This window comes from Lathyrus oleraceus, chromosome 2 (genome assembly GCF_024323335.1).
Source record: "Lathyrus oleraceus cultivar Zhongwan6 chromosome 2, CAAS_Psat_ZW6_1.0, whole genome shotgun sequence".
Taxonomy (NCBI): Eukaryota; Viridiplantae; Streptophyta; class Magnoliopsida; order Fabales; family Fabaceae; genus Lathyrus; species Lathyrus oleraceus.
Window position 1 is genome coordinate 445,838,940 of NC_066580.1, and position 72,089 is coordinate 445,911,028.

The 72,089-nt window shown below is 35.6% G+C and overlaps 1 protein-coding gene across 1 annotated transcript; it reads right to left on the reverse strand.

The window, feature by feature from the left end:
• Positions 1-27,044: 27,044 nt before the first annotated feature.
• LOC127120202 (protein SHI RELATED SEQUENCE 1) lies at positions 27,045-29,254 on the reverse strand. The gene is made up of 2 exons (XM_051050609.1): positions 28,154-29,254; positions 27,045-27,568 (listed from the first exon to the last, which is right to left on the reverse strand). The coding sequence occupies exons 1-2, from the start codon at positions 28,749-28,751 to the stop codon at positions 27,216-27,218; spliced, it is 951 nt and encodes a 316-aa protein (XP_050906566.1). The 5' UTR covers positions 28,752-29,254; the 3' UTR covers positions 27,045-27,215.
• Positions 29,255-72,089: the final 42,835 nt, after the last annotated feature.

The window sequence follows — 72,089 nt, forward strand, 5'->3', positions numbered from 1 at the left end:
AGAAACCCAAATTCCCTTGGACATTAGAATCAAGCAACAAACAATGCACAATATATCAACTTGAAGAGCAAGTCATCAAATAAAGATAGCCACATCCAAGCTTAGAAATTCCATGATCTTCTTCAAATTTGCCCAATTAGCAGACGAATTTCAAGATGCCATAAGTCACAGGTTCAAAGTAATAACTTCACAATGATCATGTTGCAGATGAACTCAAATGGATCTTCAATGATGTATCAGATGAAATTTCAAATTACAAGCACTTTGTTACATGAAAGTTGGCATTGACCAAGTCCTTTTCATAGGGAATGTTGCCTAATTCTAAGTCCAATTGTCTCAGATCAAACCAACAGTCCACACAAAATATGTTTTTAGGGTTTTTTGTTCTTATTATGTACATTAAGGTAAAAATACCACACAATCAAACAGGTATATACAAACACAATATATCACAAAATATGGTCCAAGTGGACAAAGTGAAAATGACATAAAAGTAACCAACTTGAATGGTTAGAATAATGACAAATGAATAAGGCTTAAAAATTAAAGTGCATTAAAAGTAAATGACTTGAAATTAAATGTTAGTTGTTAGTGAATTAGAGATTAGTATTTCTTTTGCTTTGCTTTTCTTTAAGTCATTCTTTGGAGAACACTCAACTCACTTATCACAAGCATGGATCCTTGAACCATGACATCTTCCAAAGGAGGGAAAAAAGGCCAAGTTTCCACACAATACCATGAAAGAGGGGAGACTTACAATCTCATTAACTAGAATGATATTCTTTTTGTGTCAAAATTTAGCGTTATGTTAAGCAATCGTAATTGGACTTATGTAGAAGTCACAACTACTTGAGGTCGGGCAATAGAATTTTGGTGTTAATGCATGTTAGAGCCATAGTATAATGAACTATGCTCATGAAACATACCACACAAAAAAAGAGTATGCAAAAGTGGGGGCCTAATCTCATCCATACTTATGTTGATTTTGCAATCAACTAGCCTTAGGATATAGAGATATCATAGGTCCATGACATGAATGCATAAAGAAGTGGAATAAGATGAAGAGGGAGGGGAAATGGATCAAACTCAAATTGGACAAAGGAGGACTTTTACCAAATTAAGATCATTCATTCATTTTGGAAGATGGAATGTACATTTCATCAATCCCCTAAATCCAATGATCTTAACTTAACAAAGTCAAATCAACCTTGACCAAGGTCCAACAACACAAGTCAAAGTTCCAAAGTCAATCAAAATGGCTCTACACAATTTATTTGGCATTTATTCAATTAAAAATACTAAAAATAATACATTAAATTAAATATGGTTGGTCAATTTCCTAAAACCTCATCAAAATACCAAAGAAATAGCCATGAGATTTATCATAGGTCAAACAATGTCAAAGGACCTTGGAAAAAAAATTCAGAATTTTTGGAAACTTAAAAGTATTTTTAAACAATTAAAAATATTCACAAAATCAATTAAATCATAAAAAATATTAATAATGATCCAAAAAATAATTTTAATTCAAAATATGAAAGAGGATTTTATTTAAAATATTTTGGTGAAACTCTCATATTTTTTGGATTAATATTAAAATTAATATGAATTAATGAAAATCAAAGGAATAAAAATTAAAATCAAAAAATCAAAAAAATATGGACCACTTGATCTCCCTCATTAGTTAAGGTGGAAGATCAAGTGGATCTGAGTGCGCGTTCCACCATACACCAAGTCAAATGTTCCATACGCGTGGTAATCACTTTGGATGCCTCAGATTAAAACATTTTAAAATGAATCAGTGGTTCTGAACCGTGCCACATCATTGCCGGAGCCAAAGGCCGGCCATCTTCTCCGATGACCCTGGCCAGACTGGTCCAATCATCACCATAACATAAATGAAAAGGGAGGACATGGTATGAAAGATAAAATGGCATAGATCACAAATATCACCTCAATTTTAACTAACTCCAAATATATAGAAAGATATGTGGAGTTGAATTTTGAGGTGTGTCAACTGAGTTGCTTCGATTTGACCTCAAAGCAACTCAATCTTCTTGCCTACATTGGTAGGACTTCAGACAACTAAAGATCCAAGAGAATTGATGAGAATTGAGTGAGAATCGAAGAGAAGAAAAAATCTAGAAAATACCTTTAATGTTGTGCAGAACTTGATCTCTCTTACTTCAATTCGTGTTTGATCTTGCTCAGGTAGCTTGCAAAAGTGGCTTAGGATTGGTACAAAGCTTTGGATCCTGGAGTTTTTGAATCTCCAAACAATGAGATTAAAACTCAATTTTCAAATGAAAATTATCAGGTCTTCCTTTCAAATGTGAGGGTTTCAAGTATGGAGGCAAAGCTGGCGCGCAAGGGTCCTTTGAAATAAGCACAAAGGGTCTTTATTTATAGCAAAATGAAGTGTTATTTGCACACTTGAAGTTTTGTCCAAATTTAGCAATGTGAATGGAACGCGTGCATGGGTATGTACAGGCCCATGAAGCATCTCAATTAGATCCAGAATCCAATGAAATGAAGTCTGAATGAAGCTTGAATAGCAAGGCAAATTTATTTGATCATTTGAAGCTTGAATCTTGCCAACTGATACATCCCTATTTACACCATGCGCAGACCCCTCAAACTTCATCCAAAATGAATGAATTAGGACTCTTTGGAAAGCTTAGATCAAGAGGAGCAACTCTTATGTTGAACACCTTTCCATTTGGAACTTTTATCATGGTGAATTTTGAAGTGTAAGTTTGGAAATTTCAACATGTTGAAAAAATTTCTAAGTGTCAAGTCACATACGTCATTATTCCACCTTTCTTAACTTTTTATATGAGCTCCAAATGAGAAACGTGTCTTCATAAAAGTTGTAGATCTTTCAAATACCTTAAAAATGGTCACCAATTTGACATCATTTGGATTTAAAATGAGTGAGTTATGTATTTTTGAAGTTGAGGAAAATCACTTGTTCAATGGTATTGGTCCAAAATGATCTATAATGTATCCTCATATCACATGCTCATAAAAGTTGAATTAGCTTTCACTCCAAACATCAAAGTTGAAGTAGACACCTTTAATTGGATTGTGAAACTTGGAAATATTTCATCTCATAAAAATTGAGCAAGTTATGGCCTTGTGAAGTTGACTTTGAAATTAGGGTTTAGACAAAATGACCTATATTGTTTCAACATAGAAAATGACTTTCCAAGAAAAATTAGCTTTATACCACAACATGAAAGTTAGTTTTAATGTCATTTAGAGTAACTTTTATCTTAGAATAATTTTCATATGATGCAAATTGTAGGAGATAGGGTCTAGGGAGACCTAGTTTTGATCAGATGAATTCATCTGGCCAACCACCATCAACCAACTTGCTAACTTGCAATTTTCTTGGCTTTTTAGGCTAATGGTAGATCATATATGTATAAGATGATGAATTTTTGAAGTGTCCCTTGATAAATTTGATCAATTGGTGAGGAAGCTTATTGAAGAAGTTACTCAAAATACCCAGATAAACTAGGGTTTCCAAGGTAGGCCAACTCCAAACTCTTGAAGAAATCTTGATCAAGATAACATGAAAAGATCATTGGGACTCATACATGGTGCTTAGAGACATTGTGGATCATTCCTTGGTTGTGCTCTTAGCAATGAGGGTCTCAAACCCTAGATATGAACATGATAGATCAATGGTGATCATGCTCTACCTACAAAAGAGTTAGGCAAATACAAAGACATATTTTTGGTATTTTGGTTAGTAAAAATGATAAAATACAAGTATGATACAATCACATGGTGCTTGGTGATCTCGCCCAAAACAAACCCAATGAAGAGGGGTAAGGAGGATGCCAAGGTATGATCCCAATGCTAATGCATATGATGAAATTGCATGAGGGATCTTAGGGTCAAAATTGGGGTCTTACAGTGTTCATTCTGGTAAGTTGTTGGGCTTTATTTTCAGTGAGAAAGGTATTGAAGTTGATCCTGCCAAGGTCAAAGTAATACAAGAGATGCTTGCGCCCAAAACTGAGAAGCAACTCAGAGGATTTCTCGGCCGTTTGAATTATATCTCAAGATTTATATCGCATATGACTACCACATGTGCACCTATATTCAAGCTTCTTCGAAAAGATTAGTCTTGTGATTGAACCGAAGATTGCCATAAAGCTTTTGATAATATCAAAGAGTATCTTCTTGAGCCTCTGATTCTGTCTTCGCCTGTTGAAGGAAGACCCTTGATCATGTATTTAATTGTGCTTGATGAGAGTATGGGTTATGTTCTTGGTCAGCAAGATGAATCTGGAAAGAAAGAGTATGTAATTTACTACCTTAGTAAGAAATTCACCGACTGTGAAACTCGGTATTCTATGCTTGAAAAGACATGTTATGCATTGGCTTGGGATGCTAAGCGTCTGCGCCGGTATATGTTGAATCATACTACTTGGTTAATATCCAAAATGGATCCAATAAAGTACATTTTTGAGAAGTCTGCTTTAATTGGGAGGATTTCTCGTTGGCAGATGTTGTTATCTGAGTATGATATTCAATACCGATCTCATAAAGCAATCAAAGGTAGTGTCTTGGCTGACCATTTAGCCCACCAACCGATTGAAGATTACCAGTCAGTACAATATGATTTTCTTGATGAAGAGATCTTGTACTTGAAGATGAAAGATTGTGATGAACAATTGCTTGAAGAAGGGCCAGAACCTGGTTCCCGTTGGGGCATGGTATCTGATGGAGTTGTTAATTCGTATGGTAATGGCATTAGGGCAGTAATTATTACTCCTCAAGGCACTCATTTTCTGTTCACAGCTAGATTGACTTTCAAGTGTACAAACAATATGGCTGAGTATGAAGCTTGCATTATGGGGCTTGAAGAGGCTATTGATCTCAAAATAAAATACCTTGACGTCTATGGAGATTCAGCTTTGGTGATGAATCAGATCAAAGGTGAATGGGAGACAAATCAACCCGGTTTGATACCATATGGAGATTATGCGAGGAGGATTTCAACTTTCTTTAAAAAGGTTGAGTTTCATCATATCCCTTGAGATGAAAACCGGATGGTAGATGCTCTTGCAACGTTGGCTTTAATGATTGTGTTAAAATTTTGGAATGAAGTTCCCAATTTGACTGTGATGCGTCTTGATAGGCCAACTCACGTGTTTGCTGTTGAAGAAGTCAAAGATAAAAAGCCATGGTATTTTTATATCAAATGTTTCCACCAAAGTCAGATTTACCTGCTTAGGGTATCTTTGAAAGATAGGCAGACTTTGAGAAGATTAGCTGGCAACTTCTACCAGAATGGTGATGTGCTTTACAAGAGAAACTTCGATATGGTTTTGCTCAGATGCATGGATAAACACGAAGCAGACCTATTGATGACTGAAGTCCATAAAGGATCCTTTGGTACTCATTCCAATGGACATGTTATGGCAAAGAAGATGTTTAGAGCAGGTTACTATTGGCTGACAATGGAATCTTATTGTTGTAAGTTTGTGAAGAAGTGCCATAAATGTCAAATTTATGCAGATAAGATTCATGTTCCTCTGACACTGTTGAATGTCATTTCCTCTCCATGGCCCTTATCCATGTGGGGAATTTATATGATTGGTATGATTGAGCCCAAAGCTTCGAACGAACATCGTTTCATTCTGGTGGCTATTGATTACTTCACAAAGTGGGTTGAAGCGACATCGTATGCAAATGTAACGAAGCAAGTTGTTGTGAGGTTTATCAAGAATAAGATTATATATCGTTATGGTGTGCCAAGAAATATCATTACTGATAATGGATCGAACATGAATAATAGTATGGTGGAAGATCGTTGCAAAGACTTCAAGATTGCACATCATAATTCTTCTCCTTACAAACCTAAGATGAATGGGGATGTTGAAGCTGCAAATAAGAACATTAAGAATATCATTCTGAAGATGGTTGTGACATATAAAGATTGGCATGAGATGCTCCCATTTGCTTTGCATAGGTACCATACATCCATCTGCACTTCAACAAGGGTAAACCCTTTCTCTCTTGTTTATGGTATGAAAGTTGTACTCCCAATAGAGGTTGAGATCCCATCATTGCGTGTATTGATGGAAGTCAAGTTGACAGAAGTTGAATGGTGCCAGACCAGATATGGTCAGTTAAATTTGATTGAAGAGAAAAGATTGACTGCCATGTGTCATGGTCAGTTATATCAGCAGAGAATGAAGAAGGCATTTGATAATAAGGTCAGGCCTTGTGTGTTTAGAGAAGGTGACCTCGTGCTCAAGAAGATCTTATCTTTTAAACCTGATGCTAGGGGCAAATGGACTCCTAATTATGAAGGCCTATCTGTTGTGAAAAGAGCCTTTTTGGACGGTGCTTTGATTCTTACAACTATGGATGGTGAAGAGTTCACTTGTCCTGTGAATTCTGATGCAGTCAAGAAATACTTCGCCTGAAAAATAAAAGAACAACTCGCTAAGTTGAAGACCCGAAAGGGAGGCTTAGGCAAAAATGAGCGTCTCGGTGGATTGAAAATCCGAAAGGGTAATCCAGGCAAAAGTTAGAGACACAAAATAGAAATTTATCCCGGTAGATTGAGTACCCCGCCTTGGGGAAATCTAGGCAAAAATTAGGGATTATGGTAAGTAATTGCATTAGTTTGGTCCTAGTCATGGAGACAGTTTTGAGCAGGTCGCTTGGTTCTGATACATTATTCTCAATCGAAGCCAAGAGCATAATGGATATTGAAGTTGGTAGGGAGAATAATGATCATTATATTCAATGTAGCCCTTTTCCATGTAAATTACCACTTTCAACTTTGTAAAGATCTATGGAGTCTTGTCATTTACAGACTACCATCCTATTAAATAAAGTTGAGCTTTTTATCCAATTGTTTCTACTCTTATTTACTTTTGCTAAATAAAATTGAATTTTTATGATTATAATTTTGAAATAGATTAATGAATAAAATTTATTTTTTCTTTAATAAATAATAAAAACAATCACTTTAAGAATAATCAATTTCAGCCAGGAATATCAACAGCAATCTGAGAATAGGTAAGTCTTGAAGTGTGAAGCCTTGTTGGTGTTCCCCAAGCAGTTTGGTTTGGTAACTTTTCCCCAACAGTTCGACATTCATCCCCAACTTGGTTGATAAGTTTCTCCCCGAGTAATTTATCGTCACCAGTAGAGTTGAGCTGATGATCGGTCCCAATCCCATAGTTGCGGTAATCCTTTTGAGATCCTCCGGTTTGTGACTTCGGTGGTTCATCGGCTCCGGTCATCTTTTCCTTGGAATTTGTTTATTTCACAATTTCCTAAGGGAATTTGATGATTTTTTAGGAATGCATCGATCTTGGTCAGAGCATCCTCAACATTGTTGCTTAGATCCCCATGCAGAGTTTTACCTTTTGTATTCCTCGACGGAGTTTATCTTCAGATATTGAAGATCCCTTGTTCCTTGCAACTTTGGATTCTGAGCAGTGTTTGGTTTGGTCCCCTGCAGGGTTGTCTCCCATTTGAGATGGTGTTGACCTAAAATTCCCTGCAAAGTTAACAATTTAGATCCTCAGCATATCTTTTCTCTTTCCCCAGTCGGGGTTGAGTTATTCAGAGCTAGATGACTTATGTTCATCCTCGGCATTTTCTCCAGTTGGTGTTTCCATCTTGTTGAGATTAGCCTAGTATTGTAGCAATGGTTCAAATCTATGATATTTGTATCATTTGGTTTGTTTTTTCAGCATAATCATCAATCATATACATGCATATTCATCAGATATTTCATTATGCATTTTTTATTGCATTTGATTTCGTTATTCTGATCCCCTATTTTGGTGATAACATTACCTATACATATTGATGTGTCTGTCCTCCTTCAATTGTAGAGTGTCAACCCCCTTAAGCAGAAAGAGTTTAACCTTTCTCATTCCCCACTGAGTTATTTCCTCGTGGGTGATCATTATTTCAGTTTCCTCCCCAGTTAATTATCTGGATGAAACCAATCCCCTTGAGTTATATCCTCATTTGGTTGAGTCTTTGTTTGACCGTCTCTTTCTAGTTACTACCTAGATGGATATTTTGGTCCCCTGAGAGTCTATTACCCAGTAACTGGTAATATTCTTCTCGATTTTTTAGTATATTGCTTTTTCCCAATACAAAGTAATCTACTTCCTTTGTTTTCCCTAGCAGATTCGTTTTCATGTTTCCCCAAGCAGTATATCCTTGATATGTTCATCCTAACCGGTGACAGATATTCTTCCTTTGTGGTTTTCTACCCAGTAAAAAGGTAGTTGTAATCCCTATTTTTATTCCTCAGAGAGTTAATCCTTGATATGTCCATCTTAACCGATGACGGATTTTCTCCTCTTTGCGGTCTTCTTCCCAATAACCGGTAGTCGTAAATCCTGCTTTCCCCTGTTGAGTCTATCCTTGATATGTTCACTTTAACCGGTGACGGGTATTCTCTCTTTGGTATTCTATCCAGTAACTGATAGATATAATTCCTATTATCTTCCCAGCAGTCTATCCTTGATATGTTCATGCTAACCGATGACGAATATTCTTCCTCTGAGTTTATCCTTGATATGTTCACTTTAACTGGTGACAGGTATTCTGTCTTTGGTCTTCTACCCAGTAACCGGTAGGTATAAATCATATTTGATCATTTTTCCCAGCAAGCTATTCTTACCCAATAACCGGTAACGAATACACCTCTTTTTCCTCAGTGAGTCATCCTTGATAGGTTTACCCTAATCGATAACGGGTGTCCCTTTGTCATAGTATATTACCTTCCTACCTAGTAACCGGTAATAGATATTATATTTCTGGTACTCTTGTGTTGAAGATCATTCTTCCCCGGTTAAGTTTGATTCAGGTATTTCAGCTTTGTTCTGATCTACCTGTTTCCCCTGCAGAGTTTCCCTTATCCCCAACTGAGTCCTTCCATTGATTTATTTTCATGGAAATTCCTCTCGTGTCTCCAGCAATTTTTAAGTCGTAGCCTGGCCTATGCACAAATCTTATCCCCCTAGAGTCTTTGTCTCCCCAGTGAGTTTTCCTTATGGAATGCATTATGCTCTTGTGGCTTTCAGACTCTCCGGATTCTTTTCCTTTGTGGCAATATATTCCCCACAAAGATTATTTTAGCACTCATATCATATGTGAGGTCTCTTAGGGACCAAAATTTGTTTCTATATGTTGTTATTTAAGTCCATTCTACTGAGTTGATACGAAGGTTTTAACCTTCACATCTTCAGTTAGAATATTCTTAAATATGGGCAGCTGTAAGACCCCAATTTTGACCCTAAGATCCCTCATGATATCCCATCATATGCATTTACTTTAGGATCACACCTTGGCATCCTCCTTACCCATCATTCATTGGGTTTGCATTGGGAGAGGTCACCAAGCATATTTGATTGTATCATACTTTGTTTTTCATTATTTACTAACCAAAATACCAAAAATATGTCTATGTATAGATTTGTTTCTTTTGTAAGTAGTGTGTGTGTTCACCTATGTTTCATCAAGCTGATATCTAGGGTTTAAGACCCTCAATGCAAGGAGACTAATCAAGATATAGTTCAAATTGACTCTATACACCATATATGGATCCCCATTATCTCCACATATCATTTTGATCAAGAAATCATCAAGAGTTGGAAGCTTGTTTGCCTTGGAAGCCCTAATTCATCTGGGTATCTTGTGTGATTTCCTCAGTAAGTTTCTTCACCATTTGATCAAATATATCAATGTATACTTCATATTACATCATCTTATACATATATTATCCTCCATGAGTCCAAAAGATCAAGATAATTTCAAGTTTTCAAGTTGGTTCATGGTGGTTGACTAGAGAAAGTCAACTGGTCAAAACTGGGGTTCCCTAGACCCTATCTCCTACAATTTTTTGTCATATGAAAATTATTCAAAGAGAAACATTACTCCTTATGACATTCCAAACAACTTTCATGTTGAGGTCAAGAACTATTTTTTCTTGGAAAGTCATTTTTTATGGTGAAATATTATAGGTCATTTTGTCTGAACCCTAGTTAGGAGGTCAACTTCCAAGGACCATAACTTGCTCATTTTTATGACATGAAAGTCATTCGAGTTTCATAATCAAATTCAAGGTGTGCTCTCCAAATTTTATTCTTGGAAGAAATTCAATTTCAACTTTCAAGTGCATGTGCCAAGAGGAAACATTATAGGTCACTTTGGGCCATTACCATTGAACAAGTGATTTTCCTCAACTTCTAAAATGCATAACTCCTTCATGCCAAATCCAAATGAGGTCAAATTTGTAACCAAATTGAATAGATTTTAAATAGCTACAACTTTGATAAAATAACGTGTTCCATTTGAAGCCCATAGCAAAAGTTATTCAAGGTGGAAGAAGTGAACATTTGACTTGGTACTTAGAAAATTTTCAAATATGTTTGATTTTCCAAACTTCCACCTCAAAATTTATCATGATCCAAGCTTCAAATGGAAAAGTGTTCAACATGAGAGTTGTTCCCCTTGATCTCAACTTTCCAAAAAGTCCAAGATCATCTCATTTGGTCAAGAATTGCAGGACTTGTGTATGGGTTCTTCACAAGGTTTCATTTGGATGAATTTCATGATCACATCCCAATTACCATTGCATGATCACATGACACACTTTCAGCATTGCACATAATAAAATTTGGACCTGATTACATCATTTCATGGGCCTATCACACGCCCATGCATCCATGCAAGGGTGAATTTCTATTTTTGGAATTTTTGAATGAAGGGTGTGAAACCAATTGCATTGCCTATAAATGAGACCCTTCATGCTCAAAATTAGGGAGACCTTGCCCAAGCTTTGAACCTGCAATCCTAACCCTCACCATTAGAGGACAAATGTTAAAGGTTTTTGTTTGAAAATCGAGTTTTAATTTCACTTTAGTTTTGAAGTTGAAACTCCAAGAATCCAAGCCTTTCCTTGATAAAATTCAACTTCTACAAGCTTCTGAAGTCAAGCTAAGATCAATTGGAAGCAAGATTCAAGCTCCCTCGAAGGTGATTTTTCAGAATTTGAATCTCTTAGATTCTCTCTCAATTCTTCACCATTCTCTTTGATTTTGGTTGGCTGAAGTCCTACCAATGTAGACAACAAGATTGAGTTGCTTTGAGGTCAAACCGAAGCAACTCAGTTTATGATCCTCAAAATTCAAATCCCTGTATCTTTTTATATACTTGGAATTGGAGGAAATTGAGGCCAAATTTGTGATCCTGAGCATTTTCTCTTTGAAATAGTGTCCTTGTTTTTCATTTTCCATTGAGATGAAGTTGGACCAGTCCGGTGGAGGTCACCGGAGAAGATGACCGGAACCCTAGCTCCGGTGGTGTGTTGGCACACTTCCTGACCATCTGATCATGTTTGGATGTTCTAATCTGGACCTTTATTTTGAAATACCACGCGTACAACACGTTGACTCAAGACCACCATGGAACGTGCACGTGTGGCCATCAGATCTGCCACCTCAATTAATGAGGGAGATCTGATGGCCCTTGTTTTATCTTATTTTATTTTAATTTATGATTTTATGTTTAATCCTTTTATTTTGTTTAATTCATATTAATTTCATTTTTAATCTAAAAAATATGGGACTTTCATCAAAAATCTTTAAATATTTTTCTCTTTCATATTCTGAATTAAAAATATTTTTTGAATTAATTTTGATATTTTTCATGAATTAATTGTTTTTGTGCATATTTTTAATTGTGTAAAAATACTTTTGACTTTTCAAAAATCATGAATTTTTTTGTCTAAGGTCCTTTGACCTTGTTTGACCTAGGATAAATCTCTTGGCGATTTATTTGGTGTTTTGAAGAGATTTTAGGTTTTGACCAAATTAAAATGTATTTTAATTCATTTTTAATTGGATTTTTAATTGATTAAATGTTTAAAATTATGTTGAGCCATTTTTATGGTGTTGTGATGTTTGACTTTCTGTTTGGGCCTTGGTCAAGGTTGATTTGACTTTTGTTGGATCAAAACCATTGGATTTAGGGGATTGATGAAATGTACATTTTATCTCCCAAAATGAATGAGAGGTTTTGATTTGATAAAATCCTCCCTTGGTTAATTTCTGTGTCTATTTTCCCCTCCCTCTTCATCTTCATCCCTATTCTTTCCCATTCCCTCATTTGACCAATGAAATCTCTAATGTCTTAAGGCTAATTGGTTCATCAATAACCTTGTGTCAGATGAACCAATACAAGTATGATTGAGATAGGTCCCTCCCTCTTGATCTTTTCTTATAGTGTGTGGTATATTTTAGGAGTTTGGTGCTTCATACCAAATCTCTAACATGCAGTAACACCTAAATTTTTTATTGCCCAGACTCAGATAGTTGTGACTTCTACATAAGTCCAATTAGATTGCTTAACATAGAGCTAAATTTGACCCTAATGGCATAGCATTCTAGTAAGTGAGATTGTAAGTCTCCCATTTTTCATAGTATTGTGTAGAGACTTGACCTTTTTTCCTTTCATGAGAGCTAGTGGCATACTTGTTGAATTATCCAAGTTGGATCCCTTCTCATGGAAGATGTCTTGGTTTAAGGATTCATGCTTGTGAATGAATGGTTGAGTGTTCTCCAAAGAATGACTTAATCAATTAAAAAAATCACCACTAACACTTGACTAACCTTTGACTAACATTTGACTAATTCTTGTTAATATTGCTTTACTTTCAAGTCATTTATTATTCATTGCCATTTACATTCCATTTAACTTGTTTCTGTTTATGTCATTTTCCCTTTGCTCATTTGAGCCATATCTTGTTATTGTATATATTTGTTTGTGCATTTTGGTTTTGTTTTTGGTCTTAGGACCTTAAAATACTTAATAACCACAAAAACCCTAAAAAATGTCTGGTGGACTGTTGGTCTTGATCTGAACTATTGGACTTAGGATTATGCAACATTCCATGTGCAAAAAGGACTTGGCCAATGCCAACATTTTGAGACCAAGCTATTGTGAACTGAGCCTTCATCTGGTGCAAGTCTTAGGATTTGTTTGATTTCATTTGCAACTCTGTCTTTGTGCTTAATTGTTATTTTGATCTTGTGTCTGATGCTTTGCTTTGAGTTGATCAAGGAATATTTCATCTGATACATGAGAAGACAAAGAAGACTGCTAGATTTGGGAATTGCTCGCTTGGATGTGGCTATCTTTATTTGATGCCTTGATCTTCATAATGTCTGGATGTTGTTCATTTCTTATTGATGATTTTTTTATTAAAGTCCAAAGGAAAATGGGTTTTTATATGACATTCTTGTTTGTTGGATTGCGTCCCATTGGTAAAATCTTTTCAACTCTTAACTTTTAATTTTATGCTTAGGGTAGTATCTTCATCTCTTCACACCTTCTTAAATTTCAAAATCTCTTCCCCTTTTCAAAAAATTCCTTTGCTTGTGATTTCAAACTTAGACTTTGTTTAAATGATTAGAAACTTTGGCCTTATGCCAATGAATTTTCAAACCTTTTTCTTAAATAAAATTTGTAAATAAACTTAATCATATTGACTTAAAATTTCAAAAGACAAAAAGAACTAACAACCCCGTTCAACTTTTTTGGCCCTTTGTGCCTTTTCATTTAAACTTTTGTTAAAAGCAATTCACCAACTTTGAAATTTTTACCACGAACTACCAGGTTTTAATCCCTCATTTTTATGTTGGTACGTAGGCACAAGTCCGAAGGTCTTGTCAAACACAAAAATATAATCAATGAAATATTTTGTCATCCCCATACTCTATTTTTCACAAACATCATTTATACCAAACACATATGCGCACATAAAAAAAAGGCTCCCTAGGAGTACCTATAGCACTTTGGGTGATAACACCTTCCTTCTGTGTAACCAACCCCCTTACCTGTAATCTCTGGCATTTTATTAGTTTTGATTTGAAAACTTCTTATCTTTGGGTTTTGTTCGTACTTTTTCCCTTTTCCTTTGGAAACAATAAAAGCGCAGTGGCGACTCTGGTTTTATTAACATCAAGCTTATCCATAGCTTGATAGTCATGAATTTACCGCTACAAATAGCTTTTAGGCTAGTCACCTTTTCAAATTCTTCTTTATTTTCTTTAACTTCTAAATCAACTTCAATAAAGTGATCTTCTTCAAATGTTTTTTCTTTTGAACTTTTAGTTAATTTTCCACTTCTTGTTACCACATCACTCACATTATTATGCTCTCTCACATTCTTCACTGTTTCACTTGGAAGAGTGCCTTGAGCTTGCATTGAGAGTTGTTGGACTATTTGACCCGCTTGAACTTCCAAAATCTTGATCGATGTCGCAGTGTTCCTCTGATTGTTTCTTAATTCTTCTTGGAAATTGGAGTTTTGAGCAGTAATTTTTTAAAAAGCTATTTCCCAATCTACTTTTTTGGGAGCATGTGGTTATTGTGGGAATGGATGTCAAAGTTGCTATTGAAATTGATGATTTGGCTAATACTACTAAAGATTCTGGTATTACACTGGACCTTCTAAACATTCCTTTGTTGATCTTTCCAGGAAAAATTGGGATAATTTTTCCATCCTAGGTTGTATTTATTAGAATAAGGATTGTTTCGCTTGAGATGAGTTACTTCTTCAACTTGTTGAAGGAGTGTTACATAGTACATGAGGACCCTGTAAATCTCACAATTAACTACTTGAGCTTGTTGAACTTGAGATACCTTATGAGTACCTACATTTAACGCCTTCAATCTCATCTCAAATTCATATGTATCCTAATCTTATATATTTATATTCAAGGTCTCGAGCTTCAAATCAATTACCCCTTATGGTTTACTTGTGCATCGATCATCCAATTCGAGATGTTCATTTGCAGCGATGGCTTCAATAATCTTCTTAATACCTGTGGTTGTTGTAAAATTTGATGAGCCACCAAAAGTTGTGTCAATCAATTGTTTCATTTTTAGTCTGAGCCCATTAACAAACAGTTGCATCTATTCAGTTTGATCTAAATTGTGTGTATGACATGCAACAATGAGCCTTTTGAATCTTTTATACGCATCACACAATGATTTTCCTTCTCTCTGTTTGAAATTTAGGATCGCATATCTCTTTCTGAGGAAAACTAAAGCATGAAAGTATTTGTTCAGAAAAGTTGTTTCCATCTCTTCTCAAGTAGTGATGTTATTCGCTGGGTGAATAAAACCATTCTTCAACATCCTCTACTAGAGTAAAAGGAAACATTATAAGCTTCTTGCTCTCTTCGATGTGTTTATCTATTTTCAGAGTAGTAATCATTGTCAGAAACCTTTATAGGTGTTTATTTGCATATTCATTGTTTTTTCCGGTGAAAGGTCTCTTATCGAGATGGTGGATGGTAGTAGGATGCAATTGAAAATTGGGAACATTCACCGGTTGGTTTACTATTGTCAATCGATCCCCTAGTGTATTTGTTCTTCCATAACCACCTAGTAATCTTTCAGGTGGGTTTTCAGCCATGATTTCCTCTTTTTTTCTGACTTTGTATATAAATGGTTAGGGTTGATTTCCTCGTGTTCTTCTAGTTTTTACAATCGAGCTTTCATGAGCCGAGTGCGCAATGTCCTCTCAATATTTGTGTCAAAAGGAAAATTAGTTGAGGCTTATCCTCACATAGAAATATCATAGCAGATTAGTGGTAATAGAATAATAATAAAAAACGAGAAAAAAAATTAGTTGCAGAGGAACATAATTTCAATTAAAATAAAATTATAAACTCTATAATCTTTGGCAGTCTCTGGTAACAATGTCAAAAATTTGATTAGTAGACTAATAAGTGTATTAATTTGTCAAGGTAGTAATATTAGGAAATCCAAGATTATCGATTTCAAGGACTGCCTGATTTTATAGTGTTCAAGTTTCAATTCAGTTAAACAAAAACAATATGAAGTTTTGAGTTTGTTTATGTTGCGTAAGAGTAAATAAGAGAAAATTTAATAGAGTATAAAATAATATGGATAAAGCATGCTAGGAATTAAGGTTTATAACTAAACTCATTAACTATCTAAATTGACCTCGTACTAACTTATTTTACCTCTATAGATTATCGGTTCTTAAGGGTGTCTATTTCTAAATCCTTAGTGAACAAACCTTTAAACATTAAAATTAATTCCTATGTCCATAGTAAGTTACATATGAATTAAGCATTTGATTATCAAAAATATGTCGATTTTTATACGGTATCCCTAGTCATAGGTGATATCTAATATAAAATACTTCAATTAAGCGTTACTGTTGAAAGTCCTTCCTAACAGATAATCGTAAATCAATTCTCAATTTTTCCGAAAGAGAAAGAATTAAACTCAGAAAGAAAGAAATCATATAGAAAATAAAATATAAGTTATTACAATGATCAATTCAAAAAATTAAACTAATTCAAGAACAGTGACTCATCCCTAGCATTAGAGGATTTAGTTACTCATGAAAATGAAAATAAAAGGCATAATGAAATTGTTCAACATTACACATTAATCAAAGATGAAGAGTCTTCAATGAAGAAATCCCTTAAAATTGATGTTCCGCCTTCTTTCTATCATGTTCTCCAACTCTTAATTTGTAACTTGCATTCTAAAATCAAGATGCAACCTCAAAAAATCCTTCGACGGTGTTAAATAATCAAATTGGTTTTTTTTCCTGAATATATGGTCGCGCATCAAGTGAATACGCATATGGATACACGTATTGGCTTCTGCTGTAGCATCCCATATGCGTATGGACACGTGAGTTGCTTGGCTTTGGCTCTTGCCAACATATAATGATATGCCCAGTGATATGCGTATGGATACACGTATTGGCATATGTGATTCCTCTTAGACTGATATGTGTAAGGAAACATATTAGCTTTGTTGTGCTACCTCATACGTGTATGGGTATATGTATGAGCATAAATTTCTTTTCTTTGCTCCATAGGCTTCAACACTTGCGTAGTGGCTTGGACTTTGATCTGATCGATTTTTCTCTTTTTCTCTAACCCTTTCAAACACATGAAAACCTTCCCAAAAAGATCAAATGACACCAGGATTAATCGAAACAGTGACAACTACTGAATTTATGAAAATGACATCTAAATCACTCAAACTGTATGGAAATGCAGATAAATCATACATTTTTAACTAGTAAAACAATGATAAATATAGCAGAAATGGTTATTGATCAGTCATTGAGGAGATTTTGGAAATTTATTATATTAGTGTTAATGTTCCTTTATTTATATGCAAGTGGATTGACAGTAACACTGGTGTAGAAACCGATGAATTAGGATTCACACGGGTTGATCTTCTAAAGGCAGGTTATATGAGCGAACCATTCATCGTGGCATCCCAAGCAAAACAAGTTTTTTATGCCACTGATCCTTCTAACACTAGATGATCAGTTATTCTACACGGAAAGCATATTCATGATAGTGATGAAAGTTAATATTTAAATTTTGAGACCCGTTCTTTTGCAACACATTACGTCTCTCATCTAAAGAAAATGATTCAGATGATGTAAATGTTATTTGTTATGATCATCAAGAGGTGATATTAAAAAACTAGTAAGTAAATATTTTATCACTTAGTAATAAATATATTTATTCATTTTACTTTTGTATTATTTTTACTAATATTTTTTTAACATGTAGAGATGTCGAAGAATACTGCATGTTGCATGGTTTTAGAAGTACAAGTCATAAAATTGAAAACTTCTAAAGTAAGTGTTATTCTTTGTGACATTCATATATGATTATAAATTATTTATGTTAGTTGTAGTTATTGATGCATGTTATAGATATTGGAGTTTGAATGTTGTAGTAGTGATAGTAGTAGTAGTTGTTGTTGTTATTGAGATTGAAATTTGAATGTTGTTGTCATTGTTGAGATCAATGGTTTAAAGATTTAATGTTGTTGTTGTTGATTATCCTAGTTGGTTTTAAATATTGTTTAAATTATAGGTGCTTAACGATCAGTTACAAATCACAAAATAAAACTTTTGGACGTCCGTTCAAGAATTTTCATTTTTGTTTTGGTTTTTCTTGGTTAATTATTTGTTTTAGTTTTTTTAATTATAAGGTGTGTGCCAATTTAACTTTGCAATTAGTGTAAACAATGAATATTGTTGGTACAATATTTATGTTTCAGAAATAGAAAAAAAGTACAGTGTTTATGTTTCAGAAATGAGAAAAAAAAGTTTTGTAATACAGATTAAAACAAAAATATAGAATAATAATAAAAAATTAAATAAGAATGTTTTCCCCTCAGTTATTAAATTAAACCGAGGTAATACGACCGACTATATTACCTCGGTTTTTCTTATAATCGAGAGAGTACATGGGAAGCGCCATCCAGTTCTAAAAATAGTAAAAATGTAGTTGTTGGTGATCGAACTCATGATCATTACGTCTTTCCCATCAGTGGAATCTCGACCGAGGGAAAAAATGACGCACTTCGTTACCCCGCATATGAAATCGAGGTTAAACCTCATTTCTAACCGAGGTAAAAAGGATTTTCCGTGGTAGTGATATAACCTCGAACTTGTACGCGTTCGCCCGAGAAACCTACCAAGGAGCCCTTAAGCAGCAAAAAATTGTCTTAACCTAGTTACAATATTTCGAAGGCGTTTTAGTAAAGGACATCGACGAAACTACCAATATCTATGAGTACTTATTTGACATTCTTGTTGAACATTCACACACTGATGACCATGAGATTGTCTTCATGGGATAGTATTCTAGCTACGACTTAATGTGAATTTATGAGTATTAAAGTTAGTGTTATAATTATTGATGTTGTAAGTTAATGAATAAAGAGAAATGTGAGTAAGTGGGATTACAAATAAGGGGTGACAAAACGGGTTGTGGCCAGCAGAGCCAGCTCGCGCACCCGCCAAAAAATGGCAGGTTGGGTTGGAATTTTGTGTCCGCTCAACCCGTCCCACCTTAAGCCCGATCCGCCTTAAACTCGCCAAAAAAGGTTTGTTGGTCCGCCATCCCGCCATCCTAATTATCAAGCACTCGAAATATTTATTTTAGTTGGTTGAAGGTTAACTCTTGTTGATGGTTCTATTTTGTACATTTATTTGTGAATATATGTAATATTTTTTGAAGTAAAATTTATTAAAATGTTTTATAAAAAATAAGGGAAAAATTTAATTGAAATTAAAAATAAATATATTAATTTATTAAAAATAAAGTAATAAGTGGATAAGTCAACCACCTGCCAATCCGTGAGATGAGCTAGATTTGTAAGTTCACTTTTATTTGGTGGGTTTGCCCGATCCGCCTCTTTTTTTGCGGGCTTCAGACGAGACAGAAAGAGCGGTATGTATTACCACCTCTAATTACAAAGCATAATAATGAATGATTAAGAAAGCATTAATAGTAATAATGATATTATAATAAAATATAGATCTTTAAATTATGTTATTAACTCAAACTAATAAATAAATTAAAAATTCCACTAGCATTTGTTTCTTAAAATAAGTGTTTTAAAAGTTGGCTGAGGCCACTTAAATTTAATAAGATTGAATTTATAATTCAATATGGTTCAATCAATTTACAAGTCAAATCAATGAATGAGTTTCTTAAATTGACACATTTATTTATTTATAATTATTTTAACTCCTCAAAACGACATTGTTTGGGAAAGGAGTAAAAAAATTCAAAATTAAAATAAATAAATAAATAATGTTTTTCCTCCCTCACATTTTGAAGAATTCTAGAAATCGTATTGTGAGTGGTTAATATCTGTTTTTTCTTAAATATAATTTTTATAATGTTAGATATTTTTATTGAAAAAAATATTTCATAAACTTTTTTAAAGAAAATTTAAATAAAAAATTGGCGTAAGTAATTATGTAATTATCATAGAGATTATTTTGAGATATAATTCTTTTAAAAAATTGTGATTTTAACTATGTTTAAATCTTTAATAATGATATACTTATATTATAGAATATCAAAATTAATTTTTTAATTTATTTAGAATTAATTTTTTTTAATAATATTTAGCAAAATGTTTAAAAAATAAATCATTTTTAAAAATATTAAAGAAAATATTTCTTTACAAAACTAAAACAAATATAACTTAGTTGAATTTGTATTTTTTTTACTAAGTTTAAAACTTACTTCATTTTATAATAGTCTTACATTTTAATTTCTAAAAATATTTGAAACTTTATATAAGATTTTTATTTAAGTTATTTAGATGAATAATTTTAATATAAAAAAATTGTAGATATTTTTTCTGAAAAACATTTTGTAAACTGTATGATTATGAAAATTGCTTTTTAATTTTGTAAATAAATGAGTTAACAGATTATGGTCTCACTAATAATCAAGTAACTCAAAATTGATGATAAATGATTCAGATTTTAAAACATCGCTTAAAACTCATAATCCTAAAATAATAAAATATAAAATGAATTGATTTTAATTTAATTAGTTTAGTTGATTATTTTATGGATTAATTAAATGATTTTTGTTGAATGAAATGTTATTTCAATTTAATTATTAATTATTATTTAAATTGGATTTTTTTTTTACTATTTTAAAATTTTAGAACCAAGTATGAGATACGTCTTTGAAACATGAGAATTAATAAACTATGTATAATTTTCACATAAGAGGATAAACGATATTCTTTATCATTCATGAATACATTAACTATAATAAACTTGAATGGGAGTATAGTATGGACAAAATTTAAAGGTAGATATTATTATTTTTTATAAAATTAATAAAATATTATATTTATTCTTTTTTTTATTATTCTAAAACTTGTTTTTATTTTTCAAAAATTAGAAAGGATCTACTTTTAAATACTCACTTTTCTCTTTATAAGCAAATTTTATTTGTAAAATTTATTAAATAAATAATATATTTAAATTATATATAAATTAAATATATTAATTATTTAATAAATCTAAAAAAAAATATTTAATGAGGAAGTAGTTTTTAAGATATTCGAATTAAATGTATCATAGTTTTTTTAAAAATAAGAATGTGATATTCTCCATTTGCAAGTGGAAAAATTAATATTTTAGATATGGGAATCAGACTTTAATTTACTCGTAAAAAAACTATTCATGTAACATTCATAATAATAATAATAATAATAATAATAATAATAATAATAATAATAATAATAATAATAATAATAATAATAATAATAATAATAATAATAATAATAATAATAATAATAATAAAATAATCGATCAAATAAACAATTATATTGGTCTGTTAACGTAGCAAACCCCATCACATAACTTATGAATTTATCAAAATTACCAAAATAACTCTAGTTATTAGCTTTATTAGTTATTTAATTAATTAGTTTAAGATTTAAAATATAATTGACATGTAAATAGAGGATTAAATTTAAATTTGCTAGACTAAATAAAGCTTACTTTCACACATTTAACCGTATTTGTCCGTTCTGATCAAAATTAAACCGTCGATATTATATTGACGGCGTGAATGCGTAAAAACTCCAACGATAAAAGATGTAAATTTGTAAATTTATTATTTTTAATCATAGGGGAATCAGATTCGTAAATAAATTTAAATTTATAGTCCTAAAAAAACTAGTATTTACATATTTAAGTATATCTGACCATTCTTGACCGGACCGTTTAGAGTTAAATGAGTTCATTTTGAGAAAATTAAAATTATTTTATATGAGTCCTATGATCAAATTTAAACATCAATCTTATCATCTTGATATCTTCCATGCATAAACATGCATAAACTCCGAATGCAAAATTCAAATATATTAGTTTTTTTTGTTTAGTTTCTAAAAATTTTAATTTGATTTTAGTTCATTACAAATATTTTTTATTTTATTCTTGATTATTACTCTTTTATTTTAGTTCTTTAGAAATCAATTTATAAAAAATTGATCAATTATTTTATGTTTCATATATTTTATGTTTCATAGTCACTGTAACAAAAGAGTGAACACCAAAAAAAAAAATCAACCACTAAAACAAGAAAAAAAATATGATTCTTAGTTCATGGAATTAGTATTAAGAAAAAGACATGCTCAAGATTCCTTGGTACCATAAACATTCACAAACCTTAAAAATATGATTCTGTGTTTTTTTTGAAACACCCTAAAAAAAAAGATAGGTTTTGAAGAAGAAGAAGTTAGGGTATGGAAAAGTAATCTCAAACCATTCCATCGGGACCACAAAAGACCAGAACTATTATTGCAGAGAGAGAGAGGTAAAGTGAGACCACCCTTCTTTAATGGTGAATTACATAGACTCCTACATATGTTCTGGGGCTAACCCTATGCATCAGTGTGAAAATGCATCTAGCCCTATATCACGTCCTGCCTGTCATTCTACAACAAGCCCTATATATTGTCTTGTATCTTATAGTTTTCTTTAGCCCTGCTTAACCCTTACCAAGCAATTAAGTACATCTTTGACTAGAATCCCAACAACTTTTACTGAAACTATGTTTTCCAAGTGTACTAAATACATTTATATATCATAATCATAGTACTCCTACTAACTACTTCATTGTAATGCTTAACATGCAATCCTCTCAGACACTTCATTCAATTACAAAGCACGGTAATTAATTACTATCACAGACATGTGAACTGTTAAGTCTATATCAAAAAGTTGATTGCAAGTGGGGTCTGTTTCTCCAAAAACCATTTGACCTTAACGATACACTTATAGCTGTATATGTAGTTGTGAAAAACCATTAATCACCACAACCATAAAAAAATTGAGTTCAAACAATTTAACAAAGTTGCTTATTTGTTACGTGCCTATTCGGTACAAACTCATCCTAAAACCAGGGGCCAACAAGAAAAGACTATCAAATCAAGGTGAGTAGTTTCTAGACTTTAAACTTTGAATGTGAGGATAGAAATCTATAACAAGTTACTTATAGTTTTTTTTCTTTCAAATATTATAATAACAAAACTTATATATACACACTAACTATAGAAAAAACAAAAAAAAGTGTTTACAAAGTCAAATTTGCACCCTATAATATATATATATATATATATATATATATATATATATATATATATATAATATATATATATATATATATATATATATATATATATATATATATATATATATATATCAAACTTGTCTACAACCTCATACCAAGAATTTAAGAAACATGGTTATAGGCTTTTTTTTTAAGGCTAATATTAATAATTAATTATTAAGCTTTAAGAATATAAAAAATTAAAAATAATTTGAACCTGAAACTCCTAAGTTTCTAAACTATATTAGTTAAAATCCGTTAAAGTTGTATTCGATCTCCTCAATTATATGCTTTTGTTTATTATAGCAAAAGCCAGCTGCATGGGATATATTTGGAATAGTTGAGTGTGGAAGCTAGGGTTGAATTCAAAAGTTAGAAAGTACAAGTAGTCAAAATGGGAAATAATTGGATTGAAATAGTGTGTAATGCTTTAATGAACAGAGTTTGAAATAGTAAATATAGGCTTCATAATTTATTTTTAGTCCGCCTCAAATTAATTTCCATGCTTTTATAGTGGCAGCTGGCAGAATATGCTATTTTAATACAAGTACTTTTTTTTTATCGAAAGGAAGAATAAGAATCCAACAATATATATATATATATATATATATATATATATATATGATTCTATGCAATCATCCATGCTAGTAGAGTGTTATGAATTGTTTACCATTGTGAAAGAAAGAATGCAGGAATGTTTATTTTGCTGTATTTTCTTATTTACCAACATATGCATGAGTTGTGTTTTCTAGGAAGTATAGAGTTATATATAACTCAGGCTACAGTAGAGTCTTTTGGCATTACATGGATTCAGATTTTACCTTTTTGTACAAAAAAACTAAAGAGTCTGTTTTCTAAAATATGAAAGGAAGAACTCTAATAGAGCAATGGCTTGGCACCATGTTGGTTTGGTTGTGTTTCTTTTACTTTTTTTAATTTAGTTGTTATTTGGGTTGTCTCCAATTTCTTTTTGTCTTTGCTTTATGTCTTGTTTGTTTCTTTTTGTTTTCTTTTGTGTGTTGGATTTGAGTATTCTTTATCTTTGTTTCTTAATTTTATTTTATTTTAAAATAAAATTAAAGAGGAAGATTACAAATGAATAATTAAAAATACTATTAACAATTTTATAATGAGTGTTGAATTGATATTGAAAAGTGATAAATAGATAAATAAAAACAAAAAAAATCTTATAAATAAATATTTAAAAAATACAATATTAGTTAAAATTGATACTTTGGAATATTTTTAGAGATATTAAATTAGTTAAAAATTAGTTCATTACAAATTGGTTACACTAAATATATACTCTTAATTTTTATAAGTTTTATTGTACAACTTTAATAGACTAAACTTTTGTTTGTTTTAATCAATACAAAGTTTATTACACTAGACACTACACTAGACACTTGTTATGCTAAAATCTTATTGCATATATTTAATGATCTAAGCTTTCATTTTCATCGATACAAAATGTATTATACTAAATAATTTCCGAAGGTTTGTTTGTCGAAGAATTCAGGATATTGGGTGATAGTTTGGTTGTTCTTGTTTTTTCTTTTCTTTTTGTTTCCTTTCCTATTATGGGTTCTAACCAGGGTTGATTTGGTTATCTAGAATATGCAACTTTTTATTATTTCATATTTTAGAATTTAATTCTCTAATGTTGCAAGATCTTGAAAAGAATGTTGTGCCAAGAGTTGTGTGATAGAGAAAATTGTTCAAATGACTTGGTGCCTTGTTTGCATCTTTAGTGTTGTGACTTTAGAATGTAAATTGTGACTTCTAAGTTGAGGAGTGTAAAAATATTAACATTAATTACAAATTAATGGTAAGTTAGATACAAATTAGTTACATTAGATTAGTTACTTATTAATTGTAAATTAATTAATATTATTCGCACATTAAATGAGCGTTAGTTATACCCTCATTGTACCATTTTAATATACTACTAAATTTTCATTTTCATCAATACAAAATTTATTACATCTTTTTTATATTTTGTATATAGATTCTATCAAAAATCTTTCCAAATATAACACTCTTCATTTCTTAATAGATTTAAATTTAAAATGACAAAATGAATGAAGTATATATTTTCAAAGACAAAAAAGAGATGACTAAAACACAATGTGTATGAAATGTGAAATCCCCTAGAGTGAACCTTCCCAAAAACAGATGTAAAACAAAAGAATCAAGAAGCACTAGATTTTATGTCAACCAAATCCCTACTTCCTAAATATTCTAGCATTTTCTTTACGAGTCATAATAAATTTATAAGTGTAGTCAAATTAACTTGTGTGGGGGCTGATTCAGTGTTACTGTTGACCATAAATTATATGGCAAAAGTATATAGAAAGCAATAAAAAAAAGTAGTTTTGAGAGTACAAAGGTGGGTGGCTACTGAAGAAGAAAAACATGTTGCATCAAAGGTTACGGAAAATGCTGACATGCACATCTTATAGCCATTCTTTTTGTTTTACTTGTTATAGTCTTCATTAATCCATCAACAGTTTTCAATTATCCCTTATTTATGTGTTGTACTCCATAGACAAAAAAAATGCAGTGTTCCTCTATATACGTATAGTTTTTGTTGCATGTGCATTAAATATCAACATTTCATAAGCAACATTCCCTTCAGTAATCAACATCACATCTATATGCATATGCAAGGTGAGATTTAATACACTAAGAAAATAGAATTTCAACATCACATGGGAACAAGATCTTAAAATAGTATAATTATAATTATAAAAACTATATCAACCAGCAACCAAACGGATTAAGGGGGAAAAAGTAGCTTTGGAGTTGAAAATCAACCAGAAAATGTGATAGTCATAGATATTCAACATGAAAGAAAAAACAAACACAAAAAATTATATAAAATAGAGAAAGAAGTACTAGTACACAACAATACTAGTTAGAGACAGATCATGTCCACTCCACTATATGGTACGGATAAATAAAGAAACAAAACAAAATGGGCTATATAGCTAGCTAGTTATCTTTATCAAAGGGAAAAAATTTATATTCTCTCTAACTGTCACTTAATTTTATTTTCTTACATGATTAATTTCAGTAAATTTATATCTCAATATTATATACTCTAATAATAACTATTAATAATAATAGTTATTTCAAAAATAAAATTTATATTATTTAAAATTAGTGTAATATTTAAAAAAGACAAATAATATAAGTAAGGGTTTGATTTGACATTTAAGCCTCCAAACTCACTTCAGATCTGATTTCTGAGTTAAAAAATGAAACAATTGCAGATAAATTAAACATACAAAAAGATCCACTAGTTAATACTAGTAATGATTATATGTTAGTACTTTTTACTCCCATTCTTTTATAAATATCAATTTTTCATATTTTAAAATAGTAGTTTTTTTTATTAAATATCATTCTAACATTTTCATACATATTAAAAAATAAGTAATTTTTTGAATTATTTTAAAAAATCAAACTTCATTAACTGTATAAGAAAAAAAAATTTAATTAAACATAATAAGATAAATATCATTAAATTTTTTTAATAATATTGTAAAATAATTTATAATTTATTTTAATACCCAACTTATAGTTATTTATAAAAAAATAAAAGTCATTATTAATTGCAGTTTTATCAACTAATTTTTTTACCCAAAAAAAAATTAAATAATAAAGAATATTTTAAGTTAAATCTCAATAAAATCGAATCAGTATAGAATGTAAAAAAAATCTCTCAAAGATTTAGACATGCAATTTAGTCCCACACAAACAATCAAAAATACATTTTAAAAATGATTATATTAACCACAATTATTTATGTAAGGTAAACAGTTTTTATGTGAAATTATGATAATCCAAATACAGTTCGATTTCGCTATTGAGTATTTCTATGTTTTGAATTTCTATTGATAAGACTAGGGTCTAGAATGTCACTTTTAAATGATTTCGAGTTTCTTTTTGGTGTAGTATCAAATTAAAATTACTATTACTAACTAGTAGTAATTAACTACGGCAAACAAGATTATGAAATAGTTATGAGATAAAGTGAAATGCTTTATGAAATTATAATAGTATTCAGGAGGATGATAACCATTATTATAACAAAAGAGTACAGTAATTAAAATAAATCATAAAATACAAGGAAATGAAAATACGCTTTTATTTTTGCTAATAATATCTTTTGTCCTTTGATGAATAGATTGATCAAGATCTTGGGTTGGGGAAGAATTGCGTACCACTAGGAGGCATGAAAGTGTTGAGTGGAGCTGGATACATGGAAGCAGGATCAACAAGTTCCCCAGGGACAGGTGAGATCAGATTCAACGGAAGAGCCGCCGCTTCGCCGCCGCTAGGAGGGGTGTTTCCGGCAGAGATATAGTTGTTATTCATGTCTGGACCATAATTATACAAAATTCCTCTGAAAACATGTCCTCCAATGTTGACAGCAGTGGAATATGCAATCTCCTCCTCAGAATCATCAACAGAAGTAACGCGCACGCACCTGAACTCCGCCGGAGAGTTCACCACAGCCGGAAAACTCACCTCCTCTACTAACCCTTTTTTATCATTTCCAACCAAAAAAAATAACAAACTATAGTTATAAAAACAGCTTTATAGAAAGAAAGAAGAAAAAATATAACATTACATGTGCACATAACAGTGATAACTGATATAACACATCACTCAAACACACACATGATAAGATGCATGAAGAAAGAAAAAGAGAGTGGGTGTTAGGAAAGAAAGAAAAACAACAGTTTTGCAGAAACTAACAGTAACAGCTTCTTCTCTTCCCTGTCACTTCCTTCTTTCGTCAGGGTTACTGAAAAACAGTGTTTCGGAAAAGAAAAAGGTAGCAAAAATTTCTCACTTCACACACGCAATCGATATTCTCTTCCAAAACTTTCTCGGTACCTCCACATATCTTTTTCAAAACCAAAAAACAAAAACAAATCTCTCGACAAGTCTCAAGTCACTAGATCATAGAGATTTATGTTTATATGACAGCGCATGAGACATGCATGGTCATAGATCAACATATTTCAACAGTGACAACACAGAGAAAACAAATCAAACAAAAATCAAAGGTGTTTATAATTATAATTCTATATACATATATGTATATATATATATATATATACCTGAAGGGTTTGGAGGTAAACGAGCACAAGCCAAAGCAGAATTAGGGATTTGGTTGTTGTTAAGATCTCTCTGCCTGGTTTCGGGAGCAATATCTCCGTATTGATGTGGTGGTTTGGGAGCAGCAAGTTGTTGTTGTTGTTGTCTCTCTCTTCTCCTTGCAGCAGGAACCCAAGTGCTCTTCACATGAGTTTGACAATCAAAGCCTCGACTCTTACAGCAAGTCCTGCACCTAGCATGAGGACAGTCTTTCTTGGCCTGATTCCCACAATCTTGACAGCTTATCCCTCCAACACCTCCAGAAGCCACCACAAACGCAGATCTATTGTCATCAGAAGATAAAACCCTACTTGGCCCCACTCCTAAGGCAACACCAGTGTAAAGATCTTGCTGTAGAGGCAAAAACTGGTGTTGGTGTTGCTGCTGCTGGTTCCAAATCTCAAAACCACGGTATCCGGCCACAGAATCATCGGTTTTGTTGGGGTTATTGTACCAGAATTCAGGTCCTGGTGGTGGTGGGTTGATATTGATAGTGTTATTTTCTTGGTTATCTTCTTCCTCACACCTCCCTCCACTTCCTAATGAAAATATACCAGCCATTCTAGTACTCCTAAACCTAAACGAAAATCCATATCAAAAAAACTCAATCGGTGAGGTTCTTATTGAGTAGAGAAAACAAGAACGACCAATCAAATTTAACCCTAATTAATCCACCTCAAACAGAGGTTTAAATATTTGTGTCTTGAAATTTGTTCTTCATCTCTTACATTAACTACTAGGGCAGAATTGAAGGTTTGTTCGTTGGTTGAGGGAACAGTGTTAACCACGCATTGAAATCGCTACTGTTTCTATCTAGACAACAAAGATGCATTAATGAAAAAAGAACTGCAAACGCCGCCACGCCCACTTCTCTGTCTCGCTCTAATTTAAGGCTACAATTTTCTCTCTGAAGGTTAAGCAGAGAGTGTTTATTAACCTTTTTTTTGAGTTCTGAACACTTGCCCTTTATGTGTCTGAATTTTTCTGTGGCTATCTTGGCACCATCACAGTGTAAGTTTTTGTTACTATTCCACTATCACTCTAAAACATTCTAATGGAAGGGTGGTTATTCATTTCATCTTAACGGTTTGTAGTTTTTTTTTAATTATCATCGTACGGTCTAGGATCATACACGTGATCTAACAAACAACTTTTATGCTATTTCGTCCTTTTACCGGAAAACCCGCTGCTTTTCGTGACACCTTGTCTCTTTTATCTTCAGAATTATTAGGGGTTTTCATATCTAGTTTTGTCATCACTATAATTTTTTCTAAAATTTTTAACTAATGCAATATTTTAAGTAAAAATATCGGTTTTATTAGTAATTTTGTGTACTATATTGACTATTAGAAAGCATATTTTGGTTAAGTGGTGTTTATTTTGTTATTTGAAAATTTATCAAGATTATCATCGATAGATATTATTACGAATTTGTTTTTAAATAATCATTTTTTTAAGAATAATACAAAAATAATATTAATTTAAAATATTTATCAATATAATTATTTTTAAAAAATAACCGATGTATCATTTGTTATAGCGTATTTATTGATTAATTTGTACTCAAACGTCATCGTAATTGACACATACATATAAAATATAAGAGTTTATGTCATTGCAATTGTCGCATTCATGTAAAATGTAGGAGCATGCGCCACTGCAATTGGCGTATACATGTAAAAAAAATAAAGAGTAGTCACTTGCATGCACCAATTGCAGCGGCACATGCTCCTACATTTTATATGTTTTTACATGCATGCATCAATTACAATGGTGTATGCTCTTATATTTTACATGCATGCGCCAATTGCAGTGATGTATACTCCTACATTTTATACAAATTGCAGTGGTGCATACTCTTATATTTTATATGCATGTATCAATTGCAATGACAGACGCTTCCATAACATGGTTAGTTTGATAAATAAATAAAAAACATGATTATTTTGGTATATAAAAAAATGTTAGGTTATTTCAAAAACAAGATCTAACTTCCAAATATATATGCTTGTTTATAGTTAGTGGTGTAAGCCGGTTAAATGAATAAATTAAAAATTCAAACAAAATTTAATATAATAATAATTAGACGCCACTGCAATTGACGTATGCATGTAAAATGTAAGAGTATATGTCATTGGAATTGACACATGTATGTAAAATGGAGGAGCATGTGCCACTATAATTCGTGCATGCACGTAAAATGTAGAAGCATGCGCAACTGTAATTGACGTATACATGTAAAAAAAAATAGTAGTCACATGCATACCTCAATTGCACTGGCGCATGCTCATGCATTTTATGTTTTTACATGCATGCGTCAATTGCAGTGGCGCACACTCCTATATGACAATTGATGCATGCTTCCACAAACATGGTTAGTTTAATAAATAAATTGAAAACATGATTATTTTCGTATATAATTTTAAAAAGTTGATTATTTCAAAAAAAAATATATTTTTACATCTAACTTACAAATATATTTGCTTGTTTATAGTTAATTAAAAAGAATTGAATAAATTAAAAATTCAAACAAGATTAAATATACAATAATCAATATGTTATGGATCGATTAAAACCCAAATAAAATCAATAAAAATTAAATTAGTTTGATTAGTTTCGATTTAATTGATAGTGTGAAACATTTTTTTTATTAAAAGTATAACAAAATTGTTTGAAAAAATGATAGTTTTAAAATTTTATTTAATTTTATATGGAGTTGGCAATGAATCGAATCAACTCGAACATTGTTCGGAACTCGATTAAATAATTAAATTATTGAATTAGATTCATGAATTAAATGAGCTGAATATGAGAAGAAAAAAAATTCTTTAGTTAAATAAGTTGAACTTTAGCTATAAATAGTTCGATTTGTTAGGTTCATAAATCAACTCGATTTTATAAGAAAAATGATATATTATCTCTAAAAGTTTGTTTAAAAATTTACTTAAAATTTTAACTCTTTATTTCTTTTAATCTAACGGTTTTAATTGATCATTTATATTATCAAATAAGCAAAATATTTTTAAAAATAATTATACAAATAAAATCATTATATAAGTACTATTTTTAAGAAAATCATTTAAGTTTGTGAAGCAAGTGAACTAAATCTAACGAGAGGAATATAACAAGTTGAATCGAGTTATTTGTGAACTTATAATTAATCAAATTTGAATTTTAAAAAATTATGAATGAGTCGAGCTGAGATGAGACGAGTTCGACTCGACTCACTTTCCGCCTCAATTCATATTAACTTTTTTTCTAAACTTTTATATTCTCAAACAAATTTTTGCATACTCTCAATAAAAAGAAAAATGTTTTAAATTGACCAATAGAAAAGAACTAAATCAATTAATTTATTCGATATAAATTTTATCGGCTTACTGTAAATTTCAGTCATTGTTTTGACTTGAAACCGACTCAAACGGAATTGTCATACTCTAATGGTAAAGCATATTTTTATATAAATTGTCTATAAGAAATTTATAATAATATATAATTATAAAACATAAATTTATTTTCTACCTCTTATTATATTATTAATGGTAAGAATATTAGATAAAATAATATGATTTTTATAATTTTTTTATATTATAATGAATTTTTATACTCATAAAATTCACTGGAGATTAGATAAATTAATTGCTAACTAACTTTAGTTTTGCTCTATAAAGAAAATTGTATGAAAGGTACACCATTTCTTACAAATCAGAAAGATAGATAAAATATATGTTTGGTGTCCTAAGGTCGACTTACTTAGTTGTTAGCTATCCGAAAATTTTATTAGTAATATATTACTAAATTTATTTTTAAATGATGAAATTTTAATAATTAAATGATTTGAATCAAATAAATTAACAAAATACTACTTTGGTTTTAAGTAAAAACAAAAATTTTAACTTTAATAATTATTTTTACCAACTTTTGGTTATTTTTGAAATCGGATGGAATATATATTTATAGTTGTCTTTATATTTTTTATACATATTTTTTGGGGAAAAATAATTTGATACACACTACCTTTTCTTTTAATGATTTTTTAATATGTACGTATCAATTCAAATGATAAATTTTGATTTAAAAAAAAAAAAATTAATGAACTTTATAATAATATATTATCTTCTTCAGACTCTTTCTTTATGTAATAAATAACTAAAAACAATATGGGGAATTTAAAGTGTGTTGAATTTAAAATATAAAGAAGTTAATTAACACAAAATTTTATTTATAAATGCAACAATTAAAAGGAAACGTGACGAGTAACACTCTCAATTTATTTCTAATAAATGTTAAAAATGTCAACGGGTGCTTATTAAAAGAAAGACATGGAGAACCTATCTTGTTCTTCAATAAAGGCAAAAATTATTAACTATTTACACTTATTAAAAATAGTTGTTAATATCTTTAAATTTTATGGATACAATCAAAATAATAACTGTATTTTCTAAATTACTGTTTTTCTTATTTCCTCAATTATGAAATAAATAATCTTTTTTTATAAAAATATTATATATTTTGACTCATTTAAGGTGGATGAGATAGTTCAACTGATATTGTAGTGATATATTTGTAAGGACCCCCAAATAGGACATCATATGTTCTTCGTTTGACCTTTCCTTTACTAGACCACCCTATGAGGTGTTGTCCAGGGTGTTTCCTTTAAGTGGCACGAGGGCTCGCTCGAAGGGGAGACATGAATAATATCGTTTATCCAGTCCTTACATGCATGTGTGGAGTCATGTCGTGCCTCCCTAGAAAGTAGGAAGTCAATAGTTCTCTCAGTCAAGGAGGAACGGTTACCACTTCTTGAGGGGGCCCTAAATCCTATGCTCATACGCCTCTATAAATACATTAACCTTAGGGTTGAGGATGAGAGATGGCAAGTACACACAATACCTATAATAGATATAGAGTTTATCAACTCATGTGAGTTTGCTCTTTCACCACCGTAAACACCACTACATAGGATCTTTTGTTGTCGCGGGCAAACCCTAAACCGTCAGAAAAATACTAAGGTCTTTGGTCTCCCTTACAAGCTTAGGGGTACCACACATCTTGTACTTTTTGACAAGTACAGTGACATCCACTGTAGGACTCCGGTAAAACTTACCTGGGACACACTTTTCATTATAATTTCCACTTTAATACTCATTGTCATCTTTACTCCTAAACCTAATTTCTCCCAGCCATGGTTTCTAAGAGAGCATAATCTCCCACGTCGAAAGACACTAATGATGGAAGTGATGTCAATGTCATGGTAGAGATGTCTACCGGCATGGACGAACTACATCGTCAGAATCAGAGTCTGGAGGACAACGTCCTCAACATCCAGCAACGTCAATAAGAGGTTAACCACTAGATAAGATGCAAGTGTTGGCCCCCCATCCATTTTTAGACGAAATATGGGAAGCGCCTGTCCCCGAAGGGTCCAAGCCTCCCTTCTTGGCGAAGTTTGACACGCAGATCGTACATGGGCTTACTGCAAGCTTCTAATGGCGCGACCTTGCGATGGTACATGGGCTTACCCTAAGCTTTCATCTCCATCTATTAAGAGATGGTGAAGAAATTTTTATATCAGTTTGCAACCAATCGACACGGGAATATGTCCACCACTAGCTTATACAACATACAACAGGGCCCCTCAGAGTCGTTGAGGAAATACATTGTTTGTTTCAATGAGTCTACCATAAAGGTTGTGTACCCAAACCAATAAACGATCAATGGGGCACTCTAGAATGGTCTCAAATGAGGATATTTCAATGGGTCTCATTCCTAGAGGCCAACTTCTTCGTTAACAGAAGTGTTCACAAGGGTGGAATGTTATATAAAGGGTGATGAGAGAAACGCCGAGAAAAATGCATGAGGTGTAAAAGAGTGTTTACCTAGTGCATAAGGTTTGCAACACCCGCGAAAGAGAAACTATACCTCACCCATCAAGGACAAATCTGCATTCAAGCGAGTACGAAAGACAGTGGAGAGCTTCATGCCTCTAAACACTCGTCGTGAATAGATCTGGAGGGAAGTTTTTCACTTGCATAATGTCTCTACGTCTCCATCTCCAAAGGCAGCCATTATGGGACCTAAGACAGGGATATGGTGTAAATTCCATAGAGTTAAAGGGCATCACACAGAAGACTGATATCAGGGGAGATTGAGCGGCTTATTTATGAGGGAAACCTCAAAAAGTATGTCAAATGTGACTCCTCCTAAAAGTCAAGCGAGTCCAACTCTCGAGGGAGGGATGACACATGATCCCTATATCCAGGAAGGAAATGAGTCATCCAAATAAGAGGACGGCAAGGTCGTACACCATGGGCTCAATACAATTGTAGGAGAATTTACTAGGGGAGGGGAGACTAGCTTCTCTCGCAAATGGTACGCCCTCCATGTATTGAATATAGAGGATCTCCCCAAGGATTTTGGGGAAGGCGAAACGAATACACAAGAGACCAAGAACGACTTTTCAGAAAAAAGACGCAGCATGCATCCACCCTCATAATGACGATCCCATGGTCCTCATTGTTATGTGTCATGACATGGAGATTAAAAGAATTCTTGTAGACCATGGAAGCTCTATAGATATCCTTTACTGGGATGCATTTGAGAGGATCCACCTTGACCTTGACGACTTAAAGGTTTTTAAGGGGTCACTAGTTGGATTCTTCAGGGAGCAAGTGCAAGTGAAAAACTACATAACACTGAGGACCACCTTTGGAGTGGGAGAACAAGCCAAAGATATAAAGATAAGGTATCTAGTTATAGACGCCCCCTATTCATATTACATGATTATATGTTGTCCACTTTTTAATCAACTAGGCACCTCCTTGTCTACTTTATATTTATGCATGAAATACGCATTCTTTGATGGGCGTGTTGGAGTCCTCCAAGGGGACTAAGAACTCACCACAAAATTCTACGTAGAAAGTATTAAACTGAAAAAGGTTTGAACTCTGTGCGTAAATACCAGGATAATTAGTTCGGGAATTAAGCCTCTAGAAGAAGCTCGTCGAGATGAAGAGGTTCCTCTTCAGAAGGGCGAGAAGATAAAAGACTGAAGCGAAACCGTCCTCTGATACCTACTTACTTTACCATCATTTGCTTATTTGCTTCACTGTTACTTATTTGTTTTATTGTTATTAGGAGAGGATTATATCTCTGTAACTTTTAAGGACATGTTGCTTTTCTAGGGACACATTATTTTCCCTTTGTGCCTCATAAGGGGCGAGGGTTTTTAATGAGGCTTCTCACTTTATTTTTTCTTAAGTATCTGCATTGTTGTCTCATATTTCTATTTACAGGAAACCTAAAGGTATAAAAGAAGACTTCCCCGTAAGGCGATCAAAATGCCTGATCCCTATGAGGGATCCTTGCCGCCCCCTAAGGCGGGTGATCAAAATGCTAGACCCCTAAGAGGGATCCTTGCCACTCTTAAAGGCGATAAAAAATGTTGGATATCTACGAGGGATCCATTCCACCACTTGAAGCGATCAAAATGATGGACCCCAACGAGGGATCCTTACTGCTCTTGATCCTTACCGCTCTTAGAGGCGATCAAAGTGTTGCATCCCCTAAAGGGATCCTTGCTGCCCTTAGAGGTGGTCAAAGTGTTGGATCCCCTAGGAGGGATCCTTTTCGCCCTTAGAGGCAATCAAAATGGTTGACCCCCTATGAGAGATCCTTGTCGCCCCTTGAAGTGATCAAAATGATGGATTTTCAGGAGGGATCCCTGTCTCCCTTAGAGGCGATCAAAATGCTGGATTTCTATGAGGGATCATCGCCGCCCTTAGAGACGATTAAAAGTGTAGAACCCCCTACAAGGGATCCTTGTTTCCCTTTAAGGCGATCATTATGTTGAATCCCTACAAAGGACCCTTGTTGTCTTCGGAGCTGATACAACATGTTATGTCCCCGTAAGGGACCCCTGTCGCCCCATTTTTGGGTGATCAAAGCCTTAGGTTTTCACGGGGGAACCATGGTTGCTCCCATTTCCAGTGAGAAGCGCTCCAAACTTATACTAAATGATTATGTTACCTCAAGGGGACGATGTTGACAAATGGCCCAAATATGGATTATACATAATCATATAGAAACAAATAAATGAACATAGAAACAACAACAAGGCAGTTAATATAAAATGCCCAAACGACACAACAATATGAGTTTTAACATAAATTTTGCACAGGGGAAAGAACACAACAAAAGACACAAAAGGCCAAATAAATCAAGAACAAAAAACCCGATCATTGACCATCCTCCCAAGTTACCTCCTCTATGATTGCCTCCTCTAGGAAGGGAGTTGCTGATTCACTACCTCCCATTGCCACGTCGCCACTAAACATACATTGTTTGGGATCCTTCATGCTCTGGAGGGCCACCACCTTATCACCCACTAACTGGCCATTCTGAATGACTTTAAAAACATCCAGCTTGCCCAGATCCAGTTCGGGATAAAAGAAGGACACTTGTTCATTTGCACGCTCAAAATAAGTACCATAAATCTCCACCAAGTCATCCTTGAGATCATACACCTTACCCTCCAATTCCTGCTTTGAGGAGACGAAGACCTCCAAAGATGTCCTCATATACTCCTCTTGGGCAACAATTTCTTGGCATTGGTCTTTGTAGCAGCTAAATTTTTCATCTAGGATTCATTGTCATTTTGCAAGGTCTCCAACAACTTCTGGCTTTGTGAGTAAAAATCTTTGTACTTTTTGAGATTCGTCCATAACTCCTTCTCAGCATGGTCTTACCTCTCCTGGTCGAGGCACTCTAATATTAACACCAACAATAAGAGATTATCCTTCATGTATATAAGCGTAGATGGCGACTTAGATTGGAGAGCCTTATTGTCGCTGGGGAATTTCTCTGAGAAGGGAAGACAAGATCCAATAAATTAGAAGACATTAAAACCAGTATCGCCCCATAAAATGGGATGGGGTGGCGTAGCCTCACCATAAGAGGGTCTCTCCCCCGAAGTGGGCAGAATCAGGTTTCCCGAAGAACTCTCTTCTTGTTTCTGGGCCTTGACATCGAGCGAGTCAAGAGGCTATTCTTCAACTTGCCTCTTATTTCCTTTAACAATGAAGTCATCAGGATAACACTAGGGGCTATCAATTTCCCCACTCACATCTTGGATTTTGTCTCATATATTCCCATATGACCTGCAAGACGATACATAAGGGTCACACACTACTTTAGGATACCCATAAAAACACTAAGTTATTCAAGGCTTACTCAGGTATTCATCAAGGGAGTCACCACCCTCCAACTACAACTCAATAACTGTGAAAGAACCCATAACCTCAAACTTCTCCTGGAGGCGAACTATCCTTGCCTCTCTAGGAGTAAGGTATTTGTCGTTATATCTTTTGATTGCCACAAGTTCATTCGTCCAGGACAAGGGGAAGAGAGGGACACCATCAGCCCCCACCACTGCGTGAGAGCCCTTTTTTCCCCCCTTACTCGCTCGAATTTGTCAGTCCAATTCTTATAGTGATTGGATTGGGGTTTGAAAGGGGATTTTACCAACATACCGCTTAGGGTTGCCCAACCTCTTTCAAATGTGTGATGGTGCAGAACGACTAGAATATCTAAACTGTAAGGGAGACTTCCAAACTTTTGCACATCATCTCAAAGGCCCTAACAAATCTACAACTATTAGGGATTAATTGAGAAGGCGCATTATTGAGGACCCTTAGGGCCTTCATTGAAAAGGGAGAAAGGGGGAAAAGAACCCTCATGTCCCTGATAAGGGGAAGGTAAAAATAGAAATAAGGGGGGAGAGAGAGAGAGAGAGAGAGAGAGAGAGAGAGGTGGAAAGGACGACCATAATAACCCTTTATGATGGTGAAAAGGCTTCCGAAATGACCACTTCTTTGTCTTTTGAAGAAGAAATGTCCAAATCTACTCGAAATGAGAGGTTCTTCTCTTTGGTGATATAAGAGGGCCCAATATCCTTAGCCTCTTTAAGAACAACGAAATGGGCAACCATTATCTCTTTGTTCATGGGAAAGTAGAAGAACAAAAATAAATCACTACCACCATTGCAATCTCTAACATAACCACTAAAGTCTCACAGCTTTACGTTAACCTAAACCCTACTACGAGTTTTTTTGTATGAAATCCTTAACCATAACTGTTATGAAATGGAGAAAGGTAGAAGGGACCCATACGTAACAAGGTTGTGAATGAGGAAGAAGCTTTTATAAGGCTTAGCAGACCAAAAACTAGAAAGAAACTTGCATAATGCGTGCGAGCAGAATAAGTAAAGAAATGAAGAGAAAAAAAAGGAGTAATGAAAACTATATAAGGAAATGTAAGCCACTAAAAACCTTTAAGAAACCCCATGACTATAAATGAAATTAATGAAGAATTAAAGAAACTCCTACAAATAAATTCAATTAAATTTTAAAAGAGAAAATATTATAATCAACCATAATACATGAATTTATTATGAATTTATATGAATTAAAATGTCCATGTCCTTAACATAAAAGCATATAAAAAATTGACAAAAGAATTGTAAAAAATAAGAAATAAAAGAAAAGCAATTAAATATGCAGGGGTGCCTAAAGCAGGGGGTGTGCAACCTGTAAATAGAGGGTTTAGGCCTAACAGATAAGGCCCAAACACAAGGTGTTAATGTTGGGTTCAACAAAGGGCTGCCTATGTAAAATAGGGGTGTGAAAAGCAAAATAGTGGGCTTAATGGCCCAAGTCCAACTGAATTTGACAATGGAGAGAAGAAAAATTTAGCAAAGCACTAAACTTCATCTCTACACATCATATTCATATTTATGTCAAAAAAGCACCACCATCGGAGCTCTTGCTCCACCGCGTCGGAGGCGGAGGAGTTGGTCATAATTAAGAAATAACACCACTAGTATACTCCTTTCAACCTTCTTTATCCTAATCTCTCATCAATTCTTTCCAAAGATTAACCAATTATTTAATTGAAGCAAAAAAGCTATACCCTAACCAAGAAAATTAAGATTAAATGAAGGTGGAGAAGAATCAAGCCACCAAATCTTGGGGCTTTGATTCTCAAATGAAAAAGCTACATCGTGGTATCAAAAGTTCAGCAAACAAAGAGGAATAAAAATTCACCAACCTGCAAGACGAAGAATTGTCTTGGAATTTGCTAAAACTTGAAGGTGATGAAGATGAAGAAGAACATGGGTATGCTACTTTAAACCTTTAATCTTCTACTTCTGCTATGAACCTCTTCTCTTCAAGAATTAGCTCTGAAAATTTTGAACTGAATTCATGTTGTTGATGTTGATTATGTGAATATGAAATTAGTGTAGAATGTAGTAGGTTCGGTTCAATTGGTGATAAACTTCAAGGTGAAGTTTGCTCCAATGGTGATAGATCTCTAGTGTAGGGAGAGGAATTAGAGAAGATGACTTAAGAGAATAAAAAATCAATTTGCAATGAGTGATTTCTATAGGAAATGATTAACCTCCTAGATTGAAGAGAGTGATGAGTTTATATAGATGCATTCCCCAACTGTTTTGGTCAGATTTCCCGGGAAGCATCAGTTAAAAGTTAGGGCAACAGTTAGTGTTAAGTGTTTCAATGGAAAAGTTTGTTATGAAGTTAATGGTGTTAATGAGCTATTAAGTTGTTAGTTGGAACCTCCATTGGAGTGTTAAATCGGACTGTTATGACAGTTAGGTGATGTTAGGATTATAATTAAGTCAAGTTTTGATGAGTCTTAGTGTGTTATGAATGCTTGGTTTAATGCATGAAGTAGTTTATTTGATGGTGTATAATTGAGTGTAAGATGCTATGTGTTATGTTAATTGGAACTGGTTTGGTTTGAAGTGGTTTTGCAATGCTGTTGGAAATTGACTGCTTTTGGCATCCTAGTGCAGGTGTAACTAGTTACTGTAAGACCCCAATTTTGACCCTAAGATCCCTCATGGCATCATAACATTTCATTTGCATTGCCTCAAGGATCTTTAGCATTTTAGTTCCCTTTGCCTTTGGGTGGGACTCCTTGTGATTGGTTTGAGATCACCAAGCATGCTTGAATTATACATCATTGTTTCTCTTACTTTTGTTTACTAACCAAAAGCACAAAAATGTGTCACTAACATCTTTTGTTTGAAGCTTGAGTATCATCCAAGACACTTTGTGGGTTCTATTTAGATGATCAGTCAACACAAGGGAATGACTTGAGATACTTCCAATAGGTTCAAATGGGGTCTATTTGTCAGTCAAAACGTTAATCTTGAAGGAGCAAAAGTTTGTTCATGAGCTGTCATGCTCGCTAGGCGAGCAGAATGGGTCGCCTAGCGAGTCCCAAGAAAAGCCACCAGAATCACCTACGCTCAGAGGAATTTCTTGAACTGTCATGCTCGCTATGTGAAGCCCACGTGTTTAAAATAAATAAATAAATAATATAACAGAAAATTTTTGGACTTGGGCCTCTCTCATTTGAGCCCACAGGTCCACAAAAATCAGGTTATAAATTCAGAGTTTCAGTGAAACAAAAGCCCATTCTATTCCTATTACCCTGGCATGGAAAAAGATAGTGAGAGAAGAGCTAACAAAGTTCAGAGCAACCTCCAGAGACTGAAGGGAACTCATCGGCAAAAAACCAATTCCCTCTCATATAAACCCTAAGAGTGCTTTGCAAACCCAACCGTGCCATTCAATTTCATCGGTCTCTCCAATCAGGTTTGCCTTATTCCCATTACTTTATGCTTTTAATTTGAATGCTCTGAATGTATGAGGTATTATGGGTGAATTTGATACCCTTTTGATGCATGTGTATGACAAGAGGTTTAGGCCTCCTACCCTTGGTTGCTTTTTGTGAGCTTTTTGTGAATTTTAATGTCATGATTCATGTGGTTACATTTTGATTTAGGGGCAACTCTTGATTACCCTATCTTGTTTCTCTAACCTGTTTTTTGAGTTTTGTTTTGTGAGGGCTCACATGACTCTTGCAGAGATGGCCTGGTGTTCCACTTTATTTGTGGGATACCACCTGGAGGTCTATTCCGATTACCTGTACTGACTCGCTTTCTTTGATGGTGTTTAGCTTGGAAGAGTCTTTGGTTTTCTTATTTATCTAATTGTTGTTACTTCGGATCTTTATCCGTACGATAGATCTCTCGATCCCTTTACTTTTCCCACATGTTACCGATTTCTTAGGTTTCGTATAGCCTCTTGTGACATGTCATTTAAGGTAGCGCGGTTCCTTCATCTAGGACTGCCTTTTTGCATGCGCATCCATAAACACCCCAAACTCATTGATTTTTCTTCTCCTAAGAACACGTTATCTCCTTCTACTACAGGCGAGTAAGTCTCCAAAGGTCAAGCATCCGGTAGATTGCGTAGTAACGTCGTTCACCCCAAAACACAACCCTTACCCCATAGGTGGTCGAACTACGTTTTGCTCTGATTTTCATCCCAGATGAGTTACGTAGGCATAAGACGCGATGTCTTAGCGAGCACACTCCTCTTTAACCCATAGGTAGCCAAGCTACGAAGACTCTGATTCTTAGATTCAGATGAGATACGTATGCAATGGACGCGACGTCTGTGCGAGTCATTTTCTTTTGACCCTTCTTTTAGTAAGTAGTACATTAGATAAACATACACGCTTTTCTCATCCCTTCAATCATGTTTGCACAAATAAATTTTCAAAAAAAAAAGAACAACCTTTGCAACAAATGTGAAAAGGGCTCCCTAGGAGTACCTAGGATGCTTTGGGTTCCTAATACCTTCCCATTGCATAACCAACCCCCTTACCCAGATCTCTGACATTTTTACTAGTTTTTTATTCGATAAAAATTTTAGGTTTTTGTTCGCTTTCTAACCATTCCTTTGGATAAATAGAAGTGCAGTGGCGACTCGACTTGTATGATTTACCTTGGATTTAGTCAATATCTCTAATGGTAACGAATACCCCGCTACAGAAAAGTGGCGACTCTGCTGGGGATAACAATTTGCCTAGTGGATTTTGCCGACTTTTCATGCTTGTTGTATTGTATTTGTTTTGTGACATATTTTTGTGCAATTGGGATTACTGTATTGTATGTAATGATTGAATTGCTTGATATTAATTCCTTGTATGCTTGGTGATCTTTGTGAGATGAGTTCTATATCCGAACTCGAGTGCACTTAGGATAGGAGAATGGCATAGTCTTGTCGACTTGTGTGGAGTTATTCCTTAGCAAGTTGACTTGCAAGTCCATTCACTTGGTGGAGGTTATGTTGGGATCAATAATGTCACACAAGTACGTTGTGGTGAGACATTACTCTTTCCAATATAGACCTTAGAAGCCAAGGACCTTAGTTTACCAAGCCCATCTTGGCCTATTCTTAGGATGTAGTGCGAAAGTCGTTCAAGTGTAATATTTGATACGATTGTTACGCGATACTACACTCATAAGAGTCTCTCTTGAGAATATTTTCGGAATATGAGTAGTCGTTTCTCCAATAATATCCGAAAGATGGGATGATGACTATGGGAACCTCTTGTAGAACATGTTTGGCAGGTTTAAACCCTAGTACACTCCCTTTTGGGTGGTTCTTAACCTAACTCCATGCTCGTGACTTACAACAAACCCTTGATTCATGGTTGATCCGTTCATGAATCCTTAATATCAATGGAACTTGGGTGTTGATAAGGTGTAAACCATAATCCACCAAAATGGATGATTGATATTAAGGATAACATGATCCATCCCATGACCTTTGTTTGGTGTGCTTTGCTTGATCCTTGAGTGTGATTGTTGCATTCATGCACCCATTTGCATCCATATCATCAATAAATAAGAAAATTTTCAAGGAACTTAAGGGGTTTATTTGCAAAATTTTCAGACATGGAAAGACAAAGAAGGAATACAAAGAAGTACAACTTCAGGCAACCAGACTTGAAAGAGTTAAGGAATTTGACATCCTATGTATTAGATCCTTTGGGTTTCAAGGCTCGTTTTGGGAAGCTTCTTCCTCTTCTGACTACTCAGGTGGATGAAGGATTGGTGAGTGTATTGGTGCAGTTTTATGATCCCTTGTACCGTTGCTTCACGTTTCCGGATTTCCAGCTTTTGCCTACCCTTGAGGAGTATGCTTACCTTGTGGGTATGCCTATTCTAGACCAGTTGTCGTTCAGTGGCTTGGAGAGTATTCCTACTTCTCAAGAGATAGCTGACATGTTACACATAGATGAATCTCTGGTTGGTGCTCATATGACTACCAAAGGTGGAATTCAAGGTCTCCCTTCTGAGTTCCTCATTGCTCAAGCTACTATATATGGGAAGGCCATGAGTGAGGATGCCTTTGAAGCCATATTTGTACTTTTCATCTATGGATTGGTATTGTTCCCCAACATCGACAAGTTTGTGGATGTGAATGCTATTAGGATATTCTCTACTCTTAATCCCATTCCGACTCTGTTGGGCAATACCTACTTCTCTTTGCATATGAGGAATGCAAAGGGTGGTGGCGCCATTGTGTGTTGTTTGCCTCTGTTGTATAAGTGGTTTATTTCTCACTTACCTCAGACGGTCGCTTTCAAGGAGAACAAGGAATGTCTACGGTGGTCCACGAGACTTATGTCTCTCACTAATGATGATATCTCTTGGTATAACCATGTGTATGATGGTGTGCAGATTATTGACTCTTGTGGCGAATTCTCCAATGTACCTCTTCTTGGTACATGTGGTGGGATTAACTACAATCCTGTTTTGGCACGTCGGCAGCTTGGGTTCCCCTTAAAGGATAAACCCAATAACATTTTGTTAGAGGGTGTATTCTTTCAGGATGGTAAAGATCCCCAAGGCTTGAAAGCTAGGGTGGTCCACGCTTGGCGCAAGATTCATAGGAAAGGAAGGAAAGAGTTGGGTCCTAAGAATTGCATCACTTTGGAGCCTTACACTGTTTGGGTTAGGAAGAGGGCGTCTGAGTATCTCATGCCTTACGAGTATCCGAGACCTACACCTATGATTATGGTTGGGCCTTTAACCCTCCCTAATCAAGGAGTAGAGGAGTTGAGAGACGAAGACCGTTCACATGCCTGGATCCGTGAACGTGAAGAGTTGCTTCAGCAGATTAAGGAGAAGGATGCGTTGATTGAGTTTCTTGAGCATCAGGTTATTGATGACCCTGATGATGTATGAACTTCTCTACTTCCTCAGTCTTCTAAGTTCTGGAAGAGGAGGTATGATCGACTTGCCAAAGAGAAGGCCGATATGGAGGCAGCCTACGAGAGGGAGGTGAAGAGGCTTCGCGCATCTTATCTTCCTGTGTCCCGAGCTTTAGATGATTGTTTCTAAGGATCCATAAGACGATTATTTTCCTTTTATATGATTGACAATGCTACACCTCTTTTCCCTGATATTATTTGATGAGATATTTCCATATGTGATAAAATGCTTAATATTTCCAGAATTTGCAAATAAAACTCTAAAGTTCCTTTGAAATAAAAAACAAATCATATGCACAAACATTGCATGCATCATATGCATAAACAGGTTTTGTTTCCGGTCCCTTGCCCTGTGGTCTAACTCTGGGTCCTTCATTTATTTTGAAGACAAGCTGACTCATCGGTACTACACTAGAGCCAACATTTCAAGACTGATGGATCACTTAGAGCAAGAGAACCGCGAGCTGAAAGAGGAAGTGGCCAGATTGACTGCCCTAATGGAGTCACTCATGGCTGCCCAGAGCCAGTCTTCTCCGACACCTTCAACTCCTCCTCAGAGGACAGTTATCTCCGAGATTGTCTCCTCTACTGTGCCCGCTGCCAGTGCACACTTTGTTCCAACAGCCATGCCAACCGGGTTCCCGTGGGGGATGCCTCCCAATTTCATGCCTGAGGGTCCTATTCCTACCTTTGCTTCTCTGCCGGCATCTAGCCCGGTCCTTGCCGTTCCTCCTCCTGTCGTGCATACTTTGCCCAGGGTAGACGACACCATCTATCATTCTGAGCCGTCTGAGGGTCCAGATGTTTATGAGAAGATGGATGCTATGAACGATCAATTTCTTGAGCTTCGCAAGGAATTGAAAACTCTCAGAGGGAAGGATCTTTTCGGTAAGTCTGTTGCCGAACTCTGCTTGGTTCCAAATGTGAAGATCCCTGTGAAATTCAAGGTCCCTGATTTTGAAAAGTACAAAGGAAATACTTGTCCTCTCAGCCACCTGGTCATGTATGCCAGGAAGATGTCGACTCAAACCGATAATGACCAACTACTCATCCACTACTTTCAGGACAGTCTGTCCGGTGCCGCTTTGCGTTGGTACATGGGTTTAGACAGCGCGAACATCCGATCCTTCAATGATCTCGGCGAAGCCTTCGTCAAGCAGTACAAGTAAAACGTGGATATGGCTCCCGATAGAGATCAATTGAGAGCCATGTCCCAGAAGGATAAAGAAACATTTAAGGAGTACACCCAGAGGTGGCGAGAGGTGGCAGCACAGATCGTGCCTCCGCTAGAAGATAAAGAGATGACTAAGATCTTTTTGAAGACTTTAAGTTCTTTTTATTATGAGCGGATGATTGCTAGTGCTCCTTCTGATTTCACCGAGATGGTGAATATGGGGATGCGTCTAGAAGAAGGGGTCTGTGAAGGACGGTTAACCAGAGAAGAAGGCTCTTCTGCCAAACGTTTTGGGGTGTTTGCAAAGAAGAAAGATGGAGAGGCACATGCTGTGATCTCCCATGAGAAACCAAGAAGACCCTCTTTGAGGAGGAAGACTGTGCGTCCCGCCAGTAACCAGCACTAGGTGGCTCATATAGCACCTGTTTTCAGAGACAATCAACAGTATCAGCAACATAGTAACAATCAGCAACCACATCCGCAATATCAGCAACAACAGCACCGACCGCAGCAGCAGGCCTACCAGCCTCGAAACAGTAATCAAACCAGTACGAGTTGCGAGAGGAAAAGGGTCACCTTCGATCCTATTCCTATGACGTATGCAGAGTTATATCCCTCTTTGATAGAAAGGAAGCTGATTACTCCGAGAGACCCACCGGCTATACCTGTTAACCCCCAGTGGTGGTATAAGCCTGAGTTACATTGTGTTTACCATTCTGATGCTCTCGGCCACGACGTGGAGAATTGTTACCCTTTGAAGACCAAGGTTCAAGACCTTGTGAGGTGTGATATTTTATGTTTTGAGGACGTAGGCCCTAATGTGAAGAAGAACCCATTGCCCGAACATGGGAAATCTGTCAACATGGTCCAGGGTTGCCCTGGAAAATACAAGGTCAAATATGTCAGTCATATTCAACAGTCTCTGGTCCAGATGCATCGTTTGTTGTGTGACTACAGTCATTATGAGCATGACCATGATAGATGCCGAGTCTGCTCTGTTAACCGATTGGGTTGTTGCCAGGTGCGCAAGGATGTTCAGGAAATGCTGGACGAAGGAGTCATTGAGATCCTTCAAAACAGGAATGTTGATGAAAATGAGCCTGAGGTCAATGTGATCTCCCCAGTGTTCCGGATACCCGAGCCTGTTATCATCAAGTACAATGGTAGCAAGCAGAAGGTTTCTCCCGCTCTGATCATTAAGCCTGCTGGTCCTGTGCCTTACTCCTCTGAAAAGGCAGTTCCCTATCGCTACAACGCCGTAGCAGTAGAGAATGGGAAAGAGGTGTCCTTTCCCTCTTCTTCTGTTGTGAATATTGCCGATGTTAGCGGTTTGACCCGTAGTGGCCGTGTATTTTCAGCACCGCCGAAGCCTCAAATTAATGCTGATTTTGCTGAACGCCCGATCGGAAACGCTGTGAATTCTCCGAATCCGGCACTTGCTATTAAGCCCTCCTCCGTACTGAAAACTCCTACTTCTGTTGGCCCGAGTGGCAATGTGAAAGAAGACTGTGATGAGATGTTGAGACTCATCAAAAGGAGCGAGTACAATGTTGTAGACCAACTTCTACAAACGCCATCCAAAATATTTGTGTTATCCTTACTCTTAAATTCAGAACCACAACGAGAGGCTCTGCAGAAGGTGTTGGATGTGGCATATGTAGATCACGATATCACTTTGGAGCAATTCGATAGCATTGTTGCAAACATTACTGCTTGCAACAACCTGAGCTTTTGTGACTCTGATCTCCCTGAGGAGGGAAGAGACCACAACTTGGCTTTACACATATCTATGAATTGCAAAGACGACGCCATGTCCAATGTGCTGGTGGACACCGGGTCATCATTGAACGTATTGCCAAAGTCCACTCTCTCAAAGCTATCATATCAAGGGCCTCCCATGAGGCAGAGTGGAGTAGTTGTGAAGGCTTTCGATGGGTCTCGCAAAACTGTGATTGAGGAAGTTGATCTCCCAATCAAGATCGGACCAAGTGATTTCCAGATTACCTTCCAGGTTATGGACATCCACCCATCGTATAGTTGTCTCTTAGGCAGAACATGGATTCACGAGGCAGGCGCCGTGACGTCCACCCTACACCAGAAATTGAAATTTGTGAAGAAAAAGAAGCTGGTGGTGGTAGGGGGAGAAAGGGCTCTCCTGGTTAGCCATTTGTCTTCCTTCTCTTATATAGATGCTAAGGATGAAGTTGGAACTCCTTTCCAAGCTTTATCTATAGCTGAGCCTATTGAGAAGAGAACTCCTTCATTTGCTTCCTACAAAGATGCAAAGCTGGCCATTGAGCGTGGTGCAACCACTGGTTTAGGAAAAATGATTGAGTTAGAAGACAACGAGTCCCGGGCTGGCATAGGTTTTTCTTCTGGTACTTTCAACAAGCAAGGGTTATTCAAGAGTGGAGGTTTCATCCACACTGGTCTAGATGAGGAGGCTGCTGCCGTTTTAGAAGAAGATACAAAGGATTCTGGAAATTTCATCATCCCTTGAGGGGTCTGCAACAATTGGGTCGATGTGGATATTCCAACAGTTGTCAATAAGTCAACGTAATGATCACTTTGTTTAAAAACCCTTCTCCCATGCCAAAAGGAGGAGTGATAACATTGTTGGCGCATAAATACAATGATATTTGCATTCAATAAATTCATGTTAAATGTTTGTTTTTCCATTTATTTTCCCTTTTCGCTTTTGCATGAAATTGGTGATCACATAAAACCTCAAAATGGAATAAAATCAATCTTTTCATCTGCATAATGATTTGCCTTGTTTGAATTCTAAATCTTTTCATATCCAAAATCATTATGCAGGTTGATTTCTAAACCCATTGAACATAATGACCCAACACCATCTCCCAATTTTGAATTCCCTGTATTTGAGGCGGAAGAAGATGATGTTGAAGAGATTCCTGATGAGATCACCCGGCTACTTGAGCATGAAGAGAAGATCATCCAGCCGCATCTTGAGAATCTGGAAACAGTCAACTTGGGGTCTGAAGATTGTGTGCGAGAGGTAAAGATTGGGGCACTTCTGGAAGAATCTGTTAAGAAGGGGTTGATTAAGTTGCTACGAGAATATGTTGACGTCTTTGCCTGGTCATATGAAGACATGCCTGGTCTAGATACTGATATTGTGCAAAATTTCCTACCTCTAAAGCCTGAGTCCATGCCTGTAAAGCAGAAGCTCAGAAGAACTCATCCTGATATGGAAATGAAGATCAAAGAGGAAGTTCAGAAGCAAATTGATGCGGGGTTCCTGGTGACTTCTATATATCCTCAATGGGTGGCCAATATTGTGCCCGTGCCTAAGAAAGATGGAAAAGTCCGGATGTGTGTGGACTATAGAGACTTGAATAAAGCTAGTCCGAAAGATGATTTCCCTCTACCACATATTGATATGTTGGTAGATAATACAGCTAAATTCAAAGTCTTCTCGTTTATGGATGGATTTTACGGATATAATCAGATTAAAATGGCACCCGAGGATATGGAGAAGACAACATTCATCACACCTTGGGGAACATTCTGTTATCGAGTGATGCCCTTCGGTTTGAAGAACGCCGGAGCCACGTATCAACGAGCTATGACCACCTTGTTTCATGATATGATGCATAAGGAGATTGAGGTATATGTTGACGATATGATTGCTAAGTCAAGAACGGAAGTTGAACATGTAGAGCATTTGTTGAAGCTTTTCCAGCGTTTGAGGAAATATAAGCTTCGTCTGAATCCCAACAAGTGTACATTTGGAGTCCGTTCTGGCAAGTTATTGGGCTTCATTGTTAGTGAAAGAGGTATGAGGTTGATCCTACAAAGGTCAAAGCAATACAAGAGATGCCTGCGCCCAAAACTGAGAAGCAAGTCCGAGGTTTTCTTGGCCGCTTGAATTATATCTCCAGATTCATATCCCACATGACTGCCACATGTGCGCCTATATTCAAGCTCCTCCGGAAAGATCAGTCCCATGATTGGACCGAGGATTGCCAGAAAGCTTTCGACAGTATTAAAGAATATCTGTCTGAGCCTCCGATTCTGTCTCCGCCTGTAGAGGGAAAACCTTTGATCATGTATCTGACTGTTCTTGAAGATTCTATGGGTTGTTTCCTTGGCCAGCAAGATGAATCAGGGAAGAAGGAGTATGCTATTTACTACCTGAGTAAGAAGTTCACTGATTGTGAGTCTCGATACTCAATGCTTGAAAAGACATGATGTGCTTTGGCTTGGGTTGCTAAGCGCTTACGCCAGTATATGATAAATCATACGACTTGGTTGATATCCAGAATGGATCCAATCAAGTACATCTTCGAGAAGCCTGCTTTAACAGGGAGAATTGCCCGTTGGCAGATGTTGTTATCTGAGTATGATATTGAGTATCGAGCTCAGAAGGCTATTAAAGGTAGTATCTTGGCTGACCATTTGGAACATCAGCCTATTGAAGATTATCAGTCAGTTCAGTATGACTTCCCGGATGAGGAAATTCTGTATTTGAAAGTAAAAGATTGCGATGAGCCTACACTTGATAAAGGGCCAGAGCCTGGTTCCAGATGGAGTATGGTGTTTGATGGCGCTGTAAATCAGTATGGAAATGGTATTGGGGCCGTGATTATTACTCCTCAGGGCGCACATATTCCTTTTACAACAAGGCTAACTTTCAAATGCACGAATAATATGGCTGAGTATGAGGCTTGTATTATGGGATTGGAGGAATGTATTGATCTAAGGATCAAGCATCTTGATGTATATGGTGATTCGACCCTCGTTGTTAATCAGATTAAGGGTGAATGGGAAACGAATCAGCCTGGCCTCATTCCATACAGAGATCATGCGAGGAGGATTTCAACGTTCTTTACTGAGGTTGACTTCCATCATATTTCTCGAGATGAGAATCGGATGGCAGATGCTCTTGCTATGCTTGCTTCAATGATTGTGGTTAAATTGTGGAATGAAGTCCCCAATATCACCGTGATGCGCTTGGACAGACCAGCTCATGTATTTGCAGTAGAAGAAGTAAAAGATGATAAACCGTGGTATTATGATATCAAGTGTTTCCTTCAGAGCCAGATTTACCCGCCTGGGGCATCTGTAAAAGATAGGAAGACTTTGAGGAGATTGTCAGGCAATTTCTACCTCAATGGCGAAGTGCTTTACAAAAGAAATTTTGACATGGTTCTGCTCAGATGCATGGATAGACACGAAGCAGACCTGTTGATGACTGAGGTCCATGAGGGTTCATTTGGTACTCATTCCAATGGACATGCCATGGCTAGAAAGATGTTGAGAGCAGGCTACTATTGGCTGACAATGGAGTTTGACTGCTGCAAATTTGTGAAGAAATGCCACAAGTGTCAGATTTATGCTGATAAGATTCATATTCCCCCGACACTTTTGAATGTGATCTCATCACCATGGCCTTTCTTCATGTGGGGAATTGACATGATTGGCATGATAGAGCCGAAAGCGTCCAATGGACACAGATTTATTCTCGTAGCAATTGATTACTTCACCAAGTGGGTTGAAGTGGCGTCGTATGCAAATGTGACCAGGCAGGTGGTCGTGAAGTTTATCAAGAATCAACTCATATGCCGATATGGTGTTCCAGATAAGATCATTACTGATAATTGATCTAACTTGAGCAACAAAATGATGAAAGAACTGTGTAGTGAGTTCAAGATTGCGCATCATAATTCTTCTCCTTATAGACCCAAGATGAATGGGGCTGTTGAAGCTGCTAACAAGAATATCAAGAAAATTATCCAGAAGATGGTTGTTACGTACAAAGATTGGCATGAGATGCTACCATTCGCTTTACATGGCTATCGTACATCTGACCACACTTCAACAGGGGCAACCCCTTTCTCTCTTGTTTATGGCATGGAGGTTGTACTCCCAGTAGAGGTGGAGATCCCATCAATGAGAGTCTTGATGGAGGCCAAGTTGACTGATGTTGAATGGGTTCAGAGTCGTTATGACCAGCTAAACTTGATTGAAGAGAAGAGATTGACTACCATGTGCCATGGTCAGTTATATCAGTAGAGAATGAAGAAAGCTTTTGATAAGAAGGTCAAGCCTCGTGTGTTCCGAGAAGGTGACCTTGTGCTCAAGAAAGTCTTGTCTTTCGCGCCCGATTCCAGGGGCAAGTGGACTCCAAACTATGAAGGTCCATATGTTGTTAAGAGAGGCTTTTCAGGCGGTGCTTTGATACTTACAACTATGGATGAGGAGGATTTCACTCGTCCTGTGAATTCAGATGCAGTCAAGAAATACTTCGCCTAAAAAAATAAAAACTTAATAGCTCGCTAAGTTGAAAACCCGAAAGGGCGGCTTAGGCAAAAATGAGCGTCTCGATGGATTGAAAACCCGAAAGGGCGATCCAGGCAAAAGTTAGAGACATAAAAAAATGAATATTTGTATCCCGCTAGATTGAGTACCTCATCCTGGGGCAATCTAGGCAAAAATTAGGGATTTGGCAAGTAACTGCATCCTGACAAGACTTTGTTCTACAACTGTCGTCCGTCAGAGATCCTTGCTCATTATCAGCCAAAGCTTCAAATACATCGGATTCAGAATTGGTGGAGACTACCATTCTATCAAATAAATTTGAGCCTTTTATCCAATTATTGGCACTCTTATCTGTTTCTATTCAACAAATGTTTTGCATGTTTTGATTAAGAAAATATCATTGTTTTAAACGATCAAATTTTTTATAATTTGTTTTTAAACAAAGTGAACATTCACAATGACGAAAGGATACTTAGGAGATCCTCAGTGCTCTCCCAAGGGTGGTACGATCCCCAACAGGGTAAGATTTTTGTCCATATTCCTGGCATGACTATATCTCCTCCCTTCGGAACCCCTTGTGGTTTATCCTACCAAGTGGATTGCTTGTTGAGAGTCACCTCTCTTCCCTTCAGCAGAGTAGCAATCTTTCTTCCTCAGCAGCTTGGATCTCTTTGGGCAAGAGCGGTATTTGGTGGTTGATCCCGATAAATCCTTTATCTCCTCGGATAGATTCCCCAGTAGAGTTGTTGGTATGGTGGACCTTGTCTGTGATAACTCTCGTCCCCAGCTGGAATGATTGATGATTCATCCCTTGCAGAGTTCTTTGCTTCCTGGTATCACTGATCCCTAGCAGATTGGATACTCCCCGGTGAACTTGGCTTTCTCTCTTGAGATGTAGTACCGAGTGGTTGATTCCTGGACCTGGTTGTGTTAAATATGTCTGTTTGTCAACATACATCATACATAAACCACGCATATTCATGCATAATTATAACATTCAGATATTCATGTTGCATTCTTTGCCATATATCGTTGTTTGCTGTCTCCTGCTATTTGGTGATATACTTCCCCGAGCAGACGTGTGTGTCTGATCTCTCCATATAGAGTCAGCTCCATAGGCAGAAAGTGTTTGTCCTTTCTTCCATATTCCCCACCGGATTATATCCTCGTGGATGTCAATTGTTTTTGTTCCTTCCCGACACATATATTGGGATGGTTTTCCCCATTGAGTTATATCCTCACCGGGACAAGTCTTGATTTGGTGTGCCTATCTAGTTTGATCCTAGATCGGTCTCTTGAGACTCTTTTCCTGTTTCCCCGTGGTAAATGAATAATGGCTTAATAATTAGTAATTATTATCCCCGACGGAGTCTGCGGTTCTCTACCCTCATACCGGTAGTTGTAAACCCTATTTCTTCCCTTTTTGTAGAGTAACTATTTTTGCTCATCTTTAATTGGTGACAGTTATCTTCATCCAGTATTCGGTGATGATATCCCCTCATCTGCTTGGATAATTGCCCTGATTACGCAATTTATCCCCAGCGGGTCATCTCTCGTCTACCTTGTTGTTGGTGGTGACGATTGTTTCTCTCCTGAATTGGTCATCATTATATACCTAGTTTCGGTATCCCGATCCCTTTTCTTTTCGGTCGATTTATCCTTTATTAACCCAGTAACCAGTTGTGGATAATCGTTCATGCGAGTATATTATCTATGTTCTAACAGTAATAGATAGTATATCTCATGCACTCTTGGGTCTGAAGCCTTTTGTTCTTCCCCAGTTGAGTAAGATTCGTATCCCCTTTGTGGAGTCAAATATCCATCCTGTAATCGAGTTTGCTTTTAGCCCTCTTTTGGATGATGAGTGTTTTGGGAATATTCCCCAATTCACGCCTTGGTTGGTCACCTATTATATGCCCAGTAACCGGTATCCCTGGTGTTCCTTCCTCTCTGCTCCCTATTATGACTTTTTGTCCCCTGTGGAGTCAGAATCCCTGAGTTGAAGTATACCTTTTAGGTTTTCCTCAGACGTTTTGAAGTTTTGATATCTCTCACCCTTATGCCGGTCTTGGATATTCATCTCTTCCTGAGCATGTTGTATCTCTCACCCTCATACCTGGCGTTCAGATCACATGTCTCATTGAGCTTATTACCCAGTAACCGGTAATACCTCGTCCTGCTGCTTCCCCAGGAGTGTCCTTGTGGACATCCCCAGCGAAGTCCCATAGTGGATTGTTTTCATCCGGATTTTATCCGAAGTATCCACTGTGGATAGTTTTTTGCTGTATTGGCATATTCCCCAACACATGCATCTTCAAGTCAGCTCGAGTCTTTCCATTGGATCTTTTCCCTTTGGAATTCTGTACCCCACGCTTTGAGTCGTGATCTGCTCGCGCATTTTTATCCCTTTTCTATCCCCAGGGTCTTGGTCCCATGGAGTGAATTGCTCATATGGATTATCAGTGGCTTCTGATTTCTTTGCTTTTGTGGACACATATCTCCACAGAGTGCTACCATTTTTCATACCTACATTTGCATCATGAGGTCTCTTAGGGACCAAAATTCGTCTCTTTGTTATTATTTAAGCCCATTCTACCCCGTCGAGACGAAGATTTTAACCTTCATTTCTCTGGCTAGAATGACCTTAAATAGGGGCATCTGTAAGACCCCAATTTTGACCCTAAGATCCCTCATGGCATCATAACATTGCATTTGCATTGCCTCGAGGATCTTTAGCATCTTGGTTCCCTTTGCCTTTGGGTGGGACTCCTTGTGATTGGTTTGAGATCACCAAGCATGCTTGAATTATACATCATTGTTTCTCTTACTTTTGTTTACTAACCAAAAGCACAAAAATGTGTCACTAACATCTTTTTTTTGAAGCTTGAGTATCATCCAAGACACTTTGTGGGTTCTATTTAGATGATCAGTCAACACAAGGGAATGGCTTGAGATACTTCCAACAGGTTCAAATGGGGTCTATTCGTCAGTCAAAACGTTAATCTTGAAGGAGCAAAAGTTTGTTCATGAGCTGTCATGCTCGCTAGGCGAGCAGAATGGGTCGCCTAGCGAGTCCTAAGAAAAGCCACCAGAATCACCTACGCTCAGAGGAATTTCTTGAACTGTCATGCTCGCTATGTGAAGCCCACGTGTTTAAAAAAAAAGAACGAAAAAATAAATAAATAAATAAATAAATAAAATATAACAGAAATTTTTTGGACTTGGGCCTCTCTCATTTGAGCCCACATGTCCACAAAAATCAAGTTATAAATTCAGAGTTTCAGTGAAACAAAAGCCCATTCTATTCCTATTACCCTGGCAGGGAAAAAGATAGTGAGAGAAGAGCTAACAGAGTTCAGAGCAACCTCCAGAGACTGAAGGGAACTCATCGGCAAAGAACCAATTCCCTCTCATATAAACCCTAAGAGTGCTTTGCAAACCCAACCGTGCCATTCAATTTCATCGGTCTCTCCAATCAGGTTTGCCTTATTCCTATTACTTTATGCTTTTAATTTGAATGCTCTGAATGTATGAGGTATTATGGGTGAATTTGATACCCTTTTGATGCATGTGTATGACAAGAGGTTTAGGCCTCCTACCCTTGGTTGCTTTTTGTGAGCTTTTTGCGAATTTTAATGGCATGATTCATGTGGTTACATTTTGATTTGGGGGCAACTCTTGATTACCCTATCTTGCTTCTCTAACCTGTTTGTTGAGTTTTGTTTTTTGAGGGCTCACATGACTCTTGCAGAGATGGCCTGGTGTTCCACTTTATTTGTGGGATACCACCTGGAGGTCTATTCCGATTACCTGTACTAACTCGCTTTCTTTGATGGTGTTTAGCTTAGAAGAGTCTTTGGGTTTCTTATTTATCTAATTGCTGTTACTTTAGATCTTTATCCGTACGGTAGATCTCCCGATCCCTTTACTTTTCCCGCATGTTACCGATTTCTTAGGTTTCGTATAGCCTCTCGTGGCATGCCATTTAAGGTAGCGCGGTTCCTTCATCTAGGACTGCCTTTTTGCATGAGCATCCCTAAACACCCCAAACTCATTGATTTTTCTTCTCCTAAGAACATGTTATCTCCTTCTACTACAGGCGAGTAAGTCTCCAAAGGTCGAGCATCCGGTAGATTGCGTAGTAACATCGTTCACCCCAAAACACAACCCTTACCCCATAGGTGGTCGAACTACGTTTTGCTCTGATTTTCATCCCAGATGAGATACGTTGGCATAAGACGCGATGTCTTAGCGAGCACACTCCTCTTTAACCCATAGGTAGCCGAGCTACGAAGACTCTGATTCTCATATTCAGATGAGATACGTATGCAGTGGACGCGACGTCCGTGCGAGTCATTTTCTTTTGACCCTTCTTTTAGTAAGTAGTACATTAGATAAACATACACATTTTTCTCATCCCTTCAATCATGTTTGCACAAATAAATTTTCAAAAAAAAAAAAAAACAACCTTTGCAACAAATGTGAAAAGGGCTCCCTAGGAGTACCTAGGATGCTTTGGGTGCCTAATACCTTCCCATTGCATAACCAACCCCCTTACCCAGATCTCTGACATTTTTACTAGTTTTTGATTCGATAAAACTTTTAGGTTTTTGTTCGCTTTCTAACCATTCCTTTGGATAAATAGAAGTGCGGTGGCGACTCGACTTGTATGATTTACCTTGGATTTAGTCAATATCTCTAATGGTAACGAATACCCCGCTACAGTTACCAGATATGGTGTGACTGGTTACACACACGGAAATGGGTGTTTATGGGCTATTTTTTTACTGTTCAAAAGCAGGTGTAACTGGTTACCTGATTTTGAGTAACCAATTACACACCCGAAATCATGTGTAAAATGGTTACTAGAAGTGATCAACAAACAAGTATAATCGGTTAAACTGATTTGTGTAACCGATTACTAAAACGTAACCTTGCATTTTCTCACTACTGAATGGTCTGGATGGCATGTGTAACCGGTTACCTGGTTATTGGTAACCGGTTACCAACACGAAACTTGTTTTTTTTTATGTTTTATAATTTGTTGGCTCATGTGCAATTGTGAGCTATGAATTGCTCCTTGTGACTGATTGTGTATGTGATTTGGTATGTTTTGTAGGGCTAGTATGAATGGCTTGAAATGAGGTTTTGATCAAAGCATGGAAACAAGGCATGAACCAAAAAAAAGTTATGGTACATCAACAAGTTTTTGAAACACACTAAGAGTCATGAAAGCTTGAAGAGCAAGATGAGATAACTTATGAAAGAAGAAATCATGGAGATTAGGGTTTAGAAATAGGTAGTTAACTTTAGTCAACTGTTTGACTAAAAAGTTAAGAGTTTACCAAAAGCTAACCTAGGTCAAAATTATGCAATTTTGTATGAATTGATTCTTGGCTTTGTAATGGAGATTTGAAGGTTTTGTAATGACTTTGCTTTGAATGATGTGTATATGGTTTGATTTTTTTGTGAAAAAAAAGTTTCCCTTCAGGATTTAAATTTGAAAAGATATATGAATCTTGTATTTGATTTTTCCTTGCCATATCTTGAAATGAATCTTGGATTTGAGCATCGAATTTGAAACTTGAATTTTAAATAAGGTACCATGATTATTGCAATTCGGACCATGAATCTTAATGCATTGTCTTGGATTTCAAGGTAACTCTAGCTCCTTGTTGATCATAAACAATAAAAGCCTTTGAATCCATGATGTTTGATGCAAATGGTAAAAATGAATGTGTTATGATGCTAATGTATATGTAGATGAATCACAAACCAAAAGCCAGATGAAAATGAAAAGGGGAGGGTAAAGTTTGGAGTATGACAGTTGCCCCTATTTAATCTTCTTGGACCTGAAGGTAAGAATAACAACGAATTTCATACATTCGAGGTTGAAGAGGATTAAATACTAGAATATCCTAAAAAAATTCCCGATGGGAATGAAGTGGATGTAATGTGAGGTAAGTGTATTAGTGGGAAATTGTTTAAGAAATGGCATATATGCCTCTCTATAGTCATCTGATGAGGATTGGCTGGATTATTTTGTTAGGGATATAAATCAGCTGGAAAGAAAGACGTTTGTTATGCATGATGTATGTAACATGCTACATATGTAGTGTATATGTTTGTTTTTTCCTCTACTAACAAGTTTTGATAGGTATTGGTGGTTGAAATATTATCACGGGTTCCACAAAGGCAAGTGCGACTTTACTGGGGAATGACAAGGTTTTCCACTACAAAAGGTAGATGAGACTTACAAAAGGAAAGTAAAGGCGTGAAGAGAAATTTTTTAAAAGGCCTTGAAGATAATTTTCCATATGGGAACTATGCTCTGGAATGATTAGCCCGAAGGGAACTGGGCTCTGAAATAGTTTACCAGACGAGCACTATGTTTTTGAAAAGATTGGTCAGACAGGAACTGGGTTTTAAAAAGAACGACCATTCGGGAACTGGCTACCAAATGGGAACTGGGCTTCTGAAACACTTTTCCAAACTAGACTTTTTCAGATGTCCAGACGGGAACTGGACCTCAAAATGGTTTGCCAGATGGGAACTGAGCTTTTAAAACACTTTTCCATACGAGAACTGGGCTTTAATAGAGTATCAACCGAACTTGGACTTTGTAGGGAAATCGTTGGGAATTTGTATGGGTAATATTCTCTTCAGAGGTATAATATCTCGGTCGAGGATTAGTTTGTGCTTTCGAGAAAGGCTTGAATTTGGATCGTGCTAGGTATGCATGTATGATTTTGTATGGTGTAATGCTCCATCTTAATGGATAAGATACGTGTTTTAGTGATGCAATATGTGCAATAATGAATTACTTTATGCAATACGCCAATTGTGATTGGGCTTTTGTTATCTACGAGCTATGCATAACCATATGTTTTGTTTTAAAAGGGATGAGGGTTAGGAATTTAAAATACCAATGACCATTGGTTTTATCAATTTGAATTAGGTTTTTGAGTTACTAACGAAGCATGTGTTTAAGCATGCCAATGATAATTGTGCTTTATAGGGTCAACCGAGGTTGGATTTTAAGAGAAGCCAGGCAAGTTGGGCTTTAAAAAGGGGCCAAGCAAAGTAGGGCTTTGAAGGGTACCAATAAAGATTGGGCTTTTAGATAGGCCAAGCAAGGTTGGGTGTCATACCCCAAAATTTTCCCCATCTAATTCATCTGCACACATCCATTGACATTCATTCGTCTGCAACCATTCATTTTTGTTTCATTCATCTGCATCTCATTATCTGAATTGATTCCTTACGACCATTTCATCTGGTCATCAAAGTTTCATTTTTCTATGCATCTGACCAGTCCATACATCCCTCCATTCAGGCGTTACATGTCCATATTTGGGTAGTGGTTTTGGATTTCATATTACCTTTGTTAGGGTTATTGCTTAGAATTTCTTTCTTTATGAACTTTCATTAGGTTTTTAGATGATTTTAATCAATTATAACTACATCGTCATTCATTCATACACCATCTAACATACACTAAATTGACATTTGTCTTGCATTGCATTGAGTACTGATGTTTAGTAAATTATTTTTCACTTCCATTAAAGGTCTAGTTTCAGCCAAATAAAGTTATACCTTTTGCATTTCAAATTCGAAAAATAAGCTAGGTGCTAATTGGTTGTTCTTGATTATTAGTTTCTAACAAGAGTTTTTCATGAAATATTATGATAACAATGTGAAGAATTTAAATTGGATAACAATTCAAGATTTAAGAAAAAGAAGACAAAATATGAATCTTTGTTTTGCAATTTAGACATTATCATTTAATTCCTTTTACATCAAGGTTATTTTTTTTACAACAAAGTTTAAAAAGTCAAAATTAATTCCCAAGCTTTCAAGGATGGTCCCGCGTGATCAGTTTATCTCCATCCATGAGGACAATAACATTTCACCCTTATCATCCACATAGGACATCAACATCCTTGTTTTGTTTGCAAAAAAAAATTCCTGTATGAGGAGAGAAAGCAGCAAACATTAACATAATTTTAGAAAGAAAGTACTAAGCCAGGAGTCAAAATAGGAAAGTAAAAAATCAGGATATCACAACATCAATATCAATATAGCAGACATAGTTTATACCAAAGTGATAAAAGTTTCTGTCTTCTCAGAAAGTTGTTGAAGATTCATCCTTTTTGCATCAAGTATATTGTATCAGACCTTTAAAACTTCTAACATAGAAAGGGGACATTAGCAGAATAAGGGATCGATTTTGGAAATTTAAAAAAACTCACAAGAAACTTCACCACCAAAGTCATCATAACTTCAATAGAACGATCATACCACAAAAAACCTTAGTACACACTACATAACACAATGAAAATGGTTATTTGATAACACACTGGGATATCAGTTCCACACATAAAAAAGAAATGTTCATGCTGCAACATACACAACCACCATTGCATACACTATCAATCAAGACATACTGATGCAGAAGTGAATCCCTCACACCACAACACAAACTTGCATAGAGTAGAGAAAAGAAAATCAAGAAGCGAAAGAAAGCAAAATAGAGGAAGCATATTAAACTCGTACATACCTGCGTCCAGACCAAGTTCAGAGCAAAGAAATCGTCGCTCTGGTAGGTTCTCAATTTTGTTGGCTTATTGTGATATGCATACTTGCTGTTTCAATTTGACTTGTAGCATATTTGGATTTCTGGTTTTGTTCTTTTTGATCCTTGAAATGTTTCGATAAACCTAGTTTTGTTGTGTTTTTTTTAATAATATGAAACTCCAAACCTGAAATCTTCGAACCGTGCCTTAGAGATGTGAGATTTTCATCCAAGCATGAGTGAAACCAAAACATTCATGGCTATTTCACTTGATCCCTGCACAATGAGTTTTTTTCCATCAGCCAAATAGTGTCACCACTCAGACTACTGATGTAGAAGTGAATCCCTCACACCACACCACAAACATGCATAGAGAAGAGAAAAGAAAATCAGGAAGCGGAAGCAAGCGAAATAGAGGAATCATATTAAACTCGTTCATACCTGCGTCTAGACCAAGTTCAGAATAAAGAAATCGTCGCTTTGGTAGGTTCTTGATTTTGTTGGCTTATAGTGATATGTATACTTGCTTATTCAATTTGACTTGTAGCATATTTGGATTTCTATTTTTGTTCTTTTTGATCCTTGAAATGTTTCGATAAACCTAGTTTTGTTGTGTTTTTTTTTAACTATATGAAACTCCAAACATGAAATCTTCGAATCGTGCCTTAGAGATGTGATCTTTTCATCCAAGCCTGAGTGAAACCGAAACATTCATGGCTATTTCACTTGATCCCCGCGCAATGAGTTTTTTCCATCAGCCAAATAGTATCGCCACTCAGGCTGACAGACCGTCGTCGCCTCAATCCTTTGTGCAAGAGAAAATGGAACTGAGGGTGAACCTTATGAGCAGAGTGGATGCGATTTAGAGAAAGGGACGAGAGAGAGAGGTCAAATTCGGTTTGTGTTTTATCAAGGATCTCTTGCTTTGATTCCATTATTTTTATCTGAGAGAAAGGGAACATGTTTAGAAGTTTGAAAATTTAAGATGGTAAAGAGTGAGAAATATGGGAAACGACAGTTTCAGAGCAGGGTTAATGTTCTTTTTTTCTTCCTCTTTTTCTTTTTATTTAAAATGTTAAAGCTGGATTTGGGTGGGATCTGACCCGACCCGCCCCTTTGACACTTCATATGCCTTTAACTTTGCGCTATGGTCTTTTGGGCTTAAACGCCCCAATATTGCTTATGCACCCCCTCCTGGCCCATTTTGATTTTCTTTTATTTGTTTTCTATTAGTTTTCATTTTCTAATAAGTTTTGTTTTTTTTAAGTAAAACAAATTTCATTTTTGTTATATAATATTTTCTTTATTTTTAGCTTAGTAATGTTTCAAAAAAGATAAAAATTAATTTTTCTATTTATTATTCACTTATGTATTTTCTTTTTTTATATATATATTTCAAAAAAGACAAAAAGAGGAGAGATTTATTTTAATTTTGTCTAGTTAGGATTCTTAGGTGTGTCATTTTAAGAGTTCTAATTTAAAGTGTCGTCCCGATTTTATTTTGGCCTTGATAAGATTTTGATTTGTTTGATTATTGCTTGCTTGTGTGTTTGATTGGCTTGCTATATTAGACATTTTTTATCTTGCCTAAAATTTGATCTATTAACAAGACAAAGTGTGCACGTTATCAAAGCAATTCTTTCGATGAAATCCAAGCCTCAAAATATCAACCTTCTTTTTTTTTTTTGAAAATTTCTCACCATTTTCCATTAATCACTTTTAATATCTTCAAACCATTTTTCTTAATAAAATCGGAAGAAAAAGACTACCTGGGTGAAAGGTCCAAATGTAGTCCTAAATGCTAGGCCCAAGTTGTAAGAGCTTGTAAGTCATAAGTGTTCGTATTTCCTTCAAACACTTGTAAATATTCAAACTCTTTTCACAATAAAATTGAAAGAAAAATATTACCTGGGTGAAAGGTCCAATCGTATTCCTGAGTATTAGACCCAAGTTGTAAGAGCTTGCCAGTCATAAATACTCGTCTTTCAAACCCAAAAATACGTTCAACCAATAAAACTCTTTTTCTCGCCGTCGTGCGATGATCTTTCAAACCTTTTCACAAACAAAGGTATTTTGTCTCAGAACGATTCTAGACAATGCTTCGTCCATAAATCATGTGAGTTGAGAGTAAGTGACGTTTTCATGTGAATGTTGATTTGTAAATCCATTCAATGTGATACAAATGTCCGCTCCTCGCCTATTTTGGGTAAGGAATGTTTTCCGTCAATTAATACAAAATAACTTTCTCTAAAATCAACCAATAAACAAACATTTTCTATCCAGAACTACGTAAGCCTTGAATTCTCTATGAGATACGTAAGAGCAGGATTGTGAAATCTTGTCAGGCCCAATAATAATAAAAACCTTTTTAGGTCCTTGCACATTAATAAATCCAAAAACATTTTCTCTTTTTCTTTGACCCTATTCCTCTTTCCCTTTTAATAACTCGAAAAGCCTAATATTTTTAAGCAAACACTAATGCGCACAACTAACCAAATGGTTCCCATTGAATACAACGAATTTTGAGGGGTGCTAATATCTTCCCCTTGCGTAACTAATTCCTGAACCCTGACTTGGTTGTGACGACTAATATCATTGTCGTTCTTTTAGGGGTTTTATCAATATTTTCCCTCTTTGGGAATAAATAAAGTTCGACGGAGACTCTGTTAAGTCCATCCCGCGAGCATGCGATTGTGCTTCGCGAGCACCGTGTTCTCATTTTTTGAGGTGCGACAGATGGCAACACTGTTGGGGACATCCCTAAGTGAGTCAAGCCTAGTTAGTTTGTTGTGTGTGATTATGTTTGTTTACTTGTGTGAGTTTTCTTTTTCTTATGTTTTTATTATTGTTATATTGTTATATTTATATATTGTTATATTGTTATATTGTTATATTTATATATTGTTATATTGTTATATTGTTATATTATTATATTGTTATATTGTTATATTGTTATATTGTTATATGGCTCTATTGGATCTTTGATACTTGGATAGTTCTGATTGCAAACCTTGAGGGAATGACTTTCTACCCGAGTCTCGAGTAAAAAACATAAGATATAATGAGGTTGCATAGTGTGGGTCCGTGAGATGAATTTCTCGTTGGATCGATGTGAGAACCTCACTTAGAGTAGATCCTTTTAAGAATGTTGACGTCCAACAAGTAAGTTTTCATAGGCATCGACGTTTTCATGTGGATCCATGACTCTAAGGACCATTTGTAGAACCTTAACCCCTTTGGCCAACTAGGAATGATGGTTGCATAGTGTGGGTCTGCGAGATGAATTTCTCATTGGATCGATACGAGGACCTCACCCAAAGTAGATTCATTGGATGGAGTTGACGCCCGACAAGTAAGTTGCCACAAGCATCAGACAGTCTAGTGGATCCATGACTTTGGGAACCTTTGTAACCCTAGATTATATCTAGTGAGACCCTTGTTCTGTGTAAAGCAATCTGATTTATACATACCTTGAACCTTCAAACTTATACCTAAAAAAAATGCATCACGTTCATCCACATGCATTGCATCTGCATAATAAAAATAAAAACTCTTTGTTGTCTCATATTTGTTTCAAGAATTTGAGATATTCACAAACTTTTAAAAATAACTTCAAAAAGAAGACGCATTTTTCTATTCAAGTACCAGGAACCTAAGCTCGACAGTTTGGAAGGGTTAATCTCTGATTTGACTCCAATCAAGCATGGTGACTTCAAAAAGGACCATGGGAAGATTTTGAGCCTTTTGAATAAAAAGGTTGACTATGGGGTTATCAACACTTTGGCACAATACTATGATCCACCTCTGTGATGTTTTAAATTTTCTGACTTCCAACTAGCTTCTACCTTGGAAGAAGTTGAAAGAATTGTGGGTCAAAAATTGAAAGACTTCAATCCGTTTCCAAAACTTAATAAAGAGATGAGTCCAAGGAGATTAGCATTAGCACTAAGCATTGATGTTCAAGTTTTTCTAGCCAATTGGGTCAAGAAAGGGTTTTTTAAAGGGTTTACCCTAAAGTTTTTGGAAGAATTATCTCTAAAGTTCAAGAAGGAAGAGAATTAGAAAGCATTCTATATTGTGTTATCTATGTTGATCCATGGGATTGTGCTCTTCCACATTGATAATTATGTGGATCATGTAACTGTGGAAGTCTTTCTCTCATGCAATCCAATGCCTTTTCTTTTGGCTAACATTTGTCATGCTCTCCGTGCTCGACACAAGAAGATGGGGAACTATGTTGTGCTGTGCTATTTTACTTTATGCTTGGTTCATGCAACACATTTCTTAAATATTCTCAAAGATTATCTTCTCTTACTGTAAGTTTTGTCAAATGGTATATCAGAGATTGGGAAACCCCAGACATCGTAGTCAGTTATGGGGAATTTCCTAATGTGTTGCTGTTAGGAACTAAGGGTTGTATCAATTACAACCATATGTTATCTTGAAGGCAACACGGTTACTCCATGGTTGGTCCTCCTGAAGTCAAAAACTTACAGCCATTTGTACTCTATAACATCCAAGCAAGCAATCCTGATGTGAGAGCAATCTGAAAAGCTTGGTAAAATATTGTTAGAAAAGGTAAAGAATTTGGAAAAAGGAGCACTCTTGTCAAAGAATCCTACACTCGATGGGTGAAGGAGAGGTTGAAGTAGTCAATCTACCATTTATCATTGATACTTCATATTTCCCTAAGGTTCCTGAGCCAGAGCCCATACTACCTGAGGATATTGAAAAGCTCAATTCCAAAATTAAGGAGTTTGAATTAGAAAACTCTGAGTTGCGACTTAGGCTTAATCGAACTACTTTGGAAAAGGAAAATCTGAAGGATAAACGTCAAGAAAAGAACAAAGAGCTTAAAGATAGCAACAAGAGAGAAAGAACATTTGAAGACAAGAAGGGTGAGCTTGATAATATCCTCATAGGTACAAAATCTATGTTCAAAACCAAGAGTGAGGAGCTTAAAAAAGCCCATCACAAAATTCAAAAGTTGGACAAATTGTTGGAGAGGTCTCTTGTGGAGGAGAGAGAAGCTAGACTAGACTATGAAGCTCAAATATGTGAACTTAGGGATACTCTCAATAAATATAAAAATGAGTCGTCTCGTGAGATTCTTCGAAAAGTGGAAGTTGAGATAAGATATCTCCGCTTCGAGTACTAGTTAGGAGAAACTAATATCAGAATTGCAGCTTTGGAAAACCAAGAAGGTGATGCAACCTACATGCTCTTGAAGAATGACTGTGTATTGGAGGAAGCTGTATATGGAGTCCAGAGCATCCCTAGATGAATATCATCGTGTCATCAAGAAGCTCCAAGACCTCTATGTTGAATGGAATGGCAAGTTGCTAAACTTGGCTAGATTTGCTAATCTCAACATGCTGGAGCTTCCAGAAAAAATTCAAGAAGCTAATTGGTGCATGTGTCCAGAGAACATGCCTCCTCAAGTTTTTAATTTTGTTAAGTTTTGTAAGAAAGTGGCGAAAGAGCTCACCACGGATCTTGCTACAATCCAAAGGGCTGAGATGGAGCTTAAGTTCACTTGTACTTGAACCTGAATCACTTATACTTGAATTTGAATTGAAATAATTTATATTGGATATTGAACTTAAATTAATGAAAGTTGTCATTTTGGATTTCATTTGTTATTTTTCCTTTTATTCTTATTCAAAAATCTTGCAAATAAAATGTTCCAACATTGCTGAAATAAGTAAAAAAGATAACTAAGAGCTTTGAAAAAAAATGCATCCATTTATGCCTCCATACATGCATCCACATTAAATAAAATCTCGTTTTTCCTTCATCCTTAAGTTCCATACTGAATCCTTAACACCACTACAACACCAGAGCTAGTGCTCATCAGAGAATGACAGATCAAGAACAAGAATTGGAGAGAGTGAGCTTCGAGCTCGAGGACCTACGAGGAAACATGGGCCAAGTCATGGAGATACTTCAAGTCATTAGGTCCAAGTAGGACACTCAAACAACGGTCGTCTCAGAGATATCTGGTCCTACACTTGAACCCCAACCTGCAAGAACGGTACCTTCTACATGGCCAATCTTCGGCCTACCTCCTGATTTCATACCACAAGTTGAAGGCACCCCCGGCATTATACAATCCACTCAGCATATAGTATCTCTACCAACTAACAACGAGGCTTATTTTGGGGTCCACATGTTTTCACCACCAACTGTCCGTGCACGTATGCAACCTTATTTCAAAGATCAACAACATGCTCCGGTTTGACGAAGAGGACGAAAGGCATGAAGATATAAGAGGGATGAAGGAGAATTTCCAAATTCTTGAGAAAAGATTAAGGGCTATGGAAGGTGGCCAAGTTTTTGGTGGTGCTTCTAGGGAGATATGTCTAGTATCCGGTCTTGTGATTTTTGTAAAATTCAAGACCCTTGACTTCGAAAAGTAAGAGGGACACTCATTCCCCAAAAGTATTATCGAAAAATGTTCGCCCATGTTGAAGATGATAAGCTCATGATATTGAAACTGGACGAAAATGTACTTGAACGCATCGCACGGTCGAACATACAACAGAGTCGCCACTGAACTTTATTTATACCAAAAGAGGAAAGGGAAAATATCGATAAAACTCAATGGGAACAGAGAAACGGGTAAGGAAGTTAGTTATACAAGGGGAAGGTATTAACACCTCTCACATCCATGGTGCTCCATGGGAACTATTTTGAATCATATTTCTTGGATGAGTGTTGCTATCTTCATGTACCTGCAAAACATAAAATGGGTTAGAGAGAGAGTGCTCGAGGAGGATTGGGGCCCTCATGCCTACGTATTCTCGTATTGCATAGAGAAAGTCAGAGCCTCGTAGTTCATAGAACTAGAGAGAGAAAAGGGGAAAAGAAAGTAAAGTGCTCGCCAAGGATTTATATCCTCGTGCCTACTGAATCTAGAGGAAATATACCCGAACGCGTCGCACGTTCAAACATACAACAGAGTTGTCATCGAACTTTATTTATTCCCGAAGGAAAGGGAAAACATCGATAAAACCCGGGGGAAAGAGATAATTGGGTAAGGAAGTCGGTTATGCAAGGGGAAGGTATTAGCACCCCTCATATTCGTAGTACTCAATGGGAACCATTTTGATTGTTCTATGCTCGAATGGGTGTTATATCTAAAGGTTACTCACGAAAGAATAAATGGAAAATAAGAAATAGATAAAGTGCTCAGAGAGGATTCATGCCCTAATGCCTACGTATCCTTATAGTGCAATAAGAAATTCAGAGCTATGTAATTCATAGAACTAATGGTGGGAGGTGAAAGAAGAGTGATAACAAATATGGTTTGAGCCAAAGGATAATATGGTTTAAACCTAATCAGGGATGAAATCTGAACACCAAGAGTAAAAGTGGCATTAACCGATATGTGGTATAGCCTAAAGCATTAACCACTATATGGTACGACCGAAAATAAAGAGAATTAAGTGTTTGGTATCAGGGCAAACATATTTTGGTTCACAAGAAGACACAAGATGAAGCTTAAAGGAATAGTGTATTTGGCTCAAAGAGAGAGTTATATCACATGAAGTGAATGAAGGTAGTAGGTATTTTTCACATCTCGAAAAATACGATCTCTCACGATGGTCGCGGAAAAAATAGTTCGAACAGAGTCGCCACCGAACTTTATTTATTCCAATTAGGGAATAGGAAAATATCGATTAAACCTTTGAAAAATGGAATAATGGTCGTCACAACCATATTCAGGTTCGGGAGTCGATTACGCAAGGGGAAGGTATTAGCACCCCTCACGTTCGTTGTACTCAACATGAACCTTTTAGTTTAATTTGCGATTTGAATGTTAGCTGAATATTATTTGTTTTCTTCGAGTGAATAAAAGATTGAAACTGCAAATGAATAGAAACCTCAGAAGGGGGAAAATAGAGGTTTTTTATTAGTGTGCTCGCCAAGATCTCGCAATCTTGTGCCTACGTATCCTTATGGTGCAATAAGGAAATCAAAGCATTCGTAGTTCGGGGAAATACAGTTTGTTGGTGTCTTTTAGTGAACAACTATTTAGATCGAATTGTAAAGGCTAAACATTGGCTTGTTTACTCTCGAAGGAGGCTAAATCATAGGGAAAAAGATGGATAGAACACACAATGCATGATCATACAAAGGCTATCCTAGGGTATCATTGTTAGGTATCCTAAGAGAAAGCCATATGTGTGTTAAAAGTGTACTGAGCCTAAGTCTCATTGTTAGGTAGCCCAAGAGAAAGACATGTGGGTGAAAGTGTGTCATACCCTAATTTTTAACCATAAGATACCACATATCATTTTCATCCTTGCACACAAACAAGGTCATACCTTGGTCCTTCCCCCTATCCATCTTTGGGTTTGCTTCTTGCAGGGATCACCAAGCACCTCTTTGTTGTTTTGTCTTACCTTTTAGTTTACATGATTAATTTCTTATCTAACAACTAATAAAAATATCAAAATATGTTTTATTTTTCTTAAGTTTATGTTGCATAGTAGGGATTTTCAATTAAGAGAATCTCAAAATTTTGTCGCTACCTTCTGAAGGAAAGTCAAAGGTTCATGTGTTTATTTCCATGCCTTATTGAACAAGAAATTTCAAGCTTTGAGCAATTTAATTAAGAGGAAATCAAGGACACCTTATTTTTAGTTCATATCATCATCCATGTACCTTGTAATGGAAGAAAAGTCCAAGTACACAAGCTTGTTCCAAGTGGTTTGACCAAAAAGTCAACATTTTGAAGTCAAGGTTCCGAGGATCATAAATCCTTCAATTCTCAATATTTTTGAATGCTTATTTTTGCATATAAATATTCTCATTATCCTATACAACTTATCTTTACATGACAAGAGTAAATTATGCTTGGAGGACCATCAAAATTTTGGAGACATTATAGGTCATTTGTGGACTTAGTGAAATCTGACCTATTTTCAAGTGACTTTTCCCCAACTTTAAAAGATCACAACTTCTTCAATTTTCAACATATGAGGCTGATTTGTTTTTCAAAATGTCATTTATGACGCCCTATACAAGGTTTCTTCAAGGATAAAAGTCAGAATATGCTTGGAAGACCATGGAATTCATTGAAACATTATAAGTTATTTTCAGCCATGAAGCACTCGAATTTTTCTAAGTTATATGATCATTTTTTCATGCCAACTTCAACATGACATAACTTTGTGCTCAAGCATCCAAATGCAACCTTTCTTGGTACATTGTAATCTTTGCCATGATGTCAACATATTGCAAAAAGAACGGGATCAAAAAGCCTCATGAGTAGGATACCCCATTGGGTTGAACATGGTGACTTGTAAGTGAAGAAATTACCATTACCCGAATTTTGAGCTTCACTAATCTTAATTTCAAGCCAAATTAGCATGTGTTTTGGACCTAAACATGTTTAAACAAGTCTCCAGAAGTTAATTAACCCTTAAAACGCATCATTTGGCTGAGTTTTAAGGAGTTTCAAGTCACACTTTTCTCACATTCAGATCAAATTCGTTTTGCATGAATTCTGCATCATTCCACACATATTTGGATCCAAACACATTCCCTATAAATAGAGGAAGATATTGCATTCATTTCCAAGATTTTGAGAGCCAAGAAATCCATGCTACAACTTGAAATTTTCCCAGAAAACTCAACTATCGTGTTTTGAGTTTCAACTTGTTTCAATCTAATTTCTTGATTCCATTAGCATCTTTGGCATTTTCTGAAACTTTTGCAACAACTTCCAAGCTCTAAGACCTTCTGAAGTGCTCTAACCAGATCGAGCTTCATCAACTTTTGATCACCATCTGGACAAGGTTTCTGAGCATCATTTGAACTCAAATAAGTTACCACAATATAGTCCTTCACTCTCTGATGTTTTCCCCTAACTTATCTAGTGTTGATTGGCCGTGTTCATCATTTAACTTAACTTTTTGTGGCTTGCTTGTTTCTGAAACTTCTTTGAAATTCCCTTTGTTAAATTTATATAAATGAATTTGGAACATGTGGTTGAATTCAGGATGAGAAGAGGATCATAATGGCAGTGATCTCGTGTTCTGAAATTATCAAACGATGAAGCTCCGGTGAGAGCTCCCTGGAGAAGACGACCGGAGTTTTCTCAGGTTGTCTGAGTTTAGCCAGACACGTTGGAGGAATGAAATGTTCTGATTGGTTGGATTTGAATTGGATCATGTGTATTGCTTGCAATGCGTTCCATCGTATTCTAAAACATGTTGGATTTGAATTGGATCATTTCTTATCCAAAATAATTTCTAAAATTCTATTTTATTTTTCTTCATCTGATTTGTATTTTTTCGCATTTTATTTCACTGATTTTCTATTTTTCAGGAATTTTATCTTTTCTCATTTGTTTTAATTGGTTTAAAAATACTTTTCTGCATTTTTTAATTCTGAAAAATTTATTACATGTTTTTTATTTTATTTCCAACCTTTCATAATTTGCTTGGCCATTTATTTGGTGTTTTGAAGGACTTTATGGATTTTTCATTTTATTTCTATTTTAAAATTCATTTAAAAAAACTTTTGGTGCATTTCTATTTTCCAATTGCATTTTATATTTGTGTGAACTTCTGTTGGCCTTGGATCATGATGGTTTAGACTTCAAGTCTCATAAAACTCAATGGATCTTGGTTGTTGATAGGGTGAAAACCCTAATCCACCAAAATGGATGATTGATTTTGATGATGACTTGATCAAACTTTTGGCCCAAGTTGGGTGTGACTTCTCTTGTCTCCTTCTTCTTCATCTCCTTCTTTTTCCTTTGATTAATTGGATGGTTTGTGTCCATCTTGTTCATGATGTGTGGTTGATACTTGATGAACTTTCATCATTTTAAATATATCTTCTAGTGATCATGGATCACTTAAGGTACTTTGGATTGATGCATAAGTTTTTCCTAAGTGTCATGAAGTGTGGGTTGAAGTAATGGATCATCCTCATAGCCTTTGTGCTTTATCATTTCCTCTTTTCTTTTTGTGTGACATGACTTTAGGGGATTGATTTACATATCATTTCTCTAGCATGTATTAACACAAATATTATTATTGACCGACCTTAAATAGTTGTGACTTCTACATAAGTCCAATTACGATTGCTTAACATAGGGCTAAATTTGTCCCAAAAGCAAAGACAATTTTATAAGTGAGATTGTAAGTATCATACTCCTCATGGTACTGTGTGAAAATATTGCTTCTTTCATATTTGTGAGAGCTAGTGACATACTTATTGATTTTATCAAAGTTGGAGCCCTTCTCATAAATTATGTATAAGTTCATATTTCCATGCTTGTGGGTGAATAGTTGAGTCTTCTTCAAGAAATGACCAAACCATCCTTCATTATAATTTCTAACCTCATTTACTAACATTTTACTTGTGTTAAACTTTTATTTCCAATTCATTTACTTTATGCCCTTTTATCTTTATGCCATTTACTTTATACTTTATATTTAGCATTCCATTTCATATTATTTGTGATTATGTCACTTTTTCTTCGTCCATTTTGACTTATTTTTCTTTTAAGATACTAATAAAGAAAAACCTAAAAAAGAACTTGATTCTCCTGATTCATGGACTTGTGGTTACTATCCTTAGAAATGTTGTGGAGTTATGAACTTAGAGTTAGGATCTTGACATTCGCTCTGAGGCTTGTGATTTGAAACCTTAGAATCTATTTGGTACCTTTGACTTTGGATTTCCTTTG

What these genes read in the sequence shown, in the direction of transcription:
- LOC127120202 (XM_051050609.1), bottom strand. Translation starts at nt 28,751, where the DNA reads ATGGCTGGTATATTTTCATTAGGAAGTGGAGGGAGGTGTGAGGAAGAA. An exon ending in TTTACCTCCAAACCCTTCAG is followed by an intron (nt 27,569 to 28,153) that starts GTATATATATAT and finishes ATGATAAAAAAG; the next exon opens with GGTTAGTAGAGGAGGTGAGT.